Genomic DNA, 72,089 nt, shown 5'->3' on the forward strand with positions numbered 1-72,089 from the left:
ATTTAATCTGTATAAGTAAAATCATGTGTTTGCAGAAAGGCATAAGGGCCAAGTCTGAATTTATAAATTAACCAGATATCTCTGCAGTGGGGTGGCACTAAATTTTTTGAGCATGAACAAGTGGATATTAATTCATCTTGACTGCAGAGAGATGGCGTTTTTATGTGCTGTGGAACCACACTGGATATATAAGCCTTTAATGAATTGTTATTAAAAGAAGCCGAGTATCACAGAGACCCAGCATCATGCTGAGCATCTGTCATGTTATCACTTATGACTTTGATGTTTGAGACATCCATATAACCTAATCATCATTTGGCTATCTGTGCCAGGCTACAGTGACTGTCAAGTGAAGCTGCTAATATGCATTTTGTCCTTTAAATTATGCATATATGTTAGAAATTATGGGCAACGTAATCACGTTGGCTTGATCCAACTTATTCTACAGACATGGTTGTGGGTTTCCCCAAAATTCCTAAAAACAAAATTAGCAATTGTAACTCCTCCTAGAGCTTTTAGTTGGCTCTGCATATTTTGGACTAGGATAGGATAAAGTGTTCTATGTTTCTTGTTTTGTTAATCACCCATATGTAAGTTTAGTCCATTATGTACAGAATGCCCCTTAAAGTCCTGTTGTAGCCTTCGGCATGTCTTTATAGATATTTTTAACTATAATGTATATGGAGTTAAAGCACGTGTGGAATGCTAAGCACGTACAATAGTGATACCCTAATGAATATAAATAACTGCCTCAGCTAAGATTTGTCCAGAGGAACAAAAGGTGATGTCATGCTTTTGGAGTAGCTACTTTGCTATTTATACTCATTTACTCACTGGGACTGTAGCGCAGTGTGCTAGCTGAGAATAGCATTCATCATTTGAGTGTCGGCGATTCGAAATCCTCTTAACTCCACACCAACCTCTAAGGCTGTGTCAGGTCTCTACATTACTTCACTCAGTTTAAACAGAGAATCTGGGTATTTTTGCCTCAGTTGCTCTCCATGTGCACTTTCCTGTCTTTTGAAATATTTGGCTGCATCAGCAGTATTGTAGCAGGTGCACGTGACTCATTCTCACCCCTGCATTTATCTGCAACGTCAGTTTATTTCCACTTCACTGCAACATCTAAAGTGTGTCAGGGCTTATGTTGTCTTGTTTTGAATAATTTTACTACTGAAAGGACACAATCATACGTGAACCCAACATCAAAGCCTGTTTCTGCAGCTTCGAAAGAAGACTCGGCCCAGACTCATGTGTGGTCTCGTGTAGCTTATTGGATATTGAAATAAAGGTTGACCATAGCTTCATTTCCTCACTCATGAAATTCATGAACTCAAGCTTTTTGATTTTTGCATAACTGTATAGTACTACATAATGATTTCTCTATACGCTCTCTTCCATGCTTTTTGTTTATGGTAAATGGGAATACTGCAGCCCTGCTTAGTGCATATACACATTGCTTCGTGGACATCATTGACCCCTCCTGCCAGGCTAGGGACCATCTGTCAAGTGCTGTCTATGCAGTGCTGACCAGATTACACAAGTGTGAATTTCAACATGGTTGTGGTAAATTAAAAAGGGATATATTAAATATTACTCGGGGATTTTTACATACACTTAGTTTAGGGCTGCACGATAATGTGAAAATGATAATCACTATTATTTTTGCAAAAAAATGTAATCACGATTATTAATCAAAATGATTCTGTTATTTTAATTTGTTTTAATTACAGGGCTGCACAACTTGAACAAAAACACAAATAAAATATTGTTTCCACTGCTTAGATCATGATTCTAATAGAACAAAAAACATAAAATTACATTAAACAGTAGCTCTCATTTTAGAACTGCGAACTAGTAAATGGTTACTTTTGACTAAAATTAAGGCATGTTTGCCCATTCTTTACTGCTAATAGAAACAGTTACTTAGGTTTTTACTTGCATCCTCTTTTAAGATACATTCTTTAAATTATTATTATTATTAACATTATTATATCCCCATACCCTACAGTATTATATAGGCTAATAGGAATATATTTCTGTAATAATTGAGCACACAGATTTGTTATACACTCTTAAGTGTCTATTTTGAAAGAAGCCTAATGTCTTGTTTCTGGAACAACCAGCAGAGGTGACAGTGGCATTTTGTGCTCCTTCCATACAAGGAGAAATGCTCTCGTCTCTTCCTCGCTCCACACAACCCCGGTGCCATGGGGTTACTTTAGAATCGTATATATTTAATTAGGCAAATGTGGAGTGGTGGTGGCATAGTGGGCTAAAGCACATAACTGTTAATCAGAAGGTCGCTGGTTAAATCCCCACAGCCACCACCATTGTGTCCTTGAGCAACCCAAAATGTTTGACCCAAGTTTAAAGGCAATGCTACCAAATAGTAACAAAGTGTGTGTAAACTTCTGACCCACTGGGAATGCGATGAAAGAAATAAAAGCTGAAAGAATAATTATCTCTACTATTATGCTGACATTTCACATTCTTAAAATAAAGTAGTGATCCTAACTGACCTAAGACATGGAATGTTTTATACGATTAAATATCAGGAATTGTGAAAAACTGAGTTTAAATGTATTTGGCTATGGTGTATGAAAACCCCATTAGGATGGCCTCAAGGTCTCTCTTTGCCTCCCAATCAGGATTAAACTGAATACGGCGGGACTCTCGCTATGCCCTACCCTCTTTATGACTTCTATCTTGGCTGCCTCAAGAGGCGCAGATTTGGTCTCTCACGCAAACCCCTTACACATAGTGCAAATTTTGCCCAGCTCTGGCAATGTAATTTACCACTAAAAGAGAAGCATGGTCAACTTGGGTACTGAGTGACATTGCAAAAGTCACTTCTGCCTCTCTGCTTCATGGTGATTTCACAGTGGCATGTCACTTTGTATCATCATGCAGTGCTCCTCTGCCAAACTTTAGCACATTAAAACATGCTCTGCTGTGTACACACAATCACTGTTTTGGGAACAAACAGTCTAGTCAGCCTCTAACCCTGCTGAAACGAATGTTGAGGAGTAAGTAAAAGTAGCGTCACTAACCTAACTTGAAGAATTCCTTTTGTGTTTACCTTTTCCTGTGGCGCTTCTGGCATATTGCACGTGCAGCAACAAAGACATGGGTTTTGGTCCCATGGAAACAAGGAAGTAATCATGTTCACATAATTCATGATTCAGAGGTTGCATTTGACCTCTAAGATTAAATTTTTAGTCCACTGATGGTTAGGTGTAGGGTTAAGGTTTGGTTTTGGGCATATTGTTAATAAAAAACATTCCTGTTGAATGTATTACATACTGTGCATTCAGAAAGTATTGCGACCCCTTCATTTGTTTCACATTTTGTTATGTTGTAGCCTTATGATAATATGCTTTCAATTATTTTAATTTTTCACATCAATCTACACTCCATACCCTATAATGACAAAGCAAAAACCAGATTTTTGATAACTTTGCAAATGTATTAAAAGAAAAAACTGAAATATCACATTGACATAAGTATTCAGACCATTTGCCATGACACTTGAAATTTAGCTCAGGTGCATCCCATTTCTCTGGATCGTCTTTGAGATATTTCTACACTTTGATTGGAATCCACCTGTGGCAAATTAAATTGATTAGATATGATTTAGAAAGGGACACACCTGTCTATATAAGGTCTCACAGCTGAAAATGCATATCGGAGCAAAAACCAAGCCATGAGGTCAAAGGAACTGCCTGCAGAGCTCAGAGATCGGATTGTGTCGAGGCACAGATTTGGGGAAGGCTACAAAAACATTTCGGCTGCATTGAAGGTTCCTAAGAGCAGAGTGGCCTCCATAATTCTATTTTTCTTTTTCAACCAATTTGGAATGCCCAATTCCCACTACTTAGTAGGTCCTTGTGGTGGCACAGTTGCTCACCTCAATCTGGGTGGTGGAGGAGAAGTCTCAGTTGCCTCTGCTTCTGCGCATCTTATCATGTGGCTCATTATGCATGACACAACGGAGACTCTGCATGTGAGCGAGAACCACTAATTGCGACCACGAGGAGGTTACCCCATGTGACTATCCTCTCTAGCAACTGGGCCAATTTAGTTGCTTAGGAGACCTGGATGGAGTCACTCAGCATGCCCTCGATTCGAACTTGTGACTCCAGGTGTGGTATTCTGCGCAGATACTTGCCCATAGTTCTTAAGTGGCAGAAGTTTGGAACAACCAGGACTCTTCCTAGAGCTGGCCATCCAGCCAAACTGAGCAATCAGGGAGAAGTCCTTGTCCAAGAACTCAATGGTCACTCTGATTGAGCTCCAGAGATCATGTGTGGAGATGGGTGCAGCAGGGCAATCTTCACTGCAACACTCCACCGATCTGGCCTTTTAAAAGAGTTGCCAGATGGCAGCCACTCCTCAGTGCAAGACACATAAAAAACACCTAAAGCACTCTCTGACTGTGAAAAACAAGATTCTTTGGTCTGATGAAACGCAGATTGAACTGTTTAGCCTCAATTCTAAGCCTCATATCTGGAGGAAACCAGGCACTGCTCATCACCTGGGCAATACCATCCCAACGGTGAAGCATGGTGGTGGTCGCATCATGCTGTGGATGTGTTTTTCAGTGGCAGTGACTGGGGTACTGGTCATGGTTGAAGGAAAGCTGAATGCAGCAAAATACAGAGAGATCCTTAATGAAAACCTGGTTCATGACCTCAGACTGGGCCGAAGGTTCACAGCACAATACCCCAAGCACAAAGCCAAGACACAATGCAAGTGTGAATCAACTCTGTGAATGTTTTAAAAAAATGGCTAAATGCATTTTTTCCATTAGCACTTTCACTAATTCACTAATCTGTTTTGAATACTACTATTTTGATGCTAATGAAACTTTGTAATATGGCACTTTTTCATACCACTGCCTCCTTAAGATGATTCACTTATATGTTCCTCTTTTGTAAGTCGCTTTGGATATAAGCATCTGCCAAATTAATAAATGTAAATCTCCTTGATTGGCCCAGGCAGAGCCCAGACTTGAACCCAATCAAACATCTCTGGAGAGACCCGAAAATGGCTGTTCACTGACAGTCCCCATCCAAACTGACAGAGCTTGAGAAGATCTGCAGATAACAATGGCAGAAAATACCCAAACCCAGGTGTGCAAAACTTGTCACTTCATACCCAAAAAGACTTGAGGCTGTAATCACAGCCAAAGGTGCTTCAAAAAATTACTGAGTTGAGGGTCTGAATACTCATGTCAATGTAATATTTTTAATAAATATGCTTTGACATTATAGGGTATAGAGTTTAGATTGATGTGAAAAAAATTATGAATTTAAAGCATTTTAGCATAAGGCTGCAAAATAACAAAATGTGAAAGAAAATGAAGGGGTCTGAATACTTTCTGAATGCACTGTCATTTAAAACTAAAAACAACCCGCTTTTGGCGCCACCTTATGGACATTTCTCAATGAAACTGGAGTTCACACGTCCATCCATGCGTTAAATAACACTTCCAGTTGAGGCCACTGGGGGCAGTAATTTAAATTAAATTACCCCCCTTAAATAGCTTTAATGCAGTGAGCTGCTTTTTGTACATTATTTTTTGTATAGATAACTACTTTTACAAAAGGGCTTAACTTTTTTATATTATAAATAGCTTGTGGCTTGGTGAGCTACAGTTTTAAAATAACTTCCCCAACACTGATTGGTACTACATTGGACCCTAAGGACCCTTAATTAAAATTAATTAACACACAGTGCCCCCTAGTGACTCCTGTTACCAATGTCAGGCCACCATATGCAACAAGCCATTTAACATGGCGCATAATTAGCATCCTGACAGGCAGGATAACATGAGAATGTTACTCAGCCTCACATTGTGCTGTGACCATTTTACTGGCTTGAAAGCAATTTATAGGGCTTTGCACCTCCAGGGAAAACACACATACACAGACACGTCAAGGTGACCCCCTCTAAGTGAAGACACTTGCCTTTGGCACTCTGAGTGTCTCTATCATGGGCTGGTTTTACTAAGAGCTGTTAGCACTTTTTTCAGCTGGGTGTTTTCTCTCAGGATTCCAGAAAAGCAGCAGGATAAAATAATAATCAACAGAGAAAACTAGTATGAAATATGAGATTGAATAATGTATGAATCACTCATATTTCTAAAGGAACAGTCCAATTGCTACACTAACAGCCAAAATAGGTCAAAATGGTGGTAAAAAAAATTACAAGGTAATTTAATTCCCAATTGAAATGAGCTTGAAATTAATCACTTTAAAGATTAAATGATCTGTGAGTGAGTTTTTTGCTATTACTCAGCTCAGTTAAATTAAACCTACACCTCCATGTCAATGACCATTACAATACCTGATGTGTTTGTTAGAGGCAGACCGATAGTGAATTACCGATACTGATAACTAAGTTGGTGGAAAGGCAGATGACTGATTAATTGGCCGATAGACTTTAAAATCAATTTATAGGGGGCCTTAGGTAGCTCAGTGAGTAAAGATGCGGAGAATAGCGTGAAGCCTCCACGCACGCAATGTCTCTGTGGTAACGTGCTCAACAAGCCACTTGATAAGATGTGCGGGTTGACATCTCAGATGCGGAGGCAACAGAGATTCGTCCTCTACCACTCCATCCACTATGACACCATGAGGACTTAGAGTGCATTGGGAATTGGGCATTCAAAAATGGGAGAAAATCTAAAAAAGATAGAAAAAATAAATAAATTATCGATTTAAAGAATGTTAAAAAATGTCGTAGTCTTCCCTTACTATGCCGAGCACACACACAGAGGCAACAAGAGTCAAAAATACATAAATTCCCAGATGCAGTTTATTATTTAATCAAAATCCCAATTCTTGCCTGTATAATAATGTGGGACTTTGACCTGTAAACAAGCCCAAAAACACAAATGGCTCTTATTTTGAAACAAAGGAGACTTGGCTCTGTTATTTAGACATTTTATAGTCCATATATTCACCAGATGAAGATTTTTGTATATATACTGTATATATTTAACCAGATGAGGTTTTATAAGGAATAAGGCTCCTTATTATTCACAAGATGTGAAGTTGTGGACACAATGTATGTGTTGAAGGGGCACGTTTCCATATAGTCACATTTTTCTTTGCATGCCCTCACTTCAATGTAGAACACTTGATTATTTAATCAAAATATGCATCGAAGTGAGGATAAAAATATGGATGCATATAGTCAATTATGAAAGATTTATATACACCAAATCCCCACGTAATTGTTTTAATTTCACATCTTGTGACTGCTGTTATACTATAAAAGTAAGCTGTTCTAACTGTTGAATCCTCCAGCGCCTGGCTACAAAGGAACTGGAAAAATTTGTTCCAGAAAGCAACTATCGGCAATAATTGGTAAAACCAATATATTAGTCAACCTCTAATGTTAATTTAGAATTTGTTGACTAATGGTCCAAAAAAGGTTAATATTAATAATATTAGAAAAGAGTATTGTAAAGTAATCCACCTAGATGATGCAACAGCAGCCATAGTGCGCCTGAATGCCCACCGCACACTAGCTATAGGTGGAGAGGAGAGAGTAGAGTGATGTAGCCAATTCAGGGATGTGGATTATTAGGAGGCCATGATAGAGAAGGGCCAATGGGGGGAATTTTGTACAGGACACCAGGGTTATGCTATTATACAATTCTTTATGAGAATTACCCTGGGATTTTTATTGACCACAGAGCGTTCTGATCTCTGTTTAACGTCTCATCCTATAGACAGTACTTTTTTACAGCTTAGTGTCACTGTCACTCTACTGGGGCATTAGGACCCACACAGACCACAGGGTGAGCAACCCCTGCTGGCCTTCCTATACCAATTCCCACAGCAACCTTAGTTTTCCTCAGGAGGTCTCCCATCCAGGTACTGGCCAGGGTCAACCCTGCTTAGTTTTAGTGGGCAACCAGGTGAGAGCTGCATGGTGATATGGCTGCTAATTCAAAAGAATATGAATTTACATCACACAACCCTACTGAAAAAGAATGGCTAAAACCAACCTGGTCAGGCTAGTGTGTTTCAGCTGGTCAAGCTAGGAGACCAACTTAAACCAGCTAAGACAACCAATTAGCTTAGGCTGGTTTGAGATGTTTTCAGCAAGGTAAAGAAACCTAAGAGAGTGTATTTTGCCTCCTCATTTCAGAAGTCCACCACAGGTCAATGGTTTTCAGAAATGCAGATGGCCTCACTGGATGGAGCTACAACACATCCAGCAGGAGCCCTTTCACTGTAGTCCACCAGGGTTTGTTGCCTCAACTAAAGTGTAATGCACTCCAGATCTCTGAAAGGTCATGCAGTCTTTTTTTTTTTTTATCTAAAAAAGAAGACGAAGGATGTTTTTCTTCAAATGCCCCCTGTCGCTGCACTGTTCTCTAACCATTTATTTTACAGCTGCCACTCAGACGAGGCTATCCTAGAGGTTTTAGTGCTTGTGCTGAGGTTTGTGAGTGTGTTCAATTGCAAAAGAGCATGCACATCGAAGGCTGGGCATGGTCATTAGGAACAAGAACAGCATTGCAATGTATTGCTCACTAAGCACTTTATTAGGAACACCTGTACACCTACATATGCGATTATCTAATCAGTCAATTGTGTGAAGCAGTGTATAAAATCATGTAGATATGGTTCCAGGAGCTTCAGTTAATGTTCACATCAACCATCAGAATGGGGAAAAAATTAGATCTTAGTGATTTCGACCATGGGATGATTGTTGGTGCCAATCGGGCTTGTTTGAGTATTTTTTTTAACTGCTGTTCTCCTGGGATTTTCACACGATGGTCTCTAGAGGTTATTCAGAATGGTGCCAAAAACAACACATCCAGTGAGCGGCAGTTCTGTGGACGGAAACGCCTTGCTGATGAGAGAGGTCAATGGAGAATAGCTAGACTTGTTCGAGCTGAGAGAAAGGCTAGGGTAACTCAGATAACCACTCTGTACAATTATAGTGAGCAGAATAGCATCTCAGAACACACAATGATTCGAGCATTGAGGTGTATGGGCTACAACAGCAGAAGACCACGTCAGGCACTTTATTAGGACCATAGTGTTCCTAATATAGTGCTAAGTGAGTGTATTATATTTATCTGTTTATTTTTAAGGTTGGTGACACATTGTTTGGATGTGTTGTCTAAGGGACCTCTCAGATTGAACAACTTTGATGCTGTGGTGTCTCGCACAGGAACAGCGTGTTTTTTTTGAAGCCATGTCAAGTTATAAAGAAAGTAAACATTAAAAAAGAATCTCAAGATGTTTCAATGCATCTAGTTTTACTTTGGAGAAAGAATGTGTTTGGTCTGAATTGTCTCTAAGTTGACACAAATTCTTATAATGCGGCACTCATATGCGAGACGCTGAATAACATTAAGACACAGCACAACAGTCAAAGACGTCCATCTGGCATTTGTTTACAAAGAAAAAACATAAAACAATGCAGCCAGATGCAAAAACACTTTCTGTGTTTTTCGGTGTTCGGCACTTAAGGCCAAAAACATGCTCTACAAAAATACGTGAACGCAGGCACTTCTAGCTACACTCTATCTTGTGCGTGGTTGCGTTCCAAAATGTGGAACAGTCATTTTTCTTCCCAAGTGGCGGTCATGATGAACGGTCAGTTTGCTTTCAATAGATATAATTTGTTGTAAGGGAGAAGCTACCAGTTCAAGATTAATATTCACTCAGTATTTATTATTATTTAATATTATAAAATAAAAAATTTAAGTTAGATACATTATTGATAATTAACAACAATTATTCATAGATTTGGCTTTGATAATGGTTTTGCCTGTGCTATAATTAATGAGACGTACATATTTATTCACACATAAATTCAAAGGCCTTTTTTATATTTGTTACATAAATTATTATTTCTGACTTATAAATTTATAATCTTCCAATTAGCAAGCTTTTAATAATAATAATACATTTATTTTATATAGCCGCTTTCTTCAAAATTGTCGCTTTACAGGATGAAAGTAAACACAGAGAATAATACAAATAAATTAAACCAATTTAACAGTCAGAGAAGCATAGATCAAAGAGTTATGTTTTGAGATTGATTTTGAAATCACGTATGGAGGTGTGATCACTGGACCATGAAATAGATTTTCAAAGCGAAGGAGCAAGTGTGCAAAAAGCCCTACTACCTAGTGAGGTCAGCTTGCAACATGGAATAAATTGTAGGCCCAAATCAGATGACCTGAGTGAACGGGATGGGGTGTAGCGGCGGATGAGATCAGTGAAGAGATCATGTAAAGCTTTGAATGTTTTAAGGAGAATTTTGTATTGGATACGATATGAGAAAGGCAGCCAGTGTAGCCTACAAAGTATGGGAGTGATATGAGAGGATTTCTTTGAGTAGCTGAGAACCCTAGCTGCTGAATACTGGATGTATTGCAGTTTGTTTATTGTTTTAGTCGGAAGGCTGGAAAAGAGGGCATTACAATAGTTTAGAATAAAGTTTAGGACAGAACCGTTAATATTTCTCACTTTGCGCTCGTGAGGGAATGCATCACATCCGGTCTGGCAGATGCATAGAGTCTAGTTCAGTGGTTCTCAGTTTTTGTTTTGATGAGTATATTTAAAAAAATACGTGAAAAGACCAATAATATTGCATATTTTGTCCCACTGAAATGCTCATTCTATATTACAGCATTGATTTTGAGTTGGTTGCAGATGTGAATTTACTCATATCAACTGTAAGGTTATCTATAACATCTATAAAAAGTAAACCAGTTATTTGTTCTTACACAAAAATATTTTAGGACATGCTTCTCACTGATTCTCGCTGAGCTGTGCGTTTAAGTGCTCGAGACATGTCTGCGAGAAAAACGCACCTTCTTTGCACTCGCTCTGCTCTGTTCATTGAGCCATATTCACTTACAGAGCCATACAGGTGCATTAGCCGATGTTGTGCCTCCACATGTGTATTTGATGCTGCTAAACCAGATACTTCAGATGCGCCACTAGACTTCAAAATCAGATGAACTGCGGTACAAATGCTCACCAACCCGTATAATTTAGAACCAACTGATATACTCCAAGTCTAGATAAACGTTTTAAATCAAAGAGGAACTTGACGATAGATTTGATTATAAGGAGTGATAAAACCCCCTTTTGAAACCTAACGCCCCCCCCTCTCCTAATTTGCTCTCAGCACCCCCTGGCATCCTTTTAAGCCCCTGTTTAGAACCCCTGGTCTAGTAGCACAAGTTACAATATATTTAAATGCAGCCAAAGTTCAAATCGCAATCCGAAAATTCTGCATCCGCAGATGGTCGGAACTCCACACAGCCCAATATTATTATTGCTAGCAGCTGCACTGTTGTTGAGTCTTGACTTCTGGCTGTATGTGAGGAATCAATATTGCTGAAATGGCCAGTGTACAGTAGCGCCTGGTTATTGCACTGGTGGATGCAATTTCTCTATCTTTCTGTTTCCATCTGTATTTTCCTCTGTAGTTATAAATTGGTAATATTATTTCTCTCTTTTGATCTGCTCTCTAACTTACAGTACATTTTGTTTTTTTAGTCTACAGTTGGAGTCTTGCTTGGCCCTTTAGTTTGGTTTTCCATCCTTCTTTCAGTCATGTGCTCACTTTTGAGTTCTCTTACGAGAGGTTCTCTCGTATTGCGTAAGCTAGCTTACGCTATGGGAAAGATTAATCTTTTCTGAGATATTGAAGCCAAAAAATTATCCTCCATTTTGTATCATTTGTCAACGCAGTGCAGCAACTGCAGACCTTGAGCGGGCTAGCTAGCGAGCTCATTGGTTGCTCTGCGGCAACTGCTGCAGCCTATAGACAAACTTGGGCGAACTCGCGTCCAATGAGAGGCATCCGCGCGCTTACTGCATCAAAGCCCGCCAAAATGGCCGTGGCTAGAGTGCATATAAGCGTAGTTTGTAGGCTGGAACCCTGATTTTCATCTCTTCAGCGAAGCTCTTCGCATCTCTGAACTGGAAGCCGCGTCGCCGTTCGAGGGGCATCTAGCAAGCTTGGACAGCGCTCGAAGAAGCCGGCCGTCTCCGCCACTTTCAGCCATCCTGCGAGCTACGCCATCCGGCGATGTATCCTTTTTTAGAGCAAGCTAGTTCTTAACGAACTTCACAAAAGAGTAACGATCGTCTTTTTTAAGATGCCTCGCACCACTTGCGCTTCATGCCGCGCCCCTCTCAGCGCCGGAGACCGCCACATCATCTGCGCTCTCTGCCTGGGACTGGGGCATGCAGGGCTCGCCCTCGCTGAAGGCGGATGCGACCTCTGCGAGGAGCTTCCGATGTCGACCCTGCGGGGTCGACTCGAAGCACTCAGAACCGAAGCCGCCGCGCCGCCTTCCGTTCCGCCGCGCAGGAAAAAGCGTCGCTCCCAAAGGCTGCCAGAACAGGTGATAGAAGCGACTGCCTTGCCGGAGCCTCTCCCTCGAGCATCGCTCTCACCCTCCCCGCCCCCCCGGGACGCGCAGTTGCCGCCCAGCGGCCGCACTGCGGCCATCTCGGAGGACGAGGCGGAGGATAAGGGCTGTTCCATCATGGCTTCGGACAGCGAGGAGTGGTCAGGCTCCCACGCCTCCTCCTCGGCCCAGGAATCCAGCAGGACCCGCGCCGGAGTCGAAGGGGAACTAACACGCCTCCTCACACAGGCCGTCGACCGCCTCGGGCTCGAGTGGTCACCGCCCCCTGAGCAGGCTCCCAACAGACTCGACGGTTGCTTTCTTCAGAGCCGTCGCCGCGCAGCACCCGCGGCCCGGGCCACTCCCTTCCTGCCGGAACTCCACACTGACCTTGCAAAGTCGTGGAACGCGCCTTTCTCGGCCAGGATCCGTTCCCACGTCTCCACCCCTCTCGCTTCGGTGGACGGCGCCACCGAGAAGGGCTACTCCTCCATCCCCCCGGTCGAGGATTCGGTAGTAGCACACCTTTGCCCGCCCTCCGCGAGATGGCGGTCTAAGCCAGTGCTCCCGTCTAAGGCCTGCAGAGCAACTTCCGCCTATGTTGGCCGCGCCTATTCCGCCGCCGGCCAAGCCGCATCTGCTCTGCACTCCATGGCCGTCTTACAGATCCTCCAAGCGGACCTCCTTCGGGAGTGGGATGAGAAAGGCAGACACCCAGAGGCTGTTACAGATCTAAGAAGCGCGACGGACCTCGCCCTTCGCGCCACCAAAGCTGCAGCCCAAGCTCTAGGGAAGTGCATGGCCTCGCTGACTGTGACCGAGAGACACCTGTGGCTAACGCTAGCCGACATGGGAGAAGCAGAGTGCTCCACGTTCCTCAACGCACCGCTCTCTCCGACCGGTCTCTTCGGCTCCGCGGTGAGTGGCATTGTTGACCGCTTTTCAGAAGTCCAGAAAGCCACCCAAGCCATGAACCTCTTCCTGCCGCGTCGCGCTAGCTCCTCTGCAGGCCGCCCACGTGACCAGCCTCCTGCATGAGCCTCTTCACAGCGCCCAGCTCAACAAAGTCAGACTTCTCAGCGTCGACAGGGCGGCCGCCCTCGATCGCGCTCAGACAGCCGCCGCAGACCGCCGCCCCCCCGCGGGCCTCGGTCTAAGGTTGCGCTGAAACCTGAGCAACCGAAGTCCTCCTAGCCTTGTTGAAAAAATTACGGCTCAGTCCCGCCGCAGCCGGACCACCGTCAAAGCTTCGCCCCCTGTCAGTCCCCCTCTCTCAGGCTACTACAGTGGTGGATTCAGCAGCCAACAAGCCGGTGATACTGCCCGCTTGCCTGCACTCAAACGCCGTTTTCACGGCGACCCAAAGAAATCTTGTAAAGAGCAAACATGCCTTATGTGTAGAAAATGTGCCCACAATCCAGTGTTCACCCCTACACACAAGCATTACACTTCCCGTGTTCCTGTCAGAGCCCACTCACATAAAGCAGACACAGCCCGCTCGAGTGTTAGAGTCAATAAACGCGCCCACGAATCCGTGCGCGCGCCCCTTCTCTGGCCGCTCTGTCACACGACCAGCCTTATGTGTAGAAAATGTGCCCACAATCCAGTGTTCACCTCTACACACAAGCATTACACTTCCCGTGTCCCGATCAGAGCCCAATCACATAAAGCGGACACAGCCCGCTCGAGTGTTAGAGTCAATAAACGCGCTCACGAATATGTGCGCGCGTCCATTCTCTGCCCGCTCTGTCACACGGCCAGCAAACACTTCTCTGTATGTAAGTCCCGTGCCCGTGACTATGCTTGCGCATCACTTAACAGATGTGACTCTTTCCCCATTCACCTCAATCGGGAAGTCACTCACAGAACAGCCTGTCCCTGCTGTCTGCGAGCAGTCATGCATAAGCACAGTAAGCGCGCTCACACATTCTGTTCAGCGCGCTGTGTGCAGCAATCAGGGCGATTTGGCCATTCACCCTCTAGCGTTACGCTTCAAAGCGTGGGAAGCTATCCCAGGGATATCCAAATGGGTGTTAAGCACAATAAAACAGGGCTATTTGCTACAGTTCGATCGCCGCCCTCCCCGCTTCAGAGCGCGTCTCGAAACTATTGTGAACACGGAAGCAGCCTGCATGCTTCGTTCAGAAATAGCTAACCTTCTGTGCAAAAGGGCCATAGAGAAAGTGCCGCCTTCGCTGAGCGAGTCGGGGTTTTACAGCCGTTATTTTCTTGTTCCCAAGAAAGACGGCGGCCTCAGACCAATATTAGATCTCAAGGGTTTGAACAAGGTGCTTGCAAAAAGACCGTTCAAAATGCTTACAATCAGGAAACTCCTCGCGCATACGCGCCAGGGGGACTGGTTTATCTCTCTCGATCTGAAAGATGCCTACTTTCAGATTCAGATAAATCCCCATCACAGGCCATTCTTGAGATTCGCCTTCGACGGCCAGGTTTATCAATACACCGTCCTTCCGTTCGGCCTGTCTTTAGCACCCCGTACTTTCACAAAGTGCATGGATGCGGCGCTCGCACCCCTGCGGAGTCAGGGCTTGCGAATTCTGAACTATTTGGACGACTGCCTGATTATGGCACAGTCACATACGGAGCTGCTGTCTCACAGAACAGTTCTCCTCAGCCATCTGAACAGTTTGAGTCTTGCAGTCAATTGGACCAAGAGCTCACTACAGCCCAGTCAGGAAATTTCCTTCCTTGGAATAGAACTAGACTCCGTGGCAATGACGGCTCGCTTATCTACACAGCGCGCGCGCCGTGTTCAGCGACTAGCCGCGTCTATAATTAAATAATTAAGAATTATTTTTTAAATGTAATTAAAAGATATATATATATATATATATATATATATATATATATATATATATATATATATATATATATATATATATATATATATATACACACTCACCTAAAGGATTATTAGGAACACCATACTAATACTGTGTTTGACCCCTTTCGCCTTCAGAACTGCCTTAATTCTACGTGGCATTGATTCAACAAGGTGCTGAAAGCATTCTTTAGAAATGTTGGCCCATATTGATAGGATAGCATCTTGCAGTTGATGGAGATATGTGGGATGCACATCCAGGGCACGAAGCTCCCGTTCCACCACATCCCAAAGATGCTCTATTGGGTTGAGATCTGGTGACTGTGGGGGCCATTTTAGTACAGTGAACTCATTGTCATGTTCAAGAAACCAATTTGGAATGATTCGAGCTTTGTGACATGGTGCATTATCCTGCTGGAAGTAGCCAACAGAGGATGGGTACATGGTGGCCATAAAGGGATGGACATGGTCAGAAACAATGCTCAGGTAGGCTGTGGCATTTAAACGATGCCCAATTGGCACTAAGGGGTCTAAAGTGTGCCAAGAAAACATCCCCCACACCATTACACCACCACCACCAGCCTGCACAGTGGTAACAAGGCATGATGGATCCATGTTCTCATTCTGTTTACGCCAAATTCTGACTCTACCATCTGAATGTCTCAACAGAAATCGAGACTCATCAGACCAGGCAACATTTTTCCAGTCTTCAACTGTCCAATTTTGGTGAGCTCTTGCAAATTGTAGCCTCTTTTTCCTATTTGTAGTGGAGATGAGTGGTACCCGGTGGGGTCTTCTGCTGTTGTAGCCCATCCGCCTCAAGGTTGTGCGTGTTGTGGCTTCACAAATGCTTTGCTGCATACCTCGGTTGTAACGAGTGGTTATTTCAGGCAAAGTTGCTCTTCTATCAGCTTGAATCAGTCGGCCCATTCTCCTCTGACCTCTAGCATCAACAAGGCATTTTCGCCCACAGGACTGCCGCATACTGGATGTTTTTCCCTTTTCACACCATTCTTTGTAAACCCTAGAAATGGTTGTGCGTGAAAATCCCAGTAACTGAGCAGATTGTGAAATACTCAGACCGGCCCGTCTGACACCAACAACCATGCCAGGCTCAAAATTGCTTAAATCACCTTTCTTTCCCATTCTGACATTCAGTTTGGAGTTCAGGAGATTGTCTTGACCAGGACCACACCCCTAAATGCATTGAAGCAACTGCCATGTGATTGGTTGATTAGATAATTGCATTAATGAGAAATTTAACAGGTGTTCTTAATAATCCTTTAGGTGAGTCTATATTATTTTATTTTTCTAAAGTTTATTTTTGTATTTGATAATTGTTATGTACTTGTTGTAAATAAAATAAAAAATGTGTGATTAAAAATAAATTACTTTTAAAATTATAGGTGCTGTAAGTGTTTTTAGCCATACTAGCTTCCACGAGACTGAGTCGTTGATTTAGTCACGCCCCCTCTTTCCAAAACACTGCACCAATACCATTGAGACCAACACAAAGCATGTTCCCACGGTTGTCAAACACAACAGTAGCACAATCGTGTCCTCAACAGACAATTTATAAATCAGAATATGATATTAAACCTCAATAATTAGCTGCAACTACTGTACAACACAATTACAATGCAAAAATCTTCTTTTGACTTGAGCTTGCGTTTCCAGTCTCTAGCGTTCAGATGTGTTTGAATGGAAGTGAATGTTGCACAAAGTGATGTGCAAAAAAACAAAACAAACAAAAAATTGTACTAGACTGACAATGAAGAAATGACCTAAGACCAATCTAGTGACCAGAGGCAATTCTTTTGACAGTAAGCAACCATCTTAGCAACCCCCAGAACACCGTAGCATCATGGCGCCGATTTTTTAACGTGCTAGTACCATTGATGTTTTCTTTCGAAAATATACAAATTAAGGTCTCTATGTCTCTTTCTCTCCTTCTCTCTCATACATACAGCACAAATAAATGTCTCATATGATACAAATAAAACTGCATCCGCTAACCCCCTACTGAGGGACTCTGAGCAGAATCTGACAAAAAAAGAAAACCAAAAACAGGACAAATGATAAAAGGATTGCACACGTAGTCTGATTAATAGTGTCACGTGTTTGCTGAAATTATATGATTCCAGCTGCTGGTCTTTGCTGTTGAGTATTCAAACCCTCATGGAGTGCTATTTGAGAGGGACTGCGTTATAAAGTTGACTTTGAGGATTAAAATGTTACAAACACAACTAGCCACTGCAGAAGAGTAAATTCGTATTGAACTCTGCAAGACAGTGTCATTCCCCTCTTTAGGCTTCATCATGCAGACGCCAAGTGGATCTTTGCCTAGTTGAGGGCATTTGACTGTTTTCATTATGAGCGCACTTTTGAGACACTCCCTAAGTTATCAGTTCACAGGCAGTGTGAGTTTTGAAGCCACACAGCCATAGTGGAGAGTGGAAGAGAGGCAGCCTCTTTCTCACACACACGTATACACACCAGATATCAGAGCTTCACAGAGCAAAAGCTGATGCAGGAGTACGACTCATCCAATCTTATACATACTCTCTCTCACACACTTGACCAGGAAGCAACACATCATCTTTCCTGTCAGTGAGACAATCTGTATGGAGAACCTGATTACTACTGGCTGCTGACAATAGAAAACAAAGGCACAACAATCCAGCGTCTCTCTGCATAGAGGCTACACTTTCCAGTGGCTAAGGGTGACCACCAAAGCAAAAGGGACAATTTTGTTGGGATCTCAGAATCTGATGCCACAGCTACAAGCATCTACAAGTTTAATTGGGTGACTCAAACCGGGCTGCTGTGCACTGCCCACTCGCAGAAGCTGAGGGGGGGACAGTCAAAACCGAGGATACATGCGCTGAGCCGTTGTCAGGGTTGGCTGATGTGGATGCACCACCTGTCAAGTTCTAGCCCTGGGTGAGCAGTTATGTCTTCTCCATAGAGAGATTGTTCAGTGCTGTACAAATTGTTAATGTTCCACCTGCAATTTGTGCTTAAATATAGGGGATGGGGGGGCTAACATTCTTTACCTAGTAACTAGCTTCTTCTCAAAAAGAAAGTCAGACCTTTAACTGCATGCACTTAATTTCACTTGTCATTTTTGCCATTGGGATTTAGTTGCTAGGTTAACAAATACTCTTGAGGTATTGTTAAATTAATTAAATTGCTACTGCAAATCCGTCTATTGCTAATGCTTAAGCTTAATTACCACTACGAAATCTCTTGCATGCAAATAATGATGCTCATTATTTAAAAGCTAATTTATAATCTCAAAGTGCACTGTGTACCACTTTCCTCAAACTCTAATCTTGAGATCATTTATAAACACGTCCCCAACAATTTAGGCATCACATTTTTATATATTTTTAATGTTCAAACATGTAGTGTTTGGCAAAATTCATAATTAAAAATTGAATTGAATTGGCCACACCCCATAGGATGTTGAGGTATACTTGGAATTAGATTGACGGGAAGTGGAATTACAATATAAAGAAATGTAATTTTATTATTTCTACACAAATGTTTGGAACAAAGCATTACACCATTACATACATTTTGACTAATTATGCCAATTCATTCCCTGGTATGTTGAATAAATTGTTACAGGTTAGACATATTTCTCTAAATGTAGTTCAATTCTGTCAAAAATAATGAACAGCCATCAAAGAAGTTTTCCATTTTTATTTATTTATTTATTTTTCATTTTAGAGCTTTCTGTGAAATCTTTCTGTGTTCTTCCACCATGGTCCATAAAATGAAAGATAATTTATTAAATGTAATGAAATATACAGTAATGTATATTAATTAAATACAAATTTTACAATAACAACACTTTACACTAAAGTTCGATTTGTTAATATTAAAGAAATGCATCAAGTATCATGAACTTAACAATGGTCAATATACACTCACAATATACACCTCTACACCTACTTATTCATGCGTGTATATAATCAGCCAATCGTGTGGCAGCAGTGCATTGCATAACATAATTCAGATACGGGTCAGGAGTTTCAGTTAATGTTCACATCAACCATCAGAATGGGTAAAAATGTGATTTCGACCGTGGCAAACACAAAAAGCTCATTTGCAAATGGGAACAATTTTTGATGTCAATCAAAAATATATAAGGTCATTAAAATTTGTTTTGTAGGTCCTTGGGGCATTATTGGGTCTGGGTTCTTCAGCGCCCATTGAATAAAGTTACAAGCAGTCTCTTTACATTATCGGCAAGTTGCATTGTTGCAACCCTGCCTGTTGGTTTTATGACAACAGCAAGAATCACTAAGCTCCTAATAAAAGGGTGATGAACAGAGAGGATCACTGCGAGTGTGGACTGTGGAGGACAAGGCAGAGACATCAGGGCTGTTGTGTTTGGATCAGTACAGATAATAAAGATCAGGACTGCAGCTGGGAAGGAATAATCACCTTCCAGTTGAGTTTAGAAACAGAACAATGATTAAGTTTTTGTTTTAAATGCATTGCTTTATTAGTTTGTTTATTAGGTTGAGGCTTCTTGTATCTATCAGAACTAGAGTTAAGTTTTAGATGTGAGAGAGCAATGGCTTTAAAATCAACATGATATCAAAATTGACCCTCTTTCTTAACCTCGTGGATTTGCTATACGCAATGCATCATTTAAATGAATAAAAAGTGACTGAATACTGTTCACACGACTCTAGACTATCATTTAAAGGGTTAACTTCTGCCATACCGAGTCAGTTGACATAACAGCAAGCCTTGAAGCGCTCCTATGACTGCAGTGCCAAAAAAATTGCCTCTGGTAAGAAATATATATATATTTTTATGGATTTTCTCCCCACTTTGGAATGCCCAATTCCCAATGCGCTCTAGGTCCTCGTGGTGGCATAGTGACTCGCCACAATCCGGGTGGTGGAGGACAAATCTCAGTTGCCACCGAGCATCTTATCACGTGACTTGTTGAGCGCATTATTGCGGAGACCTAGCGCATGTGGAGGCTGCACGCTATTCTCCGTGGCATCCACTCAACTCCCCATGCACCCCACCAAGAGCGAGAGCCACATTATAGTGATCGCAAGGAGGTTACCCCATGTGACTCTACCCTCCCTAGCAACTGGGCCAATTTGGTTGCTTAGGGGTAAGAAATATCTTAGTTTTTTCCTTGAAACCTGTTTGGTTGTAAAGAGTAGTGGCTCTAGTTTCGTTTGAAATGCCGTTTTTAAAAAATCTGTTCATTTTCGCGCGTCAGCATGCTACAGGCAGCTGCCCTGTAGCTCACTCTCTAACTGATTAGAGGCCGGATATGCGTCATCACAGCCCGGACCCACCCTCCTCCTTGCCACAGTCTACATATGTGGACACTGGCACTGCATTTCCTCAAAAGTAGAAAGAAACATGTTAGTTATTTTGAATAACTTTCAACTAACACATCTGTGGGTCATTTAGCATAATTGTAATATACATTTTGTTGTTTAATTTTGTTATCTCTGTGTGTCACGATTCTATTAATTAACACAAGTAAATGCATTCCTATGCATTTTCACATTGAGAATAAATGTGTTCATCCAAAAGCTGAAAATGTTGCTTTCAGAGGCTTTATATGGAGTTAGGATGAAAATAAGGTGCATTTCAAATTGTTCTGAGACCAGTTCAGACAGCACACTGGAGGTCAAGTAATTCACTAAATAGTGAGCAAGGGAGCATCAGTTTCAGTCTGTAGATGATGTTTGGCTCATTTTATAATGCTAACATTTTTTTTAACATGGTTGGCAGTGATTGTATGATGCTTAGAAATAATTATCAGCTTTACATAAAATCAGCTGTAATTACTGTAGCGTCTCAAAAACATGAATAACCAACACTCCTGGAAACAATAAACAATTTGATGGAAAAAAAAATATCTTGGTATTATTTATAATTTCACAACTTGGTCCCCCTGTCCACATGATATGGATAGTAATTTTTAGGAAAACTATTTGTTTTTGAAAGTTCATGTGCCCTGAAATCAACCCCTTTTTGCAGAATTACTGAGAAGCGCCATCCCCATTAAAATGTTTGCATCAATTCAAGATTGGAAACAGTTCCCTCTAGTGTGAGCAACCTCCAAAACACAGGTTCTGGTCCCATGGGAACCAGGAAGTAATTGCATTCACATGAACAGTGGTAAGCATGATTCGGCAGTTGCTTTTTCGCTCTACAATTATTTGTATTTTTTTTACTCCATTGATGGATATTGAAGAGGTTGTGTGGTTGAAGTTTGCAATACAGCTAACAGCAATAATTTTAATACATGTTACTGGTCTTATTGTGCACGACTCATGTGCATGTTAGTTTAAAAATTGTCTTAAACCTTTTGAAAAATGTAAAAACGTGCTCCACGTTCAAAACAAATTTCCTTTTTTTACATTACCAAGGCCATGCATACTATTGGTTAATGTTAACCAATAGCCAAATAGCTATTTAGGCATTGCTTTAGGTGAATACAGCCTTTTTAAAACACTGTAACACAATTAACTGTAATTTAATGCTGGTTAACATTAATTTAATAAACAGCCAATAAATATTCTAGAACATTCTGTAGCAACATGTCAACATCCCATGTGATCATGTTTACATTTGAAAAAGAAGCATTAGCATTGGGATACGTTGAGATGATTTCATGATTGAACTTGACCTTCAGACTCCACATTCCGGTCAAACAGCCGCCTCAAAAGTTTGTGTTCGACAGCAAACTCACATTCTTGTCCAGTTTCATTCTTGTAAAGAACACCCGCTTTTCTTTTTTTATGTTCTCAACTTGGCTTGGAAAAGTGGCTTTGGATATTTTTTTTTAAAGCTCCATTTAGCATTGTTAGGTAGTACTCCGTAAATACCTGTCTTTTGATGAATGCCACAAAGGTTATGCTGTAACACTCTTTTGCTTATGTTCTAGTTAATGCTTCTTTTCCTGTAACTTGTATTCTGTATTGAATGCAGCCCTTGTAAAATGCTGCCATGCTCATTTGGCATCCCATTTAACAAGCTAGCTTGTGATCCTTCTGTATCATCGCAGGACTGGGCCTTTTCCAAGCCAAAATACAGTAATTCGACATTTTAAAAAATGATGAAAAGAGGACAAAAGCAGTTTTGAGTCTATCATTAATGTTTTATTCATTGGCTTTGGAACAAGTCTGTGTTTTGCATATCTAAGGCTCCCGATGGAACACTGCAAAACTAAAGTGATTTTACATGCTGCACATATGATGAGTGCTTTGTGTTTGTGGTTTGCATATTAATTGATTGTCAAAGATCACTCTATGTGTGCAAGCCTGCAAACTCGATATGTGATAAATACCACACTTTACCACAACAATCCCTGAAATCAATGTTCAGATTTAAAGGAAATATTGAAACATTTCAAAAAGTGTATTATTGTAAAATGCTACTTTGTCATTGGTCTATCAATCAATTTGAAGACTACTGAATGACCCCTGTAAAGAACCATAGTACTATTTTCATGTTCCATGGTATTTTAGTGGTACTACCAAGTTACTTCAAAGAATAGTATTGCCTTAGTAAATGTAAAAAAAACAACAACATAGTATTACCGTGGTACTTTGATATAAATACCATAGTGCTTAATGAGTACCCAATTAATTTACCAAGGTATTGCCATGGTACTCCATGTTAATTCTAAGAATTCTTTGGTATCACCATGATAAATGTCCAAAAGGCATGGTAATTGGTACTTTGGCATATATACTGTAAATATGCAACACGGTCCGGAATGATACATATATTATGGTATTTTCATGGCATTTCAAGGTACTTAAAAGAATTTCATGGTAATACCTAGGGATGTAAATTAAAAGGGTCCGCTTTAATTGTTGGTTTTGCATAAAGCTAGCAAGTCTGTGCTACTTAATCACACCATAGGGATAATATGACTCGTGTTTATGCTTTTTCTCGATATCTTTGCATTTTAATGTGACTGATACATCCGGCTTTTGGCATTCAACTTGTTAGCTGCAGTGTAGCTCTTTTTCAAAGGTTTCAGAGGACGACGTGTAGCACTCGTCCTCACTTTCAGTCATAGACTAGGGTTACCTTTTCACTATCCTTGGCTGATTTCTAATGTTCTGGGTGAGGCTCAGGTTGCATGTCTTCAGTGTCGCCCCTGCCATAGGCCTTCAATTCTGCCAGCTCTTTAATTATGTAATTGGATTAACAACCTACGCATCAAACAAGCCCCAAAGCTGTTTGTCCTTCTATCAAGATGAGATTGATTTGATGGGATGGTATTCGAAAACCCGTCCCCTCGATTTTCCTTCATCAGTTGCTGGCAGATGGAGGTTGATTAATTTTTAAAAGTTGGAAGTACACCTTCTGTACCACCCACAGGTTACACACGAGGAAGATATCACATTAATAGCTGTTTCCTGTCTGATATGTTTGATGTTGACATCAATTATTCACTATGCTTTTGGTCTGCAGTATTGGGAAGATACTTTAAGACTGTAGCTAAACAAGATACAAGCTACTCATAATTTAAAGTAGTTAAACTACAGTCAAACCACTCTTTTAAAAAACAGTTAACAATACTGTAAGCTAGCAAGCTTAAAACAAGTTGCAGACAGTTAGGCTTTTTAGCTGAATTTTTGAAGAATATCCTGCCCACTTTTCTATATAGTAAAAAAGAATGAGGACTACAATCTTTTAACTTGCATAAATTGTCTGAACGAACTAGAATAACGCACTAGAATAAATCTGACTTCTTACTTTATTTACTGTACATACCACAACTGATGATGTCAGACTGTGTTGTGCAATGACATATTAAGGCCACATTTAGACGTTCCTCTATGCAAGCTTTCAAAGTATTAGCCTTGCTGCAGCAGGCAGAATCCGACAATAGTCACATCCGGAGCTCCGTGTCATGAAGTGTAATGATGTATAGAGACTAATAAGCCTACTCGACTCATACACAGTGCTCATTTTCATGCATGAGAATCATAGTATCAATTTAAATACCTCTATTTCCCCTCTGTTCTGCATTAGAATGTCATGACTCATTTCATCAGCCAATTTTATAAGACTGGGTGTGGGTTATGGAAAAGAGAAACATAAAAAGCAATTTAGCCTGCTGTTGCTTCAACATAATTCATATCCATTTGCGGGAGATATGAGTGCAATAATGGCAGGAAGTGAATTTGTGGTGCCCTTTTCTTTTTGGTGGAACTGTTGAAAGGATAATCTGTTACGCATACACTCACCGAGCACTTTATTAGGTACACCTGTATACCTACTTATTCATGTGATTATCTAATCAGCCAATCATGTGACAGCAATTATGCAGATACGGGTCAGGAGCTTCAGTTAAAATAATATAATGTAATCAACAATCAGCATGGGGAAAAAAATTGATCACAGTGATTGTTGGTGCCAGACGGGCTGTTTTGAGTATTTCTGTAACTGCAGATCTCCTGGGATTTTCATGCACAACAATCTCTAGAGTTTACTCAGAATGGTGCCAAAAACATCCAGTGAGCGGCAGTTCTGTGGACGGAAACACTTTGTTTATGAGAGAGGTCAATGGAGAATGGCCAGACTGGTTCGAGCTGACAGAAAGGCTACGGTAACTCAGATAACCACTCTGTATAATTGTAGTGAGCAGAATAACATCTCAGAATGCACAATATACCTTGAGGCAGATGGGCTTCAACAGCAGAAGACCATGTTGGGCACATTATTATGACCATAGTGTGTATGAGTGTATCTTGTATGAGTATGAAAATATAATACAATTAAATACTTGATAAATGGTTGCATGTATCAATATTTGCTGAGAAAATCCCCTGAACCTCTTAGACTCTGGTGCATTTTTGGGCTGCCACCTGGAATTTTTCACTCTAAAATTTAAAAGCTCAATAGTCACACATACTGTAGACAAATGTCTCATTTTTCAGAAACGCCCCCAAATAATACAAACATTCTCAACTAATTCATTGTTCTGTACAAGATATGCAGATCTGAAATCTATGTGTCTCTCTAACACATTTTAGCCCTCACAGATGTGTTCGTCCATAGACATTCAGTCTAATTTTCAGTTCGTGCTTCACCCCCATTGTTTAGTTGAATATCTCGGCCTCCAAGTGGACTAGAAACTCAATCTCAATAGAAAGCTGAGATCCTCCCCTTTTCGATAATATACAATTTAATCATCAATAGTCGATAAAAAAACATTCAGATTATTTATTTAGCATGCTTTTTCTGCTGGACCACATATTTTGTTCTGGAAATCTAAGATATAACATTTGATTATTCAGCTAATCAAGCTCACAGACAAGTTAAAAATGGCTCATTTTGTTAAAAAGGTAAGAGCCGATATAAGGTTTGTGGCTACTTGGGGCTTACAGCAGCAGTGATTGGCACATAAAAGGGACATTTGTATTTGATGTCTTACAGATATCATATTTAAATTTGTGAAATTAAGGTAACAAAATAAACTATACAGTCGCATTTTTGGAAATGACAGAAATCAAAGACATTGTTGTGGCTGATGAGTATTGAGTAGACATAACAAAAAGTGGCTTTGCAAGTCAGTATATTTGTTTAAGACTTTCCACATCATTGAACTTACCTGATCACTGGCCTACAGTCCACAGCAATCCAAACATTTGAGTTATCAATCTGTTTTAGTAGCCATTCACAGAAAATTTTCAAATTCTGTTTTAATTGGTGGTCAATGTACAGTTCTCTTTTGACGATGCATTGTACATCACTATTTTTCAGTGTCTCGCATATTGAGTGTTGCGTTTTTAAGACTGCAGGTCAAGTTAATAGCAGTTAAAAGTACTTTTAAAAGCACGTCTTGAGATTCCTGCATTCTGTGAGAATCCTATGTGTGTCCTGTATGACGACACGCCTTTTGGTGGCTATTCCGACTGAATGTCTTTCGATAAAATTTAGAAAAGTTTTGTTAAAAGTTACTCGTAAAAACATCTTTTGCACAGGTCAAGGGGCATGATTGATTGATTTTTTTTTATTGCATTTATTTTTATAATTGTACTAAATTAAGTACAATGATCTGATTGACCTACATGTATCTACAGCAAAAAAGTTCTACAGCTATTCCAGAAAGTTCTGGTCTTAAAGAGACTTTAATCTCTGTTGTAAGAAAAAACCCTGTTCCCCAAGCATGGTTTAATTTTTCATATTCATTTATTGGATCCTGACATTATGCCGACAGATGGTGAGAGAGATCAGTCTAAACACACTCCCGTCTACTTCCCTTCCCCTGAGGTAACTGTCAAAAAGTCCTGGATCATTTCATCAGATGGATTTCGTAATGGCACTCCAATTCCACACAAGAAAGTGAAATCCGCAAGGGGGTTTGTTTACACAGCACATCAAGGTGCTATGACGCTGGTGTGCAGCATGGACTATTGGCGCACCATCCAAAAAATATTCACTTGTGCCTTATGTTATGCATATGGATGTGCTCTGTATTGAGCTTTGTTAAATGTTGTCTCAATTGTCTGTAGTTGAGAAACTTAAGAAATTACAAATTAAGAAACGGGAAGATGGATTTAGGAACAATGACTAAAAGCAATCAAAACACCTGCATACAAATATGCATACTTTCCATACAGCATGCAAAAAGCAGTACGTCAAGTGAGTATTTTTGCAATTCTGTTTGTTGACACTAGTGCAGAAATTAGTCAGCTTTAATTTTTCTGAAGCCAAATAAATGTAAATAATATATATATATATATATATATATATATATATATATATATATATATATATATATATATATATATATATATATAAACCTTTCTTAGTCTGTCTCTTTCTTCTGTGCTAGCTTCTAGATTACTCTAGCTACCCTTGAAACTTGGCAGTGTGATAATGCAGATATTGACTTTTGTATGACAAATTGCTTATGTCCCTCATTTGTAAGTTGCTTTGGATAAAAGCATTTTCTAAATTACTTAAATGTTTAATTTGTTGGTGATGGACAGATCTTTGTAGCCTTGTTGAACTAGGAATGTGCTTTTCTGTGAAACTCTCTTGCCACCTTCCGTAGACTGGACTTCCTATGACAGGGTGTTATTCTGCTCCTGGTAGGGCCTCAGGAGAGGCGATATCATTACCCTGATGACAAAGCAGGCTGATTTGATGGTGCCTATAGGTCCTTGGGTCTCGAAAGGTCCTTGGAAGACCTACCATGAATTTCTCATGTGATTTAAAATAGAAGGTACAGTACAGGCAAACTCAACTGCTCAAGACATTGCCATGCATTGTTACATTTTTCAGCTACAATGAAAAACTCATGGTGATCATAGGTTCACTAATGTTGCAGAAAATTCTTGTTACTCAGCCGAATACTGCCTCTTGTTTTCCCTCTTGACTTTCTAGCTATGTTCCGATTCACAGGGTCCCTATGCAGTGTTCTTTACCCTACACACTGAGCAGGGAATATCTGTAGAAATTAACTTCACTTGACAAAATCCCTTCATTTGGAATGCCCTTCGATTGGAACGCACCATCTGTGTTCTATTTCTCGTCATCTGTATCGATTTCTTTGTACCTTGGCCTTCATTGATAAGGTCACACTATTTGAGGGATGTGCTCTTTGTGCAAGTGATTTTGGAGTTTGTCTTATAGGACATTGTCAAGAGACACTCACAAATTCACAGTCTGTTTTTGTGAAAATGCAATACAATGCGATGTAAAAGCTGAAAAGATGCCATGCTAGAAGGGAAACTATAGAGAAGTGTTAATCTATCTCTTTGTCACATGCATGTAATTTCTCAGGTTAGATTTGGTGATGCAGTTTGCTGTCTGCTGGTACTGAAAATGTAGAAGAAAAATTTATACTCTAGGATTTGTAATTTTTTTCAAGGAAAATTTGCTAAATTGCCATTAATGTAAAGTCCCTCTTTTGGAGATTCCACCCCATTTGGAGCAACTATACATACTTGACATGCAGCGCAAAAGCAGCAGTGAGCCCTCCAGCACCGGATGACTGTATAGACGGTCTTTTCTCTAGTACTGAATGCATTTGTGGTAAAATTGATTAATCGACTGTCTATAAGCTTAATGGATAAAATTATTAATGACAAATGATCATGTGCAAATGGTTTCAAACGTTGGATTTTATGCTTAGAAATACTGAAAAATGAAATGCAGGCCTTTGAATTTGCAAGGCTTGCTGAAAAAATGACTGTGAATTACTCTGAATATCCATCTATTCCTCTCTTCCTTTTTAAGCATTATCTCAAAGAGGCCTTAGGATTGTCAGTAATTCACAGTGACTTGGCGTAAAGTCCCCACAAATGCCTGGGCAGTTCTGGTGCTCCCAACCACTGGATTTATATGGTGACAGCCAAAATAGCACGTTTGAGCTCTCACAGTGAGTTAGAAGGAAGCGCCTATCAAGTTCACATCCTTTCAACATTTAAGCCATCTAAGAGCTTTCTGATTCAAGTGAAATCACTCCCTTCATCAAAACCTTCCTCTCTTTTCATATTCTTTTTTTATCTCTTTCTGCCAGCCTCAATCTGTCAAAAAAAAAAAAAAGACCAGATTTTTCAAGAAGGATAAACTGAGGCAGAGCTCCAAAAAGGGGCAGGAGCTACAAACCGATATAGAGAGCCCCTAAATTAACCCTTTCCCTAAACCCCTAACCATGAGTGGAAGTGATGCCCCCTTTTGGAGTTGATGCATGAACCTTCTTGTGTAACACCGCACTCATTTTGGAATGGAGATTCCCCCATTTGGAGATCTTTGGCCTGTAGCAGTACCTACTTGGCATTTTCCACCGAAAGTCAAACCACTGCCCCCCCAGTGGCCAAAGCTGGACGTGCTGTTGAACGCATGGGCATGTATGAGCTCCAGTTTCCAATTAAAATGTCCAGAGAGTGGTGCCAAAAGCAAGTTGTATTGTTAAGTGTGAATTATGTAATACTGTCAACAGTAATGCATATTTTATTAACTATGCGCTCTAGCACCAAACCTAAACATAACTGTCAGTGAGGTAAAACTGTAATCTTGAAGGGAAAATGCAACCTCTGAATCATGCTCATTGTTCATATGAACATGATTACTTTGGTAGTTTATGGTTCATATGGGACCAGAAACTGTGACTCAGAGGCTGCTCACTCCACAGTAAAAAAGTAAACACATTTTAATTGATTCAAAAACGTGTGATGGGAGATGCTGCTTATCAGTTACTTGGCAGAATAGGGTCGATTTCATGGTACTGGAACATTCTGTACCAACATGCCAACTTTGCATGTGATCATGTTGCTTGGTTAATCAGCTTTACCAGAACAACCAATCTGGTAGACCAGCGTGGTCATGGAAAATTATATTTGTCTTTTCAGCAAGGATTCTGTAAAAAAAGCATTCATGTATTCAGCGAGAATCATAGCCCATTCCTTGCATTATGAATGAAAAAAAAATTACTCTCTTGAGACTTTGAGTTTGGATTTATTTACTTGTTTTTGTCAGCATAAACTTTGCTGCTCATAAAAATAAACTGCATCCAATGGATCAAAGAGTTAGGCTAAATCTGAAACACTTCTGCCCTTGAGATAATCTAGTGCAGTTGTGTGCGAATTTGAGAACTGCAGCTAACACCTTTTTTGGGCCAAAAGTGATTTACAATAGCAGAACTGTGATAAATCCAACAAAATGTCAAAACATTTATGATGCAGCAGGTATTGAGTGGAACTCTATTGCTGGTTAACCTGCTGTCGTGTGGTCCCTTTCCAAGAGACAGTATAAGTCTACCAGCTGTCCCTTTTAGGCCACTGTTGTCTAGAAAATGCAGAGATTAGCACTGGTTATTGGAAAGCAGGTGGTGTGGCACAGGATTAAGGAAGATGCTGAAGTAGGCCAGGCTCACATCCAGCACAGCAATACAAGGGCCGTTGTCCCAGAACATCAGCCATGTAATAACGGTTAATCCCTCTATTTTACACAGTCACATGAGTTTCTATTTTCTGGCTAGGTTGGATGTAATGATGTGTGCTGCCCTGCTGTTACCAGAGGGAAGGAAATAAGTGTTTACTCCATGGGTTTTGTTTTTGTAAGAGATGATTTGAGAACATTTTGGCTGTTTTTCTTAATTCAAGCCTGTCACTGAGTGGGTGGAAACAGCATTACTTTCTGATGTGGCTGGTGTTTTTGCAGGCATTGTTGTTATTGCTATTGCTGGTAATCAGCCTTACAGTGAGATATAAGAAGGGTTAGTATTATAATTTCCAGCAAGCCTAAACAAGCAAATCCTGGCACTGGTCATTCAAGATTGTATTTACTGTCTCTCTTGTTTGATAAAATCAACTGTTTAAAATGCCTTCTTGTTGAACATAACGAAAGAAAATCGTAGTTGGGTTGCCTGAACAACTAGTCAACTAATCGGTCTTAAGAGAATCCCTGTAAAATAGGCTGGTTTTGGGTTCACATGATCGATTGCTGCTCTTAGGGAGCATTTACATACATAATGGAATGAAGGGGTTATAAAACAAGCTTTTAAAAGTAGGACTTAATTTTAACACCAAAAATGCAACGCTTGTAGCAGGAAGCAAAAAATTAAAGAAACGAAACAAAAAAACCTGACAGTCAAATTACCTACATCTTAATGTGTATAATTGTAAAGCAGCAGTGCTTTTAAAGTGATTCATTTAACCTTATGCGACACCATGTACACATGCAAGGATGTTAGGTTTTGGCATTTGCTATACGCAACGCATAATTTATATTCATTTAAACTGACTGATCTCAGTTCAGGGACTCTGGGCTGTCACTAAAGGGTTAAACTTTTGACACATGGAGTGATATGACAAAACAACATGTCGCTGACAACAGCAGAGTTTGTCTTTGGGAGAAACACCAACAAAACTACATCTGGTTAGAAACCTAATTAAGTTTTTACATTGAAACCAATGAGTCAAATGATTAGAGTCTCTAGTTTCATCCGATATGCCATTTAAAAAAATATATATATTTATTGCAAAATGTCACACTGTTAAACACAACGTACACTAATGTGTACTTAAGCAAATTTTTTCCTTAGAAATCCTTAGAATCAATGGTTTCTTCCAAAAGCTGAAAATGCTTTGAGGCTTTATATGAAGTTAGGATGAAAATTAGGTGCATTTTGAACTTTTCTGAGACCAGTGCAGACAGTCAGCACAGCACTGTCATTCACTAAATAGGGAGCAATGGATCATCCTATACCTGTCTTTGCATCTAAGTGCATTCACTCCTAAAATCTGACCAAAAATTCAGTTTCAGGCTGCAGATCACTCAACATGTTTGGCAGACATGGAACAATGGTAATCAGTACGTAGATTACGATTTTATACTGGTATCGTTACATCTTTTTTATTTTAGTACCCACTTGGTACAGAAGTACCGGTACTTTTGACAACACTAATGCAATATTATACAACTATACAACATTTTAACAACTTAAAGGAATAGTTCACCCAAAAATGAAAATTTGCTGATAATTTATTCAAACACCTCTTCCAGCAGCAACCTTAATTTTCCCCAGGAGGTATCCCATCCAGGTATGGCTAGGCTCAACCCTGCTTAGCTTCATTGAGCAATCAGATAAATTAGTTGTTGGACAATTCATTGATCATCCTGACAATCCCTAAAGCCTGAGATTCTTTTTCCATGAGTGGCTTTTTACGCTTGCATTGCATAGAAGGCTCCCCATGTTTTGTCTGCATCCTAAGCTGCGATGTATAGAGTCTGTATAGACCTACATTTTCAAGGGACCCACATTGACTCCAGCCACTCCAAACTTAAGCTCAGGGTCATTACCCTGTAACAGCTGCTCGGATCAGTGGTGACCTGGTGTCAAATGGTTGTCACTGTGTTCTCAAATTTATACTTGTTGACTGAACGGAGTCATGTTCAAGTATACATTGTAAATCCTCTGTCAAACCTTGTTTAGAAATGCTTTGGCTTCTTCATTATCTGCCACACTTTACCGAATTGACTTACAATCCTTCTCATTGTTGAGGAAATGTGGTTTTAAAAAAAGCATAGCAATTATCATGGAGAAAATACAACCTCTCTTTTTAACATTAATCCGGATAAATTTGAAAACTGCGTTTTCATTTTCAAAAAACACTATCCACTTAAGAAGCGTGGCCCAGCGTCAAATGCAATGCAATTTCAATTCGCCACCGGACAGCAATTCAGAGTCATTTCCAGTAGCCTTTGTAGGAATGCAGGCATAACAACGCTGCTACAACATTGGCCACCATCTTGAATGTTTTGGATTGAATGGATTACATGACTGTGTCACATGACATCAAATACTTCACCATTTTCGAATATCTCCATTTTCCCTGTCCACAACACAATACGAATATGGTGTTTTAAAATGTAACCACTTGGGAGAGTGTTTTCAAAAAGCTGAACAAAAACATGCTGCCGAGAATAGCGTGAAGCCAAGTGTTTAGATGAGTGGATTGACTGTCTCAGATGTGGAGGCAACTGAGATTCGTCCTTCACCACCCGGATTGAGGCGGGTCACTGCGCCACCATGAGGACAAATTGGGGAGAAAATGGACACCATCAGACACCATTTCTTTCTGTGTATTATTTGTTCAAAATGTAAATAACAGTTTTGTATAAAACATTAATAAATTAATCTAGCAACACCGTTTTCAGCTTGTTTTGAATGGTTAGCCTACATAAAAAAAGAAACAAAATACAAAATAAATATTTTTATGTAAATTAATGAATTAAAATCAATTACAATTTTAAGGAAAATAATCTGCAATTATGATTTTTGTCATAATCGTCCAGGTTTACATTTGAGTTATTACAAATATAGAATGTTTAGGATCTCTGCTTGAGGGTGTTACAGAAATAATTTAAATGAGAAAGAGTTGTGTATCTGATTTATTATATAATTTTAACATCATGTACATAATTTAGGGAAATAATTTAAATTGAGGATCATACCTGATAAAACTGTAAAAGAAGTAATTGTCTAAAATTATTAAGTTATGTACTTAAGTTATTAGTTTAATTGAAAGTCAGTAACTGTAATCTGATTACAAGAATTTGAAATGTTACACTACTTTTTGCCTTAAAGTGATTAGATTACAATAAATTATTACTTTATCAGATTATACCCAACACTAATCAGATAAAATCTCAGCAGTTTTTGAACCAACAACTGATATTTTAGCCAAAAAGTTTTTAAAATGGTATAAAATTCCAATCCACAGTGAAGGTGCACCAGGCAGCGAAACAAGTATTCAGCAATAGTTTTTGAATACAAGTATTTAACAAAAAAAATTTTTCCAAAAAATTGTGGTGTTCTGAAAAAATAATAATATACAGCTATCACAGACATTCCTATCCAGATGGGATTAGAGTTCTCAGAGGACCTCCAAGTTTGCCAAAAAAATAGTAGGTAATTTTCTCTGCAATATTTACATAGGATATGAGAGAAAAACACGTGTTTGATTCGTTTTTTAATAAAAATGAAACAAACAGTTTACAAAACAAATTTATGTAACCTCCTTAGATTAAAAAAAAACTAGTCCCATCTGAATTTTGCATTAGCCAAACATTTTACAGTCTGAAACTTGCGCTAATATGAATTAACATATAATTGGAAAGAACAGGGTAAATTACAGATGTAAATCCAGAGTTCACAGCTGGAGAATAATACCCAGATCAACTCTCATTGCTGCGTGAAAACTCCAGCTAATAGTTTCTTATTGCTCTTGCTGATTTATAAGCAGTGAAAAGCTTGATTAAAGACAACAGAGATGTGAGAAGAGGCAGCATGTGAATTGCCAACTGCCAGCAGATTCCTAACAGATCGTCACTGCAGCTGCTACAACATCCAGAGAAATAGACTATTGCAGTTCTCATTCGAAGGTCACACCGTGAACCACACTGATGTCATGAGGAATTCGTCTGGAGGTGACAACTGATGGCAGTTCTGCCGCTAGGGTCATTTATATGTTAATGACTGGCAATTGTGAGTGAAAGTTGTTCAGTGTTTCAAGCTTGCTGTGTTTTCAGAATACAGGGAAAGGCAAAAAACTGAAAGTTTGGCTTATTGTAGGCTAGCAACGAACAAAATAACTGTACAGACAAACATGCTAAAATAAACACCCTGAAATTATGGTGATATTTAACTCAAAAAGGACTACATTTTATTTGCTTGACATTTTTGACAGATATTTCAGAAAAAAATATTTTACAATTAAGAGATTTATCTATAATTTTTTGTTATGTAAATTATCAACACGCGCATTGTTACATTGTGCTGACATAATAGTTCATTTAAATGGCTAACGTGGAGGTGTTCAACAGCTTTTTTTTCTTTTTTTTTAAACAACCAACTTAATTCCCATGATGGTCTAGGCTGGTTTTGTGTTGGTCTAGCAGGTGGTCCAGCATAGACATGCTTTTCACCATCAAAAACTAGCTGGTGAAGCTGCCTGATCAGTGTGGTCATTCTGATGAAGCTGGTTAAGCTAGTTTAAGGCTTTACGTTATATGTCTATACAGAAAATACTTCAAAATTAAACCTACTCTGACAAACATTTACTGGAGGAACAAAAGTAACAACTTGCCCCAGACTCTGCCATTGTTGATTGACACCCCTACGCATACACACCTCCACCTCACACCCCACCCCCTCCTGCAGACAGGCACGGATTTAGAAAGCAGAGGCCCATTGGCACAAAATCTTGGAGGCCCCCCTCCCAGAATTTTTCAGAAATACAGGTGAAACTCGAAAAATTAGAATATCGTGCAAAAGTTCATTAATTTCAGTAATTCCACTTAAAAGGTGAAACTAATATATTATATAGACTCATTACAAGCAAAGTAAGATATTTCAAGCCTTTATTTGATATAATTTTTATGATTATGGCTTACAGCTTATGAAAACCCCAAATTCAGAATCTCAGAAAATTAGAATATTACATGAAATCAATAAAAAAAAGGATTTTAAATACAGAAATGTCGGCCCTCTGAAAAGTATAATCATGCATATGTACTCAGTACTTGGTTTGGGCCCCTTTTGCATTAATTACTGCCTCAATGTGGCGTGGCATGGATGCTATCAGCCTGTGGCACTGCTGAGGTGTTATGGAAGACCAAGATGCTTCAATAGCGGCCTTCAGCTCTTCTGCATTGTTTGGTCTCATGTCTCTCATCTTTCTCTTGGCAATGCCCCATAGATTCTCTATGGGGTTCAGGTCAGGCGAGTTTGCTGGCCAATCAAGCACAGTAATACCATGGTCATTGAACCAGGTTTTGGTACTTTTGGCAGTGTGGGCAGGTGCCAAGTCCTGCTGGAAAATGAAGTCAGCATCTCCATAAAGCTTGTCTGCTGAAGGAAGCATGAAGTGCTCTAAAATGTCCCGGTAGACGGCTGCGTTGACTCTGGACTTAATAAAGCACAGTGGACCAACACCAGCCGATGACATGGCTCCCCAAACCAACACAGACTGTGGAAACTTCACACTGGACTTCAAGCATCTTGGATTGTGTGCCTCTCCATTCTTCCTCCAGACTCTGGGACCTTGGTTTCCAAATGAGATGCAAAATTTGCTCTCATCAGAAAAGAGGACTTTGGACCACTGAGCAACAGACCAGTTCTTTTTTTCTTTAGCCCAGGTAAGACGTTTGACATTTGAAGCCCATGTCCAGGACCCGTCTGTGTGTGGTGGCTCTTGATGCAGTAACTCCAGCCTCAGTCCACTCCTTGTGAAGCTCCCCACACATTTGAATGGCCTTTTCCTGACAATCCTCTCCAGGCTACGTCATCCCTGCTGCTTGTGCACCTTTTTCTTCCACACTTTTCCCTTCCACTTAACTTTCTATTAATGTGCTTTGATACAGCACTTTGAGAACATCCAACTTCTTTTGCAATTACCTTTTGAGGCTTTCCCTCCTTGTGGAGGGTGTCAATGATGGTTTTCTGCACAACTGTCAGGTCAGCAGTCTTCCCCATGATTGTGAATTCAACTGAACCAAACTGAGAGACCATGTAAAGGCTCAGGAACCCTTTGCAGGTGTTTAGCTGATTAGAGTGTGACACTTTGAGCCTACAATACTGAACCTTTTCACAATATTCTAATTTTCTGAGATTCTGAATTTGGGGTTTTCATAAGCTGTAAGCCATAATCATAAAAATTATATCAAATAAAGGCTTGAAATATCTTACTTTGCTTGTAATGAGTCTATATAATATATTAGTTTCACCTTTTATGTGGAATTACTGAAATTAATGAACTTTTGCACGATATTCTAATTTTTCGAGTTTCACCTGTATGCTCGTGAGGACAGAGACGTCTGATAGCTCACCCTTTTTATTTTTTTTATTTTACAAAACAAGGTAATTGTTGTATTTGTGAGTGTACACAAATAAAAGTAAACCCTTTATAGTCTCTAATGATGTCTTACACTTATCTGTATGCCCCAAAATGACGGAGAATTTTATGTCGTTTCCGCTGTAATGACGGAAAACTCCAGCAGGAGGCGCTGGCGCGTCCGTCGACCCCAGCAGGTTAATCAGCAGAAGGTTCTAAAAATATTAAAAACAACAAAGCTATACTTCTCTGCAGTGAACTGATGGACAAAGACTAAAGATATAGGCTACTTTTAAAATATTATGTGAAATATTACGTGAAAGTACCCTGAACTAGAGAATGACTCCCACACATTGATAAGCCTAGACCACATATCTGGTCATAAAAATGAACAGTCAACATTAATACAACAACGTTACATGATTTAAAATCAACATATCATAATGTGGGTGCTGAACTCTAGCTAAATCAGAAAAAATATTTATTTAGGTGGGTCGGTGCACGCAGATTTGGAAGGCTTTGGCGCCGATCCGGGCATCTATAATAATCAGGGTTTTTAATAAGGGGGAAAGTAATAGATAGACCTACATTTTGAGGCTGTCAAACTGGTAAGGTACATTAACCTACCCATCACCGCTGGTCTCTGCCGCCTTCAGCGGCTTCGAGCGCCTGCTTCGTTTTCGGTCTTGAGCGGAGTCGGAGACTGTGGTGGTGGGGGGGGGCACTTGAACAGGTGTCTGTCACTCCAGCCTGGCTGTGGTTCTCTGTCTTGTTGTGCTGATGCTCAGGTTCATCTGAAATAGCAAGGCTGGATGTTGTGCTAAACTCTTCTTTGCTAGCATCACCACAGGCACCGCCAGGCTCTTTATTTGCGTCGAGCCGACTTTTGAAAAAAGTGGAGATGGTTGGAATATTTCTCCTAATTAAATCCTCTCTGCCATCCTTCTATCCATTTTGTGGCTCCACTGCTCCACCGTTTTTTATCCACGTTGTTTGTTTTTTGATGCCCTCAATTCTCTTTTTTTCACACTATCTTCTACCGCCGGTCTTGCCTCTATCAACAGTTTCCGCGGTAACCGCAAACTCATTGTCATCATCAGACACAGCCGACACAGCCAAAAAACTGATCATGATAATTTTTGTGTGCAATTAAATTATTGTTAACACACATACACACAAATACACATTCATTAATTAATTTAATTTTAATTTAATTTTAAATGTAAAAAAAAAAAAGGAAAAAAAAGGATGAGGCCACACAGTTAGAGGGGTCTTGGAGGCCCCCTACCGGTCGGAGGCCCCCGGGCACAGGCCCAATCGGCCCGGTGGTAAATCCGGCCTTGCCTGCAGAGATTTTGTTGTTCTGATCTCTGGTCAGACTAGAGTCATTTCAAACACACCAAGAGATAATACAGACTGACTGTCAGACTGCAACATTCTAAGAAGAATCTTCATTAAAAGAATCCACTAACCAGGTAAGACAGATGATTTATACTGTATTCAATACCAATTCTGTATTTGACCTCATCTGATTTTCAGATGTTTGTATATTTTATTATTGTTATATTTTGTATATTTCATGTATTCCTTTTAAATAAAGATTTTTAAATCCAATTATTGACTCAGCATTTATGTTGCATCAACAGTGATTCAAGGCCTGTAATAAGAGGCATGAGCTAAATGATGTTTGGGATTGGGCGGGGTCAATTTTAAGTTTAACCAATAACATTAAAGCCAATGCATGGCCCATTAGCTGTAAATATTAGATGTGCAACATAAATTGTAACCAATAAAATGAAAGCCAGTGTATGAATGAAGTGACCCAATGGTTGTCAAGATTTAAGGGTAGGTTAAGCTTATGGGCAGCCAATCCAGTTTGAGATAAATTACCAATAGGGGTGACCATTTGATCTAGAAAGTGCAAATGTAACTCAGGTGCGAAAAAGTATTCTGACAGACATTACTTACTTTACTTAGACATTATTTACATTACTTACCATGGCAACAAATGACCATAACATGGAAGAAATCGGCAGTCACTATACATCTGAAATGGTATATAATCGGATGGAAAGGAGACTGTGGAAATTGAGATTCAGGGGCCAATAGATTTCTGAATACTTCCAAAATTCAGCGGTTTATACAGGGGTCTACTGGTCCGGATACAGCTCTTTTCAATCAGTGTTATACATACATATGTTTAAAAATGTATGAGCTTAAGCATAAAGAATATGTACTTTCAAGACCCCCTCAACCTTTTATTTTGACTTCAAATGGGATGGGGTTCAAGCAAAGGCGAACTCCGTATTTTGTTGTTGTTGTTTAACTTACGAAAATCGAGAGTTCATAGCAGAGCTTTGTGGCAAACTTGCAGCAAATTTGCCATTGTTGTCAATGTTCACCACTACTGGCGAAGAGCTGCAAACTTCTGGCAAAGATTTGCAGCATATCAAAAGCTCATTTACATATGAAAATAATGAGTGGAAAATTTGCAGCAAGTTTAGATTTTTTGTAAGGGTGGTGCTGGGCGAACATTCATGAGCACCGCCATGTTAAGATCATACGACCAGTCAAAAATTACATACTTTATCTCAATAATACTTTGTAATTGGATGCTTTCTCTCATGACTGACTGTGAATAGCACATTCTTAACATCAGGAACAGAGAACTTGTGTTTTTGCACGACACTGCATCTGCACCACTAGTTGTTAGCGCAACATTAATACAACTGAGCTATAGAGTGCACCTTTAAAATAACCTCCCTATAATTTGCACCTTGGCCAAACAGTAGGCAATTCGAGCTCTAATTTTGACCACAGATGTGCAAGAAGCATCCCTTCATTTTCTCCATGGCCCTGACTGAATGACTAGCATGAATGTACATTGTCAATTAGTGAAATTGCACATTGTTGCACTAAGTGATATTTAAAAAAAATCAAGGGTTTTTCTCTGTCTCTGCCAGAATTTAAATGTGTATCTGTGTTTGGTGTGATTGTGTGTCACAGAACGATTTCAGAATCACACGCTATATGCCCGTATCTACTCTCACGGACGGCTAAGCTAACCGCTAGGCAGCAGCCAGGCAATTTGAGGTGATTCCATCTGACAGGGTTAGAATGCCAGCCATTGAAGGGTGTCTTCTAATCCATTCAAGCCAAACAGACTACTGCAGGACGGAGTCCAACCTCTGCCATGTGACCTAGCTGGGCCGTGGCCTTTTCTGTCACTATCTGAAAAGATTTCTCATGCAATACCAGTCCTTGTGTTTGCCTTTCCTCAACTCTCTCATCCTTCAAGCTAATGCAACTTCAGTGTTATATCACACTTTTGGAATCCATTACATAATTTTATTGCCTTGTGTTTATATGTAATTGGCCCCAGGAGTCATTTGCGGCAATTCATTGACAGTTAGGATAAATATCTCAAGGGGCTCATGGCAAAAGGCATCATAATTAGAGTCTTCCTTAGTTGTATGAATATGGTTTTTAAAATCAATCTGTGAATCCAACTTTCTATGAGCTTCAAATTACTTGTAAACATTAGTGCCTCTCTAAAGTACATTTTCATACAAGGGTTTACATTTTAGAAGCTGTCCATACACTGATATTGTGTTGTATTTTGTGAGATTGTAAAATGTACATGGCAGAACCTCATTCTACAGGAAGTACGATTACTTTCAAATAATAATGAGATCACAATGAATATATAAGATCACATTTATGTTCTTGGCAAAATTGTTCCTAGTTAAGTGACTTATAAGAGATAAAATAATAACGTGTAAATCTGTCTACAGTAATTGACAGACTCTGTAGGTAGTTATGGAATGAAGTTGAGTAAATCCCATGGGGTCATTAGCAGCACAGTAGAGTGTCTGGTATGGGTGAGTTAATGAATGTCATGTATGAAGTACCATGGTGTTGGCTACGTACAATCCTTTTTTAGTGTGATGGGATTTCTACAGATTCATTCCTGGCTCTGTCACTGTGTTGTGATCTAAGTGTGGTGCTCTCAACTCAGCAAGTTTGCCAGAAGGATACATTATATTTCTGTAGCTAATAAAGTCAAATAACACAAATGGTTTTCTATGTTTGTTTGAAGCATCTAATACAGAACCATCTAGAAATAAAAGATTTTTGTGAGTTCTTAAAGGTCTGGGCTAGTTGTCATGTTTATATATATATATATTCAGGTTCCACTTTGACAGCTTACCTCATAAAGTGTGACTGTTTATTTTTTCTGGACAATAATGCTGAAAATGTTCAATGGCTTTTTTGTAGCTAAAACTTTGAAGAAATATCCCAGGGTACAATAGTTAAGCTCAATCGACGGCATTTGTGTCAATGTTGATTACAATTTCAACGTGTTCCTCCTTTTCTTTAAAAAAAGCATAAAGTTAGGTTACAGTAAGGCACTTAAAATGGAAGTGAATGGGGCCAATTCTTGGAGGGTTTAAAGGCAGAAATGTGAAGCTTCTAATTTTCAAAAAGCACTTACATTAATACATTAATGTAATACGTGAGCTGTTAAGTTGTCATAATCATAATTTTGATGGTCGCTTTAGGGTTGTATGTCATCATTGCAATGAAGTTGTAAAATTGGATGTAACTTGCACTGAAAAGGTTAGTAGGCAATTTTATTTAACTAAAATCATGTTAACGGGTATATTGATGGTTTTGTGGCTATACTTTGAAACAGTGAGTATTTGAACAAGTGCAAGTATAAAGATAGAAATGGACTAAAATATCACCAATTCAAGTAACATTAAACATTTCTCAAAGTCTAAGTGAGAGTTTGACTAATAGAAAGAACTAGTCCCCACATAGGTTGCATATTCATTGCAATGGGCATAAACTCTCTTAAACTCTCATCCTGTGTAATAATAATCAGTCAGCAGAATGTGGCTATCTGCTTTGCTAGAGCAACCATGAAGCTGCATTCATGATTCGCATCAGGGTGTCGGCATCAAGCACACTTTGAACTCCACATGAAAAGCGCTTGCAGACAAAAACATCTCAATCTGCGTTTTGGTGATAGTTAAGACTTGAAGTGCTTCAGGGGGGCCTGGGGAGCTCAGAGACTATTGATGCTGACTACCACACCTGGAATCGCAATTTTTAATCCAGGGTGTGCTGAGTGACTCCAGCCAGGTCTCCTAAGCAACCAAATTGGCCCAGTTGCTAGGGAGGGTAGAGTCACATAGGGTAACCTCCTTGTGGTCGCAATTAGTGGTTCTCGCTCTCAATGGGGCATGTGATAAGTTGTGTGTGGATTGCGGAGTGTAGCATGAGCCTCCACATGCTGGGAGTCTCCACGATGTCATGCACATGAGCCACGTGACAAAACGCGCAGACTGATTGTCTCAGAAGCGGCGGCAACTGAGACATGTCCTCCCCCACCCTGATTGATGTGAGTAACTGCTCCACCACGAGGACCAACTAAGTTGGGGGAATTGGGCATTCCAAATTGAAAATAAAAGGGGATAAAAAAAGTCTTGATGTGCTTCTGTGGTAATTAAAATGCACCTTACGTAAACTGAAAAATACTGCAAGTTCCATCTGGACTTGTTTTGTACAACAAATAGCATCAAGAGCTCCTTTCCCCATCACGTTATCACTGACACCAAACAGGTTAAACTTTCTTAATTAATCACACGCATTAATGCATTAATTTTGACAGCACTAATTTGAACGTCTACGAATTGGCTCCATTCACTGCCATTGTAATTGCCTCACTGTATCCAACATTTTTCCCTTTTTGTATTTTTTTAAGAAAAGTTTAACAATTTATTTTTGTGGTAATCAACATTACAAATGCTGTTGATTTATCTTAAATTGTATCAAACCAGGAATATTCCTTTAAGGTATGTGCCTAAACATAAAATAATACCCTAATTTCTGCTACGCTCTATAGAACCTTTCCAATTTAAATTTTTCCCTGCAAGTTAATTGTTATTAGCAGTCAAGTGCATGAAATGCCAGCTAACTCATGGTGATGAGACTGCAGTCTTTTTATAACTTTTAATTGTATAATCTCTATGACGTCCCATGACAGCACTCCTTTCATTGCCATGTCTCAGTTTGGAGGGGTTTACAGAGCGGATGTTCATTTACTCCTACTGCTGGCTGTGCCCAAATGCCAGGGGTGCCATACATGGCTGACCTACTTTACAAGAGCCCTGTCCATATGCATGCTGACTGCAGTGCTGCTGGACCTTGGTTACCCAGTGGAACTCATTAGCTGCTGCATAACTACCAGGGGAACAACTCATCTAAGAATTCCTGAAGAAGGGGAAGGTTGTGTTGTGTGGAAGATGTTGTGAAATTTGCATTTTGGTATTTTAAGGCACTATAGGCGCCAAACGAAATGTATTTACTCTAGAGCAGTGTTTGTATTTTGTCAGGTCTTTGGGACTCTAAATTTAAAGTGTACAGTATGAACAAGCAGAAATTAACAAATATTTAAAACTTTATATTTTTATAATGTGACACAGGATCCAGTTCCATTCTGTAAATGCTTCTCAAAGCCGTGAAAGGCACACATTGTTATTTTATGAAATTTCTGATCAAAAGTCAGATTCAAATGTCTAACTTTTTAAATGTAGGTTAAAAAATCACTTAATATCATTGCAATAATTTGACAGATTGTTTATTTCTTTTTAATTCAATGACACATAATGGGGCTCAAGTAAATTTTTTACTTAACCTTTTTAAGTTAAAAAAGTTTTCAGACACTGCTTTAGAGTTATGTGGACATAATGCTGGATTTGGTGTCCTGGATTGCTCTTGAGGGCATGTCAGGATACCTTAATCCGATAAGTCATGTCATAATGGAGAGTGACATTTGCCATCATTGTATTTTAAACTGCTTCATTGGACTTCTTTGGGCACACTCCAATCAGTACGTTTACATGCATTTTCAACATTCGGTTTCAGTTGGCCTTTAAAACAGTACTTTGTCTTTTTAAAATGCAATGTAAACACTTGAGTCTTACTGAAATTGTGCTTGTCCGATTTTTGTGAAGTTTGACCAACTGAACTAGATAATTTGATTCGTCATGTGAATTGGACCACAAGTGGCCTCACTGTAGTGCTCATGCTCCGAAAGACAGAAGTAATATGCAATGTGATTTACCAGCATTTCCTCTCAGTTGACGTCCTTGCTTTGAATATTAGATTTAGACTGACATTGTGTCATGGTGTCATGGATACAGACGAAGACTCTAGCTCATCTACGCAAAAACCTGCTGTTGCCGATTATAAATCTGCACGTAAATGTGATATACTGAAAGCTTGCTTGTTCTTTTAAGTTTATTACAGGGGGTCAAGTTTTGCTGGTAGATTACAAAAATCAAGAGTTCATGCTAAATTTGCTGCAAACTTTATTTTTACATGCATGAGGAGCTATCACATGCATGAGGAGATGCAAACTTCTGGCAAAGATTTATGGCGAACCTCAAGCTCATTTGCATGTTAAAATTAATGATTGTCAAGTTTGTGCTAAGTGGCTAGTTTGCCAGAACAGGATTTTTTCCTGCGGCTAAAAGCATCTTTCTCGTTTGGCGGCCATTCAAAAGTAGATGTGTATTCTAACGAAATAAAATGTTTCGCAAGCAACATATAAATCACAAATAATCTGTTATTTTATAGTTGATGCTTAGCCAGCAAGGGCTCTTTAATGTGTGAAATAGACTTGCATCTAAACTTCCATTGAGATGAATGGGAATGCTCAGTCATTGATTTCCCTCCAACTGTTTGACCAACTTTTTTTGTATGTTGTTATTTTTTTAATTTTTGTGCCAAATTTGGCATGCCCAGTCCACGTGGTGGCGTAGTGACTCACCTCAATCCAGGTGGTGGAGGATGAATCTCAGTTGTCTCCACGTCTGAGACCATAAATCCACGCATCTTATCACGTGGCTTGTTGAGCCTGTTGCCGCTGAGACGTAGTGCATGTGGAGGCTTCCACGAACAACTCACCACATGCCTGTTTACATTATCTGTTTACATTCTGCTTTCTTGTTTTGCGACAGTTACCCCGGCCTTTGACCTACAGTATTTATCTAGCTCCAACATCATAGCCAAGTAGTGTGTGATCTAACCTGACTTTTCTGAGCAAAGATGAAACCAGTATTGAGCACAAAGCCAATCAGTGATCACGTAGAGCATCAATCAGTTTATTCCCCTGGACTGTGAGTGATAGCCAATGAAAGAGTGAGTGCTTGAGTCTGTATGTCTCTAAATCACTATTCTTGTTGGAGATGATCCACCAGTGACAGTCAGTGTTTCTGTGTCAGTAGGTCATGTCCATTGACCCACAATAATCTAAATAATTAATTGCATCAGCAAACCGAGCAATAGCAATTGTAAGTAGCATAGAAAGCCTTTCTTCTCACCTGTATTAAATATGCATGTTAGACAAGTCATGTTTCCTGCCTGCGGTTAGCCACTGTTGTTCTTCCCTAGAACACAATTGATATTCTATCCCCTCAAGAGTTGTGTGTGAGTGCCCTGTGCTGCTTCTACAATAGCATGTAATTTCTCATTAGTTTTTAGCTGTTTAGCATACCTGTATCGTGAACCAGATCAGGTGAAGCTTCATAAATGTCTTTATTTTTAAATTATTACTGTATTTAGGGCATACTGCCCTCAGCAGTCCATTACCAAATGATGATCATTTCAATTATCATCATCATTTTAATTGAACAGATTCTTTCAGAAGTTATGTTTATGTAGATGTTTTAATTAAGCTATTTTATTTATTAAAGCTATCCTATAAAATATCAATAGTTACAACAAAAGCAATGTGTATATTTAACTACACGATGTAATATGAACATCTAGTAATTACTTTGATTTATGTCTCACAAGATGGACATGGTGAAATTGTGGTTATGTACGTTTTTGATTCACTAAAAGGAACAGGCTGATAAGAGTCATTCGTTGTAAGTTTTGCGATGTAGATTCAAAAGAATTGGCAAGTGTGAGTCATTCGTTTGGGGTTTGGACTACACTGTTCGTGCTGTATGTTTTTCGTCCTGTAGATTCAAAAGAATCGTTGTTTTTGCCTTTCAGTCACAGCGACTATGTTGTACTGCCAGCATTCATAATGTCAGCGCTGCACAGCCTCTGCACCCCTTGAACTCCTAGACCTCCACTGAATACAAGAACATCCCTGAGACTTACTGTCCTTTAGCAACACGCCAGTGCCCTTGTCTACTTTTGTTTGGCCAGGGGCACCGTTGCGTCTACGACATCCCCTTGAGACATTTACCCTAAGCATCCGTCATTCGCCCTCTCCTCATCCCTGGTCAACTTCGTCCTGTCAGACTGTCCTCCCGTGGGGCACTACTGGGTTTTCCCAAGCTAACAATGATAGATGGGCTTGCAGAGCATGAGACAGAATGAGGAGGTTACGTACAGATATGTAAAGAGTTGTGTGGGAAGAATGGTTTGAAATCGATTTGAGTTGAAGAGTGCCGTCAGCAGCACTAAACTGGTGCAGATCCAGCCATGATTTATTAGAGAGCTGACGCCTCCACACGCCTCTATCCAGCTTATGAGGCCCTCAAAACCAACTTCTTTGAGTTCTCGCACCTGCCCTGGAGTTACACTAGTGTTCGCTCCTTCCATTTTCTTATACTTAATAATATATTCTCTCTTTCTCATTAAGGTTTCCTTAAATGCACTCAGTGTGTATCATCTTTAACTTTTTCAACACAGTCTTTTCCTCTGATGTTCATGCTTACAGAAGCAACTTGTCAAGCTACAGTATGCCGCTGTGTTTTAGCACGATAAAAGCTTTTTGTCCCATTTTTTTTGGGACACAATTAGAAATACAGTATATGCATTTCTTTGCATTAGATAATAAAATATCAAACCAACTGGCAAAGATACATATGAAACATATGCTTGTGCTATGTTTATGTAGAATAAATGGCACTTTTTATATTTTGGAATGACATTTGTACATTTATAAGCATGGCTTAAGTGTCCAAATACATTTTGGTGCCACTTTATAGGCCTATGGGTTTTCTGTTCTTTTCATCTGCTTAATTAAGAACTGCTGTTTTCCCTTTTGATCCTATTTTTATATCATTAATGTTCTCCCATGTAGATATTTTATTTTTAACTAGCCTCTTAACAGCTGTTGTGTGGGGGAAAACAATAATTTGCTTGATTCGTCCTTCACGTATTGAGCTGTTATGTAATTCTCAGGTGGATTTGATACCTTGCAGAGGTGAACAAGAGAGCAAAGAGGTAAACGTGTCTTTCATTTAGTCGTGACAGCTTCGGGGCCAGAGGTCAGCTGCATTCGAATTCTATTGCAGTAGAAGCTAAAATTGGAACGTAAATGTGCTTGAAACTTAGTAATGTTTCAAATGCACTGATACATTTTTATATTTAGAAAATTTGTTTTTCATTATTAAAATACACCCTTGAATTGCTTAATTAAATTAGGACTGAAGCCAGCCTTACTATGTAGTATACTGTAGCTCTTGTAACTTTTACCACATGTCATGCAATTTTTATCTTCATAGAGAGTTTGTCTTAACATAGCTTGTATCATTTTTTTATTTTTTTTTTAAACCGTATATCCGGATTCTGGACAGGGATGGGCAAGGCTAGAGAATGGCTTGGCCTCGTGCCCTTATAAGAACACAATATTTTTATACATTATTCATTGCAGTTATTGACTGAACTTTGGAGACTTTCCATCACTGACATCAGACTCCCATTCTCATGTGATTAGCTCAAATTGTAAGCTAATTTATACTAGTTATTTGATATTTTTTACTTTATACCCTGTTGAAAAGACCCACATTGCTAGTCACCAGTATTTTGTTGTGCAAAAAGGGTAATGGTAAAACATTTTTCACTGGGTATAAGAAACTTATGGTAAGATGACATCATAATAGCTTGCAATCTAAAATAATTTTTATAATGACAGAGCAGGCTGCATATATGAAAATACACAGAAATATTAGTTCACACTTTAAATATATCTTATGTATATCAAATATATATGTCAGAATTTGCAAAGCTCTAATTTATTTGTATTTTTTTAGTGATGGCATGAATGTAATGTAATGCTGACTGAGAGATATACCTCAAAAGCCTGTTGTATCATATTTGAGTATCATAATTGATACATTGATTTCAAAGGGGGTTTTGCAATCAAATAATATATTAATGTTTAAAAAGTTGCTTATATTCAACAAATACTCATTTTAAGAAATCAGTAATAATATAATAATTACTGTCACTTTTACTTTATTAAAATGAGCTGCCTTTTATCCCAACATAAGTTCCTTTTCATGCAAGTCTGCCACCACTTTAAATAGATCGATATAAACATTGAAACCAATTTTTCCACAAATAACCACTAGATGGTGCCATAAACATGTGAAGTTACATATCATAGGTTGTTTGGCTGGTCAGCTTGAACAGAGAGTGAAACACGAGCTGTCAAACATTTTGTATTATATTTGATACACGGCATTATAGGGTTAAGAAGGCAGACTTAACTGCCTTAACCAGCAGGACTTTACTGGAAAGAAGGGATGGGCATTTCGAGTAATTTTGAAATTGAGTACTCTTAACACATAAAAAAATTAATAATCAATTAGTGGAAATTTAGAATGTAAAGTCAGCTTTCAAATTTTGCACCTGTTTATCTTATGGAAAAAAAAAAGAGAGAAATATTTATTCACTTTCCAATTCTTCTGAAGTGATACAGTCACTTAAAATAATGGCAGAATTTTCTTTTTTGATCAAATAACAGCAAGATTTAGGTGAGAGAAGCAGTTTCATTGTTGCACACATCAAGCAAAGGTACAAAGGAAAATCAAATTGCAATATTCGAATAGTGTTTTTACTAGTCTAATATTTAACACTGAACGAGTACTCGATTAATCGATCACTCATGCACATCCCTACTAGAAAGACAATACTGGTTGATTTTTGTTTTGTTTGTTTTTTGCAGTTTATCAGCATGGCTATGCTGGTCCACCTACTAGACCAGCACAAAATCTGTATAAACCAGCCAGATAGAAATGAATGTGTATCTAAGCGTTTCAGCAGGGTAGGCCTATAAATACTTGTATTGCTACAGTCTGTTGGAATTATCATATATTAGCATAGATATACACTCACTGAGCACTTTATTAGGAACACTCTGGTCCTAATAAAGTGCCCAACGTGGTCTTCTACTGTTGCACCCCATTCGCCTCAAGCTTCCACATGCTGTTCATTCTGAGATGATATTCTGCTCACTACATATCTATAGAGAGGTTATCTGAGTTACCGTTGCCTTTCTGTCAGCTCAAACCAGTCTGGCCATTCTCCGTTGACCTCTCTCATCAACAAGACATTTCTGTCCGCAGAACTGCCACTCATTGGATGTTTTTGGCACAATTTGGCACTTTTCCACTGCACGTTATGGTTCGACTCGCCTCAACTCTACTCACTACTTTTCTGAGCTTGCATTTCCATTGCAGTTTAGTGCCATCTCAACGTGGGTGGGATTATAGGCTGATCGTCATAGTTGCACCACCAGTACTGCCGTGACATCATCTTAAACACGACACAAACTGACCAAAACAATTACACGATTGCTTGCTGTTACCTACTAGCTCATTTTGCTGCATAAAGCAGTTGTTGCATGGTGATTTTACACAAGTGTAACAGTTAAATTGGTCTGGTTGTTTTAGAAGCAAGCTTCCAGTAGCTGGTCAACTAAATAAAGTGAAGCTTTCAAGCAGAGTATAGAGTTAACATAACAAAACATACCATCCATTCCAGATAGCTTCCATTTGGTTGAACCACTTCCACTTTTCCTTGATGGTTCTGTAAAGTAACTACAGAACCATCAAGGACTTTTCCCTACACTGTTGGTAAGTCTGGTGGTAGCCATGTGTGGCCAACAGCTGGTACACATCCTGAGAGACTTTTTCGTGTCATTCATTGCTAAAGAGTGGAACATCTGCACCTCGTTTATTGACCAAGGCGTGGTTTGGACAACAGCTGGTACACATCCTGAGAGACTTTTTCGTGTCATTCATCGCTAAAGAGTGGAACATCTGCACCTCGTTTATTGACCAAGGCGTGGTTTGGTGCACAGCCATTTCTTTTTTCACAGTTCGAAAGTCGCTTGATCAAATTATACTGCTATTACTGTTGCGGGTTGATGTCGCCTGTCGGAAATCCAGTGACGCTGGTAGTGACGGTTCTCCCTGACCAATCAGTGATCTGCAGGATTTTGACGTCACATTTAGTATCTGCTCGGCTCGCTTGGAACCTCGACCGAGGTGGTACTAAAAAAAGTACAAGGTACTATCCACAGTGGAAAACCCCAAAATAGCGGGCAGAGTCGAGTTGAGTCGAGTGCAGTGGAAAAGCCCAAATTCTGAGTAAACTCTAGAGACTGGTTTGAACATTTCTGTTCAAACCAGCCCTTCTGGCACCAACAATCATGCCACTGTCGAAATCACTGAGATCCCATTTGTCCCCATTCTGATGGTTGATGTGAACATTAACTGAAGCTCCTGACCCATATCTGCATGATTTTATACATTGCACTGCTGCCACATGATTGGCTGATTAGATAATTGCATGCATATGTAGGTGTACAGGTGTTCCTAAATAAGTGCTGTGTGCACTCTGTGAGTATAAATTCACATGAGAGCACTTTCCTGAATAAGATAATTACATTTAATAAGCTGACGAAATATGCTCTGTTGACAATGGCGCATGAGGGCAAGAGATGTTGGGGGTGGTAATAAAAGTGGCAGGGTAGTAATCACTGTCAATTATATTTGTATTCATTATTCCCTGTCATAATGACCTATGACGCCAGCTTTAACACCTCAGTCATATTCAGGTATAGATCTGAGTAGAGCTGTACGTCCCAATTCCCATACTTTTGCACTATTCTACACCATTTTGTAGTACAAGAAGTTTGAGCAATTTATTTACACTGGAAAATGCAACACAAATAAGAGTTCTACAAGTACCCAAATGATACTTATACAAAAATTTAGTTGAAGAAAATATCTTACAAATTTGAGTTAAACACTTTATCACACAGCACTGTGTGAATATGTACTTGATATGCATTTCATAAGGTTAGCTAATGTGCTAATTTTAGAAGAACAGCAGAAAAACACATGTACACAATAACAAATGTAAGATAAAATGATAATGCAGCACTGGTCCCATAGGACAAGTAAGAGTTCCATCAACTGGCAAAAAACACTCTCAAACTGACCTTCCTTATTCTTGAGCCTTGCATTGTATTGTATATCATTTGATGCATGCTTCTACTCTCCATAGTCACGTCACTATTGATTGCCCTGTAGCGATCCTGTATACTCCACCGGTTGTTTGAAGCAGTGATCTGTGCTGATTGGACAGCTTCTTAGTGTCACCTGATATGGGTTTAACTGAGGGGCTGATCATGTGTTTTGGTTACCAGAGAACGTAGGGAAGGGTTTATATGTTGTTCCGAGTTATCTCTGACATTTAACATCGCTGTTAAATAAACACCTGGTCTTTAAGAACTCGTCTTTTGAACAAAAGGTGAGTCCTTGCCTTTTATTATTATGGTGAGTAGTGGCATGTTAAACTTTTGCACCTGCATTGGTCAAAATACTTGTATGAAACGAGCACTCAGCAGGATATCTTCCATTGCATACTTGTTAGGACTAAATAAACATTTAAATGTCTTTTTATGTAAAATATTATTGTCTTCTTTTTATTGAAACGACAAATCCCGCAAAGCAGATCTTATCTGAAGTCATTTAGATGCCATGCCTAGCTTAAAACCTAGGTAGATTCATTTCTTTACTTGTTAGAATATTAGAGGGAAGATCAAAAGGACCTCATGAGCTTAAACAGGATTAAGTCATCTGAGATTTCATATTGTTCATATATTAATTGTTCATGACTAAAGCCTTTTCTCCTTTTTCCTCCCATATCTGGACCAGCAGGAGTTTTTCAGTAAAAATGTGTGCAACAAGTTAATGTTTTATATCGCATCTAAACGTCAATGAACACATGTTAGTCTTTCAGTGATAGCTTACACTTTCATGGTATTTGAGGATTTGTATTGATTTTACAGTTTCACAGTTTAGCGCTTTCTCAAAAATACTAACTTGACTAACTTGCAAAATTGTTAAATCTTACTGGTCTGACAATGTGTTGTATGCCCTTAACGTTTAGCCAATTACCCTTTTTTAGTCTACTGTTCCTAAATCGTCATTAGGAATAGCTAGTCACAGTTAATATTTGCGAATGACAACTTCATTTTTCTAACATGTTTTGCCAGTGATTTTTGACACCGACCAGCATTTCTCAGAAGCAATGCAAGCTGAAGTTGGTCGTAGAGACCATTGGCACCAATGGTTTCTACACGCTAATTAGACTTATGATGCATTTGGGAAATTCAGCCCTGAACAGTCTGAAGGTCTTTACCAAGTTTGAAGGATGTAACATGATGTTAGCTTTGTCTAGTCAGCATAAATATTTGTTTCACAATTTTATAAATCTGGTGTTATAGATTAGTGTAGCAAAAGTATTTTTTTTCTCTCCCCAATTTGGAATGCCCAATTGCTAAAGTCCTTGTGGTCGCATAGTGACTCGCCTCAATCTGGGTGGCGGAGGATGAATCTCAGTTGCCTCCACATCTGAGACTGTCAATCCGTGCATTTTATCACGTGGCTTGTTGAGCACGTTACTGCGGAGACATAGCATGCGTGGAAGCTTCACACTATTCTCTGCGCCATCCATGCACAACTTATCACACACCCCACAGAGAGCGAGAACCACATTATATCGACCACGAGGAGGTTACCCCATGTGACTCTACCCTAACTAGCAACCGGGCCAATTTGGTTGCTTAGGAGACCTGGCTGGAGTCACTCAACATGCCCTGGAAGAAAAATACTTTGATTATTAAATACTGTTTTTTGTGTTTTTGTCAATAGGTGTAAGGTGCAGTGATTCAGCCCCTTTAAGGTAGTGAAGGGGCATGGCAGGTTTTCCACACCTGAGATTACCGGGGCTGCTTCTGCTCCTAATCATTGCCTCCATAACACATAGCCAAAACTGCCCACAGCGCTGTGACTGTATCACTCAGCAGAGAACTGTGTTGTGCCAGAACAAGCGCCTGAATTCTATTCCTGGGGGAATCCCGACTGATACACGGACACTGGACCTTAGCGGCAACAGTTTGCACTGGGTGGAACACAATGACCTAGCAACACTTTCAAGACTAGAAGAGCTAGACCTGAGTGAGAACCTCATCAGTGTGCTGGAACCGAATGCCTTTTCCAGTTTGCTTAATCTCAGAGTTTTGCGTCTACGAGCCAACCATCTTAAACTCGTGCCCATGGGTGCCTTTTCTCATCTCACTAACCTCACCACTCTGGACTTGAGTGGGAATAAACTGGTCATCCTATTAGACTTCACCTTCCAGGACTTGCATAACCTCCGCAATTTGGAGGTCGGTGATAATGACCTGGTGTACATTTCAAACAAGGCGTTCCTGGGTTTGGTGGGCCTTCAAGAACTGACCATTGAAAGGTGCAATCTGACTTCTATATCTGGACAGTCTCTTTCCTACCTTCGCGGCTTGGTGACTCTTCGATTTCGCTACCTCAGTATTGCTTTGTTAGAAGAACAGAACTTTCGTAAACTGGGTGGACTGCGAGGTCTGGAGATTGATCATTGGCCCTTCCTTGAGTACATCTCTCCACACAGCTTCCAGGGTCTCAACCTTTCCTGGCTCTCGATTACCAACACCAACATTTCCAGTGTGCCTACGAGTGCTCTTCGTAACCTTGTTCACTTGGCCAGCCTCAACCTGTCGTACAACCCCATCTCTGTTCTTGAGTCCTGGGCTTTAAGGGACCTTGTCCGTTTAAAGGAATTGCACCTAGTTGGTACAAACCTGATTTCAGTGCAGCCCTATGGTTTTGGAGGTCTGCAGCAGATACGATTGCTCAACTTGTCAAACAACGGATTAGTAACTCTTGAAGAGGGCTCTTTCCACACACTGGAGACATTGCGAGTAGATGGAAATCCTTTGTCTTGCGACTGCCGCCTACTGTGGATCCTGCAACGACGCAAGACCCTCAACTTTGATGGAAAGTCGCCCATTTGCACCACACCTGTGGAAGTGCGAGGAAAAGCTCTCAGTACCTTTTCAGACTCTGCACTTTTTGACCATTTCACCTGTCAGCGGCCGAAAATCCGCAACCGCAAATTACAACAGCTGACAGCACGTGAAGGCCAAGTAGTGTCATTTGTATGTAGAGCAGAAGGAGACCCGACTCCTGTAATCTTTTGGATTTCACCTCAGCGCCGCCGTATCACCTCCAAGAGCACCGGCCGTGTCATTGTACTACCTGAAGGTACACTTGAGATCCGTTATGCCCAGGTGACAGACAGCGGTACCTACATATGCATAGCAAGCAATGCTGGTGGCAATGATACCTACTTTGCCACACTAACAGTGAGTGGATTGCCACTAGATGGTGCTTTGTCGGCAAATCGCACATACTATGTGGGGGATCTCAACGACACAAACTTAAACGACACCCGTGTCTTCCTAAAGTTCACGCTGGACCTCAAAACCATCCTGGTGTCCACAACAATGGGTTGCATCACTTTTTTGGGTGTGGTTCTTTTCTGTTTCATTATTTTGTTTGTGTGGAGTCGAGGACGAGGTCAGCACAAGAACAATTTCTCAGTAGAGTATTCCTTCAGAAAGGTTGATGGCCCTGCCACCAGTGGTGGACAAGGAGGAGCTCGAAAGTTTAACATGAAGATGATATAATAGGGACATATGGATACACCAACAGGTTTAATTGATAAAATTACAAATTTTTCTTATTTCAGACTGAAATAAATGTATATTACCAGTCCTGCATCATGCTACGGTTCACATGTCAAATTTTGAGTTACAGAGGATTTTTATGGGCTCAATAAAAAAATCCAATTACTGAGAGGTACCTTCCATCAGCTTTATATTATATTAAACTTTATATTTGGTGGTTTGTGGAATTTTACACAATAATTAAGACATATTTGATGAATTTCAGACTGCTGTAAGGGGCAGGCTGGCATATGGAACATTGAACATTTTTATGCTTGAACAGTGAGAAGGATAATCTTGTAATTATGTATAACAACAATTGACATTTTTAAAATGTCATTTCTACAGAATAAGTGTGAAAGACTTAAAAACTTCTATAATGATTTTTAGATTATTATTATCAAAGGGTGTTTTCTGCTTGCCAAGGAATTGCCAGTACCCTCCTAAATTAACACATCATTGTCCCAATCTTGTGGCTAAAGTACAGTAAATGTGTGCAATTTTTTTTATTTTGGCAATTAAAACGAATATGCCCATGAGTTTGTAGGTGATGAGTTTGTAGTTCACTGCCAATCTTGAAATAAAACAAGTATTTATTTTTAGATTAGCCCAAAATCTCAACCAGTCAAGGAACTTGAGGTACTAGAAGACTGTTTAAAAATGTAAAACTGTTTAACTGTATCTTGAAGAGTGAGTTGATTGTAGTTCTCATTTCAATGGTTCATGATAATTTCACCAGGTATAAAGTTATTTTTATTACACTGCCACCTACTTCTGTGTCATGCCCACTCAGAGTCATGCCAACTTATCTTTAAACGCAGACACACCGAGGTGCTGTAGAGACAACAGATACAAAAATATAATAACTAAACACCAATACTAGCTTTAGTATCTAGACTGGTTCATGACATTACGTATATTAATTTAGATATTTGTATCTTACTTGTATGTATATCTCTGTTTTGTGTGTACATTTTTGTGCCCTGTCTTAAATAATGTTAAACAACATTATTCATGTGAAATCCGGAATTGTTCTTAAAAATAAGCAAGGATAATGCGCAAGAACTCGAATAGAGTGACTTTTTGTTCTGAGCATTTAATTACTGGTGATCATACCATATGTATTTATGCCTCTACTGTGAAATATGTGTCAGACTGTTCTGTATCAAACACTTAAAAAAGGGAATGTCAACCTCATTTCATATTGTTTCATTTGCATGAGTTTAAATGTTGGGGTCCCTATGGGAAAAGTGGAATACAAAATACAATCAAAGAAACATTCTGAAAGTGGTAAATCCTTAGATTCGTAATGGAATTAGTATGCTTGTATTCTTTGTAAATAAATAGAATTCAGCATCAGGCTAAGAACATTCGGATTTCTCCCTCTACCCTAATTGAAAACAGTGCTGCTGTCTGGGACAGGAACGCACCTTATAAAGCTATTCTGCTGCCCCCTACTGTTTTCAATATGACAGTTAAAAGAAAACAACAACAACAGGGTATCATTCTCGGCTCTAAAAGCCTTATGCCTTCTACCTGTCAGTCTGTGTAAAACACAAAAGCTTACATTAATTCAATTATCAGCCTTTAGTAAAGATCACTTTGAACAGATCAAATGTGATGGTCAATGGTCTTACTTTATGCAGCATTGCAAACTGCCATAATTCTAAATCTAAAACTATTTAAAGAAGCTTTTTGATATTTTTGTAAACCTGTCATTTTATTTAATGTAAATAAATAAATGGGGATCCACAACATTTTTTATGTTGTTCTTACATATGTTAAAAAATATTGTATTGATGATAAAAATGCTGTTTATAAAAGTACGTATCCAATCCCCTGTGTTGATTTTTTTCTTCTTCTACTACTTATAGATCATAATGGAAGATTGTAAATTAATAAATTAGTATTTAGTAGAGACCGGCCACTTCTATGAAATGAATGGGAAAAAGGGGAACGCCCAACGGTTAACAGATGTAGAAAGGAAGTCCCACCTTACAGGTAACGGAGCCAATCGCCTTTTAGATACAGACATCGGCTGTCAATCATTTCGGGAAAGCACATTAGCTATAAGCCAGGGTTTTTTTTTTTTTTTTTTTGCGTAATTTGAGGTAAAGAAGCACAATTTATGATACCATTGTTGTCAGATTTAACTGCTGATTTTGAATATTTTCTTTGATCGTCATCTTGACCAACCCTTTTGGAGATTTCCACCTTTCCCCATTCAAATTGATAGGAGCTGCACTTTTATGGCTGGAATTAGCTTCCCGGGAGCAGTCCAAAGACTGCGTTGCTAGATAGACAGAATCCTACATTGCAATTTGCTGTTAAAAACTTTTCTTTTTTTCCCAAAGCCTACAGTAGGCCCAGGTCGATAGAGATGAAGTATTCAATTATTGACATAGGAGACATACGGCTAGAGTTGTTATTATTACTTTTCAGCACAATGAAACCCAATCAGAAAAAAGCATTCATAGCACAATTGGACAGAATAATAAAAGTTAGAACACAGACTAGCAGATGACTGACTGGCCAAGACATTCTTAAAGGAATAGTTCACCCAAAAATGAAAATTTTCTCATGATTTACTCACCTATAAGCCATTCCAGATGTGTATGTCTTTCATTTATCAGTTGAATCAACTTGAAATCACTAGTTCCAGCCAGCACTGTTTGAAATGACGATGTTCATTCTTCTGTTGTAAATATCAGCACACTTCTGACTTCTCGACAGCTCCATTCTGGTTTGCTTCAGATCGATCATTAATTGATCGACTGGAGTCATGTGGATTACGTTTTTGCTGCCTAAATATGAATTTTGGTCCGTCAAAAAGCCAGCAGCCTCATGGCACCTGTTTACATGCATTGCATCTAGAAAAAGAGCTGAAATGTGCTTACAAAAATCTTCATTTCGGTTCTGCTGAGGAAGGAAAGACATACAAATCTGGGATGGCATAAAGGTGAGTCGATCATGAAAGAATTTTCATTCTTGGCATAACTATTCCTTTAACACAGTTGAACACATCATCTTTAGGTTTGGCAATCTGTAAAACAGCTGTGCAAACCTGCAACAGTGAGACAAATGTTTTAGCAGGTTGTCGGCATATTTGGATTCAGTCCCACAAACTTTGGATAAAATGATGTGACAACTAAGCAATTGTTGGCTATTAGCATCTGTTTCAATTGCAACTCAACTCCAGCATGTATGCACACAAGAAAATGTCAATTATTTTCTTGTCACATCATTTTTCTCTTCATACAATCTGCTTTCTAAAAATAAAACTACTTGAAACAATGTTAGATTTCCTAAAGCAGGCTGTTCGATTCAATACCTGGTCAGCCACAATCCTGCAGAGCATAGCTCCACCCCCAATCAAACAGACTCAGGCTGTCATTCTCCATTACAGCTCCTTTCGTGTTCCAGGAAGAAAACAAGTTAGGTACATTTGGAAATGCATGAGGGATTAATGACAGAATTTTCATATTGGGGTGAACTATCCCTTTAAGGAGGGTGGATTTTATGAACCAGAAATGGTTGACACCCATCTTGTAAAATACCAGATCACCCCGTATTTAAAGATGAAATGATGCGTCCCATACCATGACAGCACACATACATCACCCAGACGTCTATTTGATGTGTGGTTTGGTCTGGAAGATGTCTGTTTTACATTGTTCAAAAGTGGCAACCCTAGAACCAGGTGACCTTTCGACCTTGCACATAAATGACTGACAAAGGTATACTGTACTTATTACATTTTAAGTGTCACACCCAATGTCATAAGAATAATTTTATATGCAGTGATCACAATCCCCTAAAAAACATAAAGAAATCTCACATGGTAATTCTGATCAGAATACAAAATGAAAGTGATTCTTTTGTTCAAGTATGATGACGAATGTGGATCTATTTTGTGCTTAAGTCTTATGATCCCTTGAGTTGGGTTTGCAACATTTCAAACCACCCCACGGTAGTGCTAACAATCAACAACAGTCTATGAATAAATTTAAAAAAGAGAAGTGTCAAACAAGTGTCTTGTTTCACGTTCACACCAACGATGCATTCAGATCTCTATCGATGGATTATTAATAAGCAGTTGCTAAGAGATAGTTTGAGATCCACTGATGATGCTCCATGCAGTTAAGTATATAGAATTTATTTTTAGGACTTTTAATAAAAAAACATAAAAACTACACTAAGTCAAAATCCTTCACGACATGGTTCTATTTTATGCAATGACCGTACTGTACACAGTACTGTATTATATTATAGCACTGATGAATTTGTTATGGAAATTTTGAATCATCATCATTACGCCTACAAACTGGATCTCTGGAACTTTTATATTCATAAGCATGCATTAGTTTCACACTTCTGCTAACCTATGATATCATTGCTCTAAATGTGTGCATATGTCATAAGAAAAGTGTGCTTGATGACAAAGAGTTCCAGATGAACCCCCCCCCCCCAACCAATAATCAAAACATGCAAGTACAACCCCCCCATTATTTATACCCTGATCAATGTAAACATGGGTAAATGCTTCACACTGCAACCCCCCCAATGTTCAAGCCAAATCTACACCTTTGGTAACTATATAGGGTGACCATACGTTTTTGTTTTTACCTAAAAAAGGCGTCCGGATGCTTTAAATTGGCTACAAATATCTGGGATTTGGTTTTCTTCATATTGACGTTCAATTAGGACTTTCATACATTCTGTGGATTTGATACTCCGCACCAGTTTTCCTGTTCACATGTTCTTACATGATTATTCGGACAGAGGGCGGCAGACTGGGGGTGCCTCTCAATCGGATGCTGCCACATCATCAAGCACCGTCAAAGGCCGTCTCAATTGTAAGGAAACTTGGAAGGCAGCCTCGTTTCATGGCCGTCTTGGCCATATTTTGGATGATGCATCGGGTGTGTCCTTTGTGGCCTTCAATCCCCCACAATCCTTTGCACATGTCACAAATTATTTTTAAAAAGGGTGGAAAACAAGTTGCGTGACCATGGAGACTCTGCACGTCACTGTATGACGCTGTTTACAGTTTTCTTTCTCTCTTCAAGATTTTATTCACATTTGCACCAAGACAATATGTAGAAAAATGTAAAATGGAAGTAGTTTAGACAATACAACAAATTAGAAGATACAATGCACAATAATAATAATAATAAAATTGTTTTAGTTGTTACAACTCTAGAGTTCTATTTTTTTATATTTGAAAGGGTTTAAATATAAATTCTAAGATTAGTGTTGCAACATATATTATATAAAGGCTTTTATATATAAGGATATATTTCTTGTTTTCTGAAGTATCTGGGTTTTCTAAACAAAGTAAAACATCACATGGTTCTAAGCTTATGGTTCGCGATGCACACTTACTACACAGTCTCATTCTAGCATTGAGTGCTGAGGAGGAGTCTAGCTACAGCCTCAGAAGGACTAGTCTAGGAAGGACACATCCTTACTAGGCTGCAGCCTTCCATTTGAGAAGCACCCTAAGTGTGCAGTCTTTTAAAAAAAAATCTCTCTCTCTCTAGCCTGCCCACTTGCTTTCTGTGCGCGCACTGTATGTGTGTAAGCAAAATGTCACCAGAAGAGCTCTGCGCTCTCAACCAGAATCATAAATAATGTAAGTAAGTTGACTAAAAAATATTGACTTTGAAATATACTACTTATCAGGGAAACATAAATAATTGGACAGATAAAATAGACCATGATTGAAATTTTACAACCCCTTCCTCTGATATTTGTATTGCAACTTCTGTACTTGACCTGTAAAGCTGGTACTTCAATGCTAAAAAATTCAGAAAATACACAAACAAAACACAGATCAAGCCATGTAAGTGGTGAAACAAGCGTCTACATTCATTTTGTCCTCTTTTTGCACAACAACAATATGGTCACCCTATGAGTATATCTTGTAATCTTGGAATACTGTTATTAGCATGATTAGCACTATTCATTGTGTTTGCTAGCAGGAAGCTATTCGTTAAAATTCTAAGAAATGAAATAAAACTAGACAAGGGTTCACTTGCATCAATGAGTCGAAATAGATTTTCCACAGATGATGAAGAAAAACAACTAGATCTTGTACTCTTTCTATATTGAGGTAATTTTTGTGTATGCTAGTGCATGTGGTCATCCTACTTAGAATAGGCCTAACTGACATTTTGTTATCAAGATTAGCAGGATTCATGTTAGCGTCTGCTAGGATGACTTGTCAGCGCACAGTTTGTTAGAACAAAGGAAATAAAGACTATTATGACAGAAAACTATTTTAAACAAACATGATGAAAGAAGCATTTAGATCTTGTACTCTTGCAATACTGAGTTAATTTGCACTAGAGGATGTGGTGTACAGCTATAAAAGACAAACACAATATACTTCTAACTTCCTATTTCTTCATTGTACTTCTTTCCTTTCATCTTTCAGGGGGTTACAGCAAGACAAAGAAGAAATTAAGAACTGAAACAAGTGAATTCAGAGAAAGAAGAGAGATGAAGAGAGAACAACATATACTGTATGCTAAAGATATCCCTCCTGAAAAGACCAGTTCTGACTAGCATGAAGCTGTTTTATGCTGATAAGTGCTGGATTGGTGCTGGTCTAGCTGATTGACCAGCATAACAATGTTGTTTACAAGTAAAATAAGTATTGATCATGTCAAATTGTATTGTATGGTTGACCAGGGGAGGCTTGAAGATTGAGCTAGTTAAAAACCAGCATTCAACATGATGACAAGCATTCAAAACTCAACAAACTGGTGACCAGCAAAGCATTTCAACAGGGATATGATCTTAATGAGCAAAAATTCAGCCTTTAACAGCAAAAATGCTAAATACAACTTTGGTTTATGAAGAAATTCAGTGATTCAATATTACATTGTGTTTATGCCAGTTATGCAAGTCATTGAATTCACTTGGCTTTAGTGGTATCTGGCTGGTTGTTGTTTATTGATTTCACTTTGCGCAGTGTTTGCAGTGTATGCTGCAAACATCGCAATTGATAATGAACAGTGACTCACTGGTGCTGAGAAACCCCCACTCCACCATTCCTACCCCTACTTGCCACCGAAACTCTGTTTGCAGCCCCCCCCCTTCACACTCACAACCACAGCAGCCCATGTGAAGTCTTGTAGCCTGTCACCAGAGCCAAGCAATAAAACATGCATGTTTTATATATGGATCTATATTAGAATAAATATGAAATAATAGCAATAATGCAATACAGATAAAAGCAATACTTAATATTATAACATTTGATTTTCATTTGCCTTTTATTGTAAAAATGAAGACATTCTCAAGATGAGGCTCATACAGCTTAATTGGAATATGACAAAGTTTTCTAGAAAATGTATAAAAATAACCAGCGGTAGAGCTGTCAGTTATTAGTCCAATAAAATGATTGGATTGCTTATTGTAATTATTGCCAGCATTAATCATTTATGAACACAAAAAGAAACCACAATAGATGAAAAAGGAACAACTTAACAATGAAGTGTGTAATTTCGGCAGCACTAACGGGACAAATTGGAATTACAAAAATAGTGAATGTTAAGACATTTCACCTAAATGTGTTAAAATTATGAGACTTATGTCTCTACTGAACAAAAATGGACTTTTCTCAATCAGTGGTAGTTTTTCAACCATGTTACACGATTTGCTTACTACATTTAGATTTCCTTCTTTTATTGGATATATTAGAAACGCCCATTAATGTTCCGCAAAGACCTAGACATCAAAATTGTGTCTCTGTGGCTCAAAAAAGTCCAGCAACATTGGCTCAACCAATGTTGTGCGGTTGGGGCGAGACTGTTTGTTTGTACAACCAATGGAAGTTGGAAGGAGTTTTCTGGAATCTGTTTGAAAACAGTGATTATTTTTTAGATTCCCGTTTGGCGATGCCAGTTGCATAGAAATTACACACCACAGCTTTAACACTTTATTTCATAATCAAGGACCTGAACTCAACAAAAATCTCATAAGCAAATGTGATTTGCATTTATAAATACAACATGCAAATTATAATAATGTGGTCTGTCAAAAGAAAATCTTAAAAGTGTAAATTCAGGGTTAATTTTTCATGTTGTTACTTATACCATTGTAGAACTACACTGTACACAGTCAGCCATAATTAATTCATTATTATATATAAAGTGAGTAGTATTTCACTGGTCATGTGATTTCATCATGGTGGCTACCTTAAGGCAAGGCAACAGCTTTTATTAGGCTGCAGATTTCACTGGAAATTTCATCTCACACGAGTGTACATGATTTAAAAATGTTTCAAAAGTACTATCCACTTCTCTAGGGCCATAGTACTGAGTCAATCTTTAAACACAAGCATATTATCAGTGTTAGATATCTTACTCATTAATTAGCATTGAAGCTAATGGTTTGTCAACAGTTGTTAACATGCCAGGGTTCAAAATTAATAAAATACAGGTTGCATTGGCACATGATTACCAATCTTTAATATAAATGAACAAATAAAGAAAGCATCCATTTAGAATAAATCTGTGGCTAAGGCTATTCAATAATCTGAAGAAAGTGTCACTTGAGAAAAATGAACAAAGTCAGACATATTTTTATAAACTCTTTTTAATGAGTCATAGATCTTTAGCACAGCTGAAAGGGACTGAATGTGGAGACGTTTCAACATGAAGGGTGCGAGGGAGAATTTGCAGAGCTGGTGTAAGTGTCTAAGATGCGAAAACAAACAAACAATGTTACAAGTGTAAAATAAGAATATATTTGCTTACCCCCAAAACTGACAAAAGCTAAAGGTTTGAGGGGTGGGGGTTGATTTTGTTGACCACTAAATCCACACCTTGCCTCTGAGATATTGGTCCCTAACTGCTGAGGGTTGACACAAAAAATGTGAACTTACTGTATGCTTTCTTCAAGAGTGGTTTCTACTTTAAACACATGTAGGAGGCTGTAAAGTTTTTTTGCTGGTGAGAGATTTGCCATTATTGCTATGCTTAATGAACCACGCCATGCTTCTTATGTTCTCATGTCCTTATCATTTACTCACCCTCACGCCATCCCAGATGTGTATGACTTTTTCTTTTTGAAGAATATCTCAGTTCTGTAGGTCCAGACAATGCAAGTGAATGTAGGCAAGAACTTTGAAGGTCCAACAAAGAGAAAAAGTTAGCATAAAAAGTAATCTTTAAGACTCTAATGGTTTTATCCATGTTTTCTGAAGCGATCCAGTTGGTTTTGAGTGAGAACACACCAAAATGTAACTCATCTTTCACTGTACATCTTGACAGTAGTCTCTTTGTTGATCATGATTTTAAGCTCAATTAAACTTCCTACGGTGCCATCTAGCGATCTGCACATACGTCGAGCATTAGTAAGTGTAATCAAGCTTGAAATCATTATAGTGCCGAGAGAATGTAATAACAAGATGTACAGTACATTTTTTTTGTTATATTTTGGACTGTTCTTACCCAAAACCGATCGGAATTGCTTCAGAAGATATGGATTTAACCACTGGAGTCTTATGGATTACTTTTATGCTGACGTTATTTCCTTTTTGGAGCTTTTGGAGTTCTGGTCACTATTCACTTGCATTGTTTGGACCTACAGAGCTGAGATATTCTTCTTAAAAATCTTTGTGTTCTGCAGAAGAAAGAGAGTCATACACATCTGGGATGACATGAGGATGAGTAAATGATGAGAGAATTTTCATTTTTAGGAGAACTATCCCTTTAAGACGCGTGCCAGAAAATGAGAATTATGCAGGATAACACCCCTTCCACAATTTTTTTTTTTATAATCTTTTTTTTATATAATTGTAAGATAAAAGGCATCTCAATTGCTCAAATGCCTTGGCATTAATAAGAAATTGTATGATATAAATTGAACAGAAGAATTATAGCATCATCAAAGAGCAGCACTCTAAGTGTTACAAGTCTTTCGAAAGCATATTGTGTATTTACAAAAATGAAATGCTAGTTTACAGCATTATATCGGCACTGTATAAACATGTTGAGCACTGGGTCAAATGCTGTTCTAATGACTGTATTTACTACACTGTGACTGAGAACTTTTGAAGATTTGTCTGTTTTAATAACTAAAATGACCCTAAACATTTTGGTCTCATCTACATATGCCTTATTGTTTGGCTGTTAAACAGTCATTTATTCCTGATATAAGAAACTGACAACCAGTACAGCTATCATCATACAGTGGGCTTTGGATTTTGATAATGGTTTACTCATGATACCCAAATGTAAAATGTTCCAGTATGTACAGATTCAACCTCTTATTCAGTTCTTTTTCTTTTTCTCTTACAGAATTACTTTGAGGTATCAGAAGTAACCTTTTAATTCCTGAGGTCAGTGTGACATCAGATTCCTTTTCATCAATCAGATTAGTAGTTATTTTCCTAATTTGAAACCAGATGTTACGGGATCCATGACAAATTCATAAAAAAGAAGAAGTGAATATGTCAAATATTAAAAAAAGCTTCCCATGTACCATCTTTCATCATCCCAATTCAGTGTTGCCTCTTTCCACCTTGATAATGGAAATATGCAAAATAATTACAGTTTTGACAATTGGAAACTGTGGCAAATAAGCAGGATGACTCATAACTGCTGAGTCATTCTACCCTATAGCTTTTCAATCTGACATATATACTGGGATCGGAGATGCAGATTTAGTTCCATTGTCTTTGCGCTGTGAGTTTTGCGTCTTCAGTCTGAGTTTATGGGGCAGTGCAGCGCTGGAATCTGCCGGCACCTGCTGTTCACCTTCTTCGTCTGACAAGATCCTCTGATTCCCTGGCTGGAGCAGGGGTCTACCTGCCCAAGGGGAGGCTGCTGAGGCAAAGTGTGGCGGTAAGAGTAAAGGTGTAGTTGTAGGAGAATGGAGGCTGGGAAATTCTAGAAAGTATGGGTAATTTCTTCGTAAGGCCATAGGGTGTGTGGGCAGGAATGCTGACCCAGGGTGGGTTCCCAAACCAATGGGTGGCTGCTGGTTTCCAGGCAGATTGGAAGATTCTCTGTCTTCCTTTCTAGCCCAGTAGAGGTCTTTGTCTGGGCAAGAGATCAGAGGTTGTGGGGCCAGTGGGTGAAGTTGAGACAGGGCCCTTTGAGATGAGGAATAAGATACCCCAGGGCTGAGAACACCATACCGAAGCTTTAGCGCCAACAACTCGGCTCGTAGACGAGCATTCTCCTCACTCATTGAAACCAATCGTGTCTCCAGAACATAGTCGTTGACCCTTCGTTTTTCTCGTGAACGTTTGGCCGCTTCGTTGTTCTTGCGCCGTTTTTCCCAGTAGATTGCATCTTTCTTCTCCTCTGGGATGAATTCTCGTTTGCGACGCAAGCCCAGACCCCTTAGAGATGCTTCCTCAGCTTCTGCCTCAGCTTCCCAACTTACTTGTGAGAAAGCAGACTCCATTATCACCTGCCCAGATGAGATGTACAAGTTTCTGGTTGGTTTCACACAATATGCACCTGTTGTCTTTCTCAATGTGGTATCTTGGTTTAGTCAGATATGAGTCCTAAGTTCATCTCTCAGTCATGTTGCCACCAGAACCTGTACCTATAATGAAAGGGCAAAGTTATTTCCTTTGCAGGTGGTCTGCTGGTTTATTTGTGTCTCAAATTACACCAAGGAGTCATTGATATAGTCTGCAAGAAGACATGATTGTCATTTAGTAGCAATTTCTGTTGAAATCGACATTTACCTGCTCGATACTAGCACGGTTACAGGTTGCTCACTTCTAAATCTAAAACTTGACTCGTTACGTAATTCACAGATTGGCTTCCTGTAAAGTTCCTATCATGAGCATTAGTGGTGTAAATGAGGTAGTAAGACAAAAATTCCCCTCATGGCCACTGTTATTATTGAGTAATGCAGTTGCACTAGTCAGTTGAGTAGTTGGCAATAAATAAGGCAACTAAAGTTATAGTAATAACCATTGTTGTTAAAGCTAGTTGGCTGGTCTGTTTGATGGATTTAGAAGGGTTCTGGGCAATTTGTTTGAACTCTTCAGGTCATCCAATTCCTGACTAATGCTAAAGAAACACTTGACCAAAGCCACATCAGAGCCTAACTATAAAGAGACTATTAAGCATTGTTTTATGCATTGTGTCAATGACAAACATTGGGGGTGTTTATTGCATCCTTTGACAACAAACCTGACCACTGGGGTGAATCAGTCATTGGTGGGAACCCAAACCTTCCCACTCAGGGTTCCAAGAGCCCCCACACTGTCTGATGGTCTATAATTCTGTGGGTTACCAATGGAAGAATAATTGACTGAGGCTTACAGACATAAGCAGATAGTTACTAACAGAGCTATATCTTACTAAGTAAGCTTGCTGCAACTGTACAGACATTCTTCCTGTCTGATGTCATTGACACATTGTACTCGCTCTATACTCGCACTTCTAAGTGGTCATTGTAGCTTCCTTTCCAGACTAAAGGCCAGATACAAGATAGTTTCCTTTCATTAAACCATATTAGTAACATCGACTCATGTTAGTTTTATATAGAGCAAACATAAATTGCACGACAAGTAGTTTTCATGCTTGTGTTCGTGTATTTATTACTGAAACCGGAATTTGAGGTGGGAAAAATCTAAGGCCTTGTTTCTTTTTACAAGTAGAATTGTATTTTATTTTATTGAAAAGGCTTTTGTTTGTCAGACATGAGCCATGATATATTACTTGCTTTTGCTTGTCAGGTAGTATTAAGGTGAGGGGATTTCTAATTCTAGAAAGCATTTGAATGAACAAATTGTTAGATAATCAGCAAGTAAAGGATGAATCATCAATATATTTGGCCCATTTTTCTGAAACAAAAATACTGTGACTGAACTTTTTGGCGTACAATTGTAACTAGTAGCTACAACCTGGTCTCCTAGAATCACGTTACTATACCTACACAATGTTTTTTTATGTGGCTCCTTGTACGTATCGTGGCAGTTTCGGGGAGTAATAAACACTAGAAGCACTACAACAATTACTTTTATTCACTTTCACACATCACAAGTAAAACAGCAGATTATTATTTTATAATTATCCATTTATAAACACATATTTCCCTTCTGTTCCTCACAAAAGGCTGTCTTATGACATCAAGACACTTTTATGTATGACTTGAAAGGTGACACATTTGAACGTTTACATTGCATAGCCAAATCATTTACATGCTTATTCAAGCTCGAACAAGTGCTGTTGTAGCTCAACCGATAGATTGTTGCACTTGCATTGCGAAGTCCAGTGCCAAAAGTGTAATAGAAGAACCACAAAATGACGTAGTTGCCTCATGAATAGCATTTTTCATCTAATATTTTTATTTTATAACACTATCAGTTATGTTTAGGTTTAGGGTAGGTAACCACCATAGGTTTTGTTGATTTAAAACTAAATAGAGTATTGACCTCAAAACCTCATCTGTTTGTGACCAGCTGAAGGTCAGCTTGGCCTGGCTGGACTAACTCAAACCATCTTGGGCTTGTTTAACTCTCACAGTCCCTTTGATATCATGGGATTTTTAAACCTGCTGTACTAGATGATATATTATACATCATATAATATCTCAACAGTAGAATCAGGGTACGCCTAAATCTTCTAGTCATGTGTGCAGTTTGAGACTTGTTCCCTCGTTCATTTTCCTCAAAGCTTACTGTGGTTTCTCATTTGCCTCTTCAGAACCTTTCTCCCAGTTAACAGTGCCTGTGTTCTCTTGCAGGCAAACCACATCCTGCTCATCCCTTTCTTTTATCTTATCTACCTTTACGTGAACTGGAAATCTTGGCTCATAGCGTGACAGAGATGGGTATGAAAGCTCACCACAGAGCAAAACAAACAGACTGCTAGGCCAAGCCACGAGCCAATGATGCATTGTGTGTTTGTTGAACACAGCGCAGGAGCATGGCCTTGGTGTGGAGGGGATGAATTGTGGATGCTCTCTCAAACCACAACTATAGAGACCGAGCCTGCAGTGTGCCACTACACTGACCAGTTTGTGCGAGAGTGTGTGTGCATGTGCGAGACAGTAATTCATTGCCACTCAAATGTAAAAACAATTGTTTGAAGTAGCTTTTGCGGACGAACAATTGAGAGACAACCAGTTAAAACAGTGAGGGCACTGATTGCACACGTACATCACCCAGATGTCTATTTGATTTGTGTGTTTAAATCTGGAAGATGCATGCTTGCTCAAACCACAGCTATGAGACCAAGCCTGCAGTGTGCCACTACACTGACCAGTTTGTGCGAGAGTGTGTATGCATGTGCGAGAACAGTAATTCATTGCCACTCAAATGTAAAAACAATTGTTTGAAGTAGAGCAATTGAGAGACAACCAGTTAAACGAGTGAGTGCACTGATTGCACACATACATCACCCGTATCTGGAATACGTCTAGAAGAAGTTATTCAGCCAGGGTCGGCACCACAGGGGGTAGTGCCCCCTCTGTCAAAATGTTGTATTTGAACCAATTTTAATAATTTATTTCTAATCTTTTAAATAGTTTAACTTTTTTTGACAGCCAGAATAATCAACTCAATTGTAAAATATGTGACTATCAATTGACTATCAATCTCTTCTTAATTAGAAAAGTGTTTTTTGCCATTTAATTCAGTCAGAGACTGAGCTCAAAGGCTCAAAAGAAGGAAATGGATTTAAGAAAAGTGCACGCATGGAGGGAGAGATGTGGTCGGCAAGACAAGCACTCAGCGAGTTCACTTAATAGTGAGTCCAGCGGTTTACTATACCGATTGCTGTGCTTTGATTATGAATATAAGTGAAGTTGTCTTGTTTTATTTATGTTGATAAAAGGATAGAATTTTATGAACAAACAAAATCATAATAAAATTTCATCAAATTGAATTAGGTTTTTAAAACATGACATTACTAAAATTGTATTCATTTATTTTTTTAGGAAATTGAAATGCATAACTCTTAAATATAGGCAATTTTTTGGAGTGTGCACTCCAGAGGATCATTTGATTAGACATTTATTAGACAATCATATTTAGTATTAACTTTTTGTTTATTTTGTCTATAAATGTGTCTATTTTTGGCATATTTCAGACACATGAATACAGGCAAGGGATAAGGAAGCGTCTTCTGGCTGCAGCCTCTGCTTCACAACACCAGGAAGTGAACATATATCATGCTCTCTACTTTAGGAGGTGTTTAGGTTAGTGTGGTTTGCAAGCCTCAATCCAGCTTTTATTCGACAGAATGTTATAGTTCTCACATTGGCAATTTTAGTTACTGTACAGTTTTTAATGAGCTTTTGCCTCGTGCTTATTTTTAAATAATTCATTATTAGGAAAGTGAGAAAATGTGCACAATAATTGTAACTGTCAAAGCTTTTTCATGTTAACAGATTTGAGTTATTTCTAATGTTTGGTGATGTATCAGTTGAGCTTATGCATGTGCATAGCTATCAAAGCCATGACTCGTGCTGCATTTCAGATGACAACAAAGATATTGTGGGGGGGCGTTCAGCAGCGTTACATCTGTGCCCCCATCGAAATTTCAAATGCCCCCTTGGGCAAATTATTCTGGCTCCGACTCTGCATTCAGCAAATGTCTTTGAGACGTTTATGAGTAAGAATGTTTGTAAATCTGATCTTTTTAAGATATTTAGCAGATTTGAATTAGATTGTGATGCTTTCCAGATGAAAAGATCAAAAACGGACATCTCGGAGATGTACGTGTGTTATCTGGATGGCAATATTGTAACTTCTGAAGGAAATATCATTGCTTGCTAGGCAGAAGAAGAATAGTGTTATTTGCAAAGCTTAGGCCATATGCATACTAATCCAGTTTTGTTTGAAAACCCCTTTTTTTAGTGTGAATGAGAAGCGTAAACATTTGCATAAACAGGTGTGGAAATGGCCTTAGGTTTTAGGCTTTTATTTTATATAAATTAAATATATAAAATAAGTGTGGATCTTTTTTATTCGGCTGTGAAAAATGTTTGGTACACAGCATGTTTTTACAGGATATTTTACAATCAATGTATTATGCAAATATCTGTATGAAAGAAGAGCAAACTTATAATAGTATGCAAATATTACAGTGATGTCATCATGGTCAGTGGTCGGATTGCTGAAAATGTCAGTTAACGCTAAGTAATTCAGGCTGAATTTATTGCAGCGGTTTACTACTTGAAGGGATACAAAATGTTTGAGGGATAACAATACAGTACTGCCTGGCAAGCACTGTAAATATGCATACAGTAAATGACCCATGAATAGGCAACATAAATCTGCATATTTCCACAGACAAAATTCAACAACCCTTAACACATTGGTCATTTAATATTTTCCCATGGGTCAATGGAATTCTTACGCCTAACACCCATATAACCAGTGTTAGTTTGTAAACAGGCTTTTTTTTAATAATTGTGTGGGCCATGCTAACCACATTGACATGTGGTTCTACTCCAAGACTAACCTAATTCACTTTATCAGTCAACATTTCTTGGTGATGTGCTAGAACAAACATTTAGGTGTCAACTTGTTAAAGGAGTAGTGGGTTATGATAGCATAATTTGAAGAAGTTTGTCGCGAGTCGTTCACATGAGCCGTTCCACATCAACAGTTTGCTGCTCCCCTCTAAACATGTAGCATCGAGTTGCAGTCAAAATTCTCACCTTGCGTTTCCGATATTTCATGTCTGGTTTCATCACTTTAGATGTACTTAACATGCAATCTAAGACATTTGTTAATGATTATAATTGCTAGTAATATCACACTGTTTATTTTCAGCCAATTTGGTAGTATGTGAAAATGATGCACATTTTACATAAGTTGCGAATGGCATTTTGCAGGCAGTTCCACATTATGTGTAGTAGATTTTGAAGCTCAACCTCTGGGGAAATGTACAGTAACTGTAAATATAGAATATACCTTTGCACAATTAAGGGCTGGTTTACCCTAAAATAAAAATTATGTCATTTACTCACCCCTTATTATTCCAAATCTGTATGACTTTCTCTTTAGCAACAACATTAGACTGTTTGCACGACATGAGGGAGAGTAAATGACAGAATTTTCATTTTTGAATGGCCTTTCCCTTTTATGTTTAGATGTATTTGTTGTTTGTCAGCCAGTTAATGCGGACATGGGCTCAAAACACTAATATGCAGACAATGTTGGTGTGGTGGAGGTGACACATACTGGATAGCTAAATATACCCTCTGCCTGCTTTTTTGCTGTGCCACAGCCATACACACAAACACACAATTACACATACACACACTTGCATACACGGAGAGAGCATCAAATGTAGTGGTTCTCATGCTTTTCCCCTTCCTGTGTTGAGTATACAATAATTAGAAGTTAGCCAGTTAACCAAAAACCTCATGCAGCTCTTTAAATTAAATTATGCTTTGTAGTTTAACATGCATAAACACAAGACAGTATTATAACTGCTGTATGCTCAATGGTCTATGTTACAGTGAGGTTCAAGAATCCACTTGTGAAAATGCTTCTATTTGTTTTTGTTTTTTTTATAGTATTTAGTATTTTCCCCTTTTTGTTTTAATGAGAGAATCGTTTGAGCTGGCAAGAACTCTACAAGCTTGTGAGGGGGGCCTGGA

General features: G+C 39.0%; 2 protein-coding genes across 4 annotated transcripts in view; one reads left to right on the forward strand and one right to left on the reverse strand.

Annotated features, from left to right (window-relative positions):
- Nucleotides 1-17,715: 17,715 nt before the first annotated feature.
- lingo3a (leucine rich repeat and Ig domain containing 3a) lies at nucleotides 17,716-56,176 on the forward strand. 3 transcript variants are annotated; one of them, XM_052124246.1, is made up of 2 exons: nucleotides 17,716-18,194; nucleotides 52,600-56,176. In XM_052124246.1, exon 2 carries the CDS (start codon nucleotides 52,644-52,646, stop codon nucleotides 54,450-54,452), a length of 1,809 nt encoding a protein of 602 aa, XP_051980206.1. In that variant the 5' UTR covers nucleotides 17,716-18,194; nucleotides 52,600-52,643; the 3' UTR covers nucleotides 54,453-56,176. The 3 variants fall into 3 exon arrangements, with proteins under 3 accessions (XP_051980206.1, XP_051980208.1, XP_051980207.1); XM_052124248.1 differs by lacking the exon at nucleotides 17,716-18,194 and adding an exon at nucleotides 42,881-42,910; XM_052124247.1 differs by lacking the exon at nucleotides 17,716-18,194 and adding an exon at nucleotides 51,084-51,193.
- Nucleotides 56,177-64,708: 8,532 nt separating this feature from the next.
- LOC127641478 (nuclear factor interleukin-3-regulated protein-like) overlaps nucleotides 64,709-72,089 on the reverse strand; it is a 10,677-nt gene continuing 3,296 nt past the window's right edge. Inside the window, exon 2 of the mRNA XM_052124507.1 lies at nucleotides 64,709-66,062. Within this exon, the coding sequence (XP_051980467.1) occupies nucleotides 65,133-65,918 (786 nt within the window). The 5' untranslated portion in view covers nucleotides 65,919-66,062 and the 3' untranslated portion in view covers nucleotides 64,709-65,132. The remainder of the gene's footprint in view (nucleotides 66,063-72,089) is intronic.

The sequence above is a fragment of the Xyrauchen texanus genome, chromosome 50 (genome assembly GCF_025860055.1).
Source record: "Xyrauchen texanus isolate HMW12.3.18 chromosome 50, RBS_HiC_50CHRs, whole genome shotgun sequence".
In the NCBI taxonomy this organism is placed as follows: domain Eukaryota; kingdom Metazoa; phylum Chordata; class Actinopteri; order Cypriniformes; family Catostomidae; genus Xyrauchen; species Xyrauchen texanus.

Excerpts from the sequence above, each read along its gene's own strand:
- lingo3a (XM_052124246.1), top strand. The coding sequence starts at position 52,644 with ATGGCAGGTTTTCCACACCTGAGATTACCGGGGCTGCTTCTGCTCCTA.